General features: G+C 46.5%; 5 protein-coding genes and 1 pseudogene across 6 annotated transcripts; all 6 read left to right on the top strand.

The window, feature by feature from the left end:
- Positions 1 to 11,515: 11,515 nt before the first annotated feature.
- Positions 11,516 to 15,625, top strand: LOC120643751 (calcium-dependent protein kinase 24-like). The gene is made up of 8 exons (XM_039920223.1): positions 11,516 to 12,131; positions 12,213 to 12,880; positions 13,425 to 13,568; positions 13,655 to 13,807; positions 13,948 to 14,063; positions 14,590 to 14,757; positions 14,838 to 15,062; positions 15,167 to 15,625. The coding sequence occupies exons 2-8, from the start codon at positions 12,286 to 12,288 to the stop codon at positions 15,296 to 15,298; spliced, it is 1,533 nt and encodes a 510-aa protein (XP_039776157.1). The 5' UTR covers positions 11,516 to 12,131; positions 12,213 to 12,285; the 3' UTR covers positions 15,299 to 15,625.
- A 7,206-nt stretch (positions 15,626 to 22,831) lies between these two features.
- LOC120643750 (G-type lectin S-receptor-like serine/threonine-protein kinase B120) lies at positions 22,832 to 24,622 on the top strand. 2 transcript variants are annotated; one of them, XM_039920221.1, is made up of 5 exons: positions 22,980 to 23,374; positions 23,479 to 23,611; positions 23,719 to 23,908; positions 24,033 to 24,290; positions 24,494 to 24,622. In XM_039920221.1, the coding sequence occupies exons 2-5, from the start codon at positions 23,601 to 23,603 to the stop codon at positions 24,533 to 24,535; spliced, it is 501 nt and encodes a 166-aa protein (XP_039776155.1). In that variant the 5' UTR covers positions 22,980 to 23,374; positions 23,479 to 23,600; the 3' UTR covers positions 24,536 to 24,622. The 2 variants fall into 2 exon arrangements, with proteins under 2 accessions (XP_039776156.1, XP_039776155.1); XM_039920222.1 differs by lacking the exons at positions 23,719 to 23,908; positions 24,033 to 24,290; positions 24,494 to 24,622 and having other exon boundaries at positions 22,832 to 23,374; positions 23,482 to 23,609.
- Positions 24,623 to 25,074: 452 nt separating this feature from the next.
- On the top strand, positions 25,075 to 27,878 carry LOC120643749 (annotated as a pseudogene).
- A 1,858-nt stretch (positions 27,879 to 29,736) lies between these two features.
- Positions 29,737 to 32,329, top strand: LOC120643747 (integrator complex subunit 3-like). The gene is made up of 2 exons (XM_039920219.1): positions 29,737 to 31,640; positions 31,854 to 32,329. Exon 1 carries the CDS (start codon positions 29,803 to 29,805, stop codon positions 31,282 to 31,284), a length of 1,482 nt encoding a protein of 493 aa, XP_039776153.1. The 5' UTR covers positions 29,737 to 29,802; the 3' UTR covers positions 31,285 to 31,640; positions 31,854 to 32,329.
- A 734-nt stretch (positions 32,330 to 33,063) lies between these two features.
- LOC120643748 (fructose-bisphosphate aldolase, chloroplastic-like) lies at positions 33,064 to 35,763 on the top strand. The gene is made up of 6 exons (XM_039920220.1): positions 33,064 to 33,340; positions 34,085 to 34,354; positions 34,457 to 34,566; positions 34,652 to 34,742; positions 34,851 to 35,120; positions 35,220 to 35,763. The coding sequence occupies exons 1-6, from the start codon at positions 33,194 to 33,196 to the stop codon at positions 35,496 to 35,498; spliced, it is 1,167 nt and encodes a 388-aa protein (XP_039776154.1). The 5' UTR covers positions 33,064 to 33,193; the 3' UTR covers positions 35,499 to 35,763.
- Positions 35,764 to 41,995: 6,232 nt separating this feature from the next.
- LOC120645367 (zinc finger MYM-type protein 1-like) lies at positions 41,996 to 43,695 on the top strand. The gene is made up of 3 exons (XM_039922159.1): positions 41,996 to 42,644; positions 42,743 to 43,625; positions 43,675 to 43,695. The coding sequence occupies exons 1-3, from the start codon at positions 42,376 to 42,378 to the stop codon at positions 43,693 to 43,695; spliced, it is 1,173 nt and encodes a 390-aa protein (XP_039778093.1). The 5' UTR covers positions 41,996 to 42,375.
- Positions 43,696 to 70,158: the final 26,463 nt, after the last annotated feature.

Here is a 70,158-nt window from a genome sequence, read left to right as displayed (position 1 = left end):
TAGTTTCGTTCAAAAATATATTTACTGTATTTTATAAATTGTTTACAGAAAAAAAAAATGGTGGTCAAAATTATTTTTAGAGGCAGTGTCGATGTCCGAAAAACAACTTCGTTTACCAAGGTGGAGGAGTACTTGGCAATTTTGACTAAAACACGGATACCACCAAGACAGTTCAACTTTTAAGCATTAAAGGACCAAAATACCCTTGCAAAAGTACATTTTAGTATTTCTACAACATTTTTATAATATTCTTGTGAGGACAAAATAGGAAATCATATTTTGGGAAACGTGAAGTGCCAAATATTTTGGAACAAATAAAGTGGTCAAAAGTGACAAGTATTTGGAAACGGATGAGCTTGGTAGTAAACTACAGCTACGCAAAGATCACACTCGAAACCTGCAATTAATTACTCCTCCAGCAACAGAGAGACACAGCCAGACTAAAGGAAGTCGTCCTCCGGGGGTCTACTTCGGATCTTCTCCACAAAAGACTTCACCCACCCCTTGATCTGATTCACCAGTTCGTTCTTGATCAGTACGTAGCTTTCAACAGCACCTTCCACTTCTGCATGCGTGAGGTCCAAAGTGACCACATGACAATAGCTAACAGAAAAAGTTTCAGGTTTGCGTTCAAACACCCACGAGGCAACCAGTGATTGAAAAAATCTTGCAAACAAGCAGGCACACCCTATATATCCCACGAGGCAACTTTGCTTTCTCATCACGTGTTGTTGCAAAACAAAGTTACATTTTTTTTTGAACGAACAAAAAAAATGTAACTTGAGAAGAAAAAAAAAAGCTTCATCAGCGGCATGAATGACTGGAGCGCGCACTGGGATAGCGGGATCCTTTTCCTCGGAAAGGTTAGGCCGCAGCAGCTGCCGGCGACGAGCAGCCGTCACCGCGTCACGGAGCTCGAGCCTCGACCCATCACCGTCCCTGCTTCTCCGGCTCTCTTGTCTTCTTCTTTCTCCCGCACAATCCCCATCACCAATCGAACCCCTTTCTTCGCGGGATGGATAAAATCTCACGATGCCGACTTGTACGATACGATATCCCTTAACGATCCAGTCAGTCGAGCTAGCTGTGTCCCTGGGTGGATCCCATCGAGATCTAGCTTCAGCACTCGACCGGCTGCTTGCTTGTGCTTGCTTGCTCTCTCACCGTGACATGTAAAGCTTGCACCAACTTGCATTGCAATTATCTCCCGACAACGGCGTACGAAAAGGCCAAGCTTTGCTCGCCCACTCTGTAGTCAAGATGTGCCGGTGTGGTAATAAACTTTCTTTTACCGAGATGGGTAATGAGGTAAACAAAAAGGAAAAGAAGGAAACCTGATAACTGGAATAATGGTATCGAGTGATTGACCTCGTCGGGGTTTGTACATGTCCTCATCACCGAAACCTAAGCCAAGCGAGATCCCTTGCCAGACTTTACTAGTTTCTTAATTTATAGTTTTTCTTCTTTTTTTTTGAGAGAGAGTGTGTGTGGAATTTAGGGTTAGTTCTGATTGCGTCATCAGATTATCCGGTAGGTAGCCAGCGGCGTTGCTCTCAAGCCTAGCTAGTCTTCATCAGTACTGTAGCACGTACATGCTAGCAGTAGTTTTCTCGGGTTGATTAGTCACAGGGACCGGTGCTGGCGTGCTGCAATGAGACAAAAAGCTAGGGCATTGGTGTTTGGTCCAGCACTACTGTGCCCCCAAAAAATCCATCCCAAAGGACTGCTTCAGTGATGGATGAGAAAACACGTGAAAAGCATATTTCAAAGTCATTAGCTATGACATGCTACACTATCTGATATTCTAATTCTGCTCGCTAGTACTACAGTGGTTAATATACTCCCGTAACTATCGTTATTGTTCGGAGCAAGTATTACAAGGGTAGTCTCAGTGAACAGTTTCATTTTCATGATGCGGTTACCTAAACTAAAAGCTAAATAACTGTATCAGATTGATTTTATGGTGATGAAATTCCTCCCACATCTCATAAAACTCTCTTTTTCCCTTTCCTTATTATGTCAGCAAAATTCATGATGTGACATAGAATTTAATATCATGAAACTTCTATTGAGACTAGCCTAAAAGACTGTAAGCAGGTTGAATGTTGAGCCAACTTTGAGAGATAGGCTGCAAAAGACATTTACAGCAGATTATTCTATCTTCTGCCTTGTTTAGATGTAAAATTCAAAATTCCAAAATTATCACATGCATGGAGTATTAAATCTAGACGAAATAAAAAACTAACTGCATAGTTTGCTCGTAAATTACGAGACGAATCTAATGAGCATAATTAGACCATAATTAGACAATAAATTGCTATAAATATATGCTAATAATGAATTAATTAGACTTAATAAATTCGTCTCGTAGTTTACAGACGAGTTCTGTAATTAGTTTTGTGATTAGTTTTATACTAATATTTTAAATGTGTAAAAATTTTCTTTCAAAAATTTTACACGGTACATCTAAATAAATAAGGTCTCGGTGTGCCAAAAAAGTGATAGTACTACATGAATTAATATATCAAAACAAAGCACAAGTTACAAGGAAGATGCGTTTCTCTTTGTCCAACGGAATGAGTCAAGATCGTACTAGCACAATGGAGTGGTTGGAATAAATTAAACAAAAGTCACGGGGAGGTGTACAAAAAGAAAACAGCGGAGTGCTCGATAATAATTCCAATAAAAACGTTTGGATTCATCGTTCAGTGATTGTGATTCCCACTGCCGTCCTTGTCAGCGGGGGTACACAATCCCGTGAGTTCAAGACCTATTTTTTCTTTGCAAAAAGTCCATTTTTGACTTCCCAACTCTTCGCAAAGTCTAATTTTGACTCCCAATTGTAAACCCATCTAAATCAGACCCCGAACTTCCGAAATCGGAGCAATTCATACCCTGGTTCTATTTTGGGCGGTATTGAGCTGACGCGGTGATGGTTTTGTCTACATGGATCGCAAAAAGTGCCACGTCTGTCTAATCCCGTGGGCCCACCCACCTACCCTGTTGTCCTCCTCCCTCTCCCCTGCCTTTGACGCGGACGAGCTCCGCCACCGCGTGAGCCGAGCTGCTGCGGCCGCGAGGGAACTCCTCCTCGTGTGGACCCGTGCATGGGTTCGGGCACTCGTGTGGGTGGCCGGAGGGGGGACGGGGGCGGCGACCGGCGGCGCAAGCCGTGGTGGCGTGCCGTGGCCTGCTCGACGGCGAGGCGACGCGGAGCAGGCGGCTCGGCGGCGCTGCGCAGGGGCGGTGCGCGGCGCACATGTGGCGACGCAGGCAAGCAGGCGTGGCGGCAAAGGCAGGCTTGGCCGGCGTAGCGGCCATGGCGGGCGGCGGCACAACTCGGCGCAACCCGGTCATGGCAGCGGCGAACTCGTTTATCTAGTGTGAGCACGAGCTACGCGAGAGCCGAACGATGCTATTTGTGCCATCAATCGAAGAAGAACGAGCCCGGAGGTGAGGTCTCACCGTGGGAGTAGCTCACGGCGGCGTTGGCAACTCGGGGCTCATCGTCGGCAGGCGATTTCGAGGCACGACAAGGTGGAGCGAAGCGACGGGAAGGTGCGCGGGGTGGTAGAGGTGCTGGGGCCGAGGGGAACCGGCCTGAAGCGCGGAGACGGCGGCGGATTTGAGGGCGCAGTTGCGGCGTGCGACGAAGGAGCGAGGCAGAGCAGAGCAGAGCAGCGTGAGCGAGCGAGCGAGAGATAGGCCGCGCGGATAAGTGCGACGGAGGAGACATGGCGGCTGTGACACCTCAGGTGTCAGTACTTTTAAATACAATCAATGTACCTTAGTTAAAGTTAAAATAAAAATTTGAGAAATTAATTCAAAGAGAAAGGACCAAATAAAATACAAATCATACAAAAGAAATTAAAGGAAAAAGAGAAAGGAGTGAAAAGCTACTCAAAATTTAATTCAAAAATGTGCACAAAATTTTTGTTGGCTCATGAGAGGTGTTTCAATTGACATGTGCTCAATTGAACTTCAGCCAAAATCAAGTCAAAAACTGAATAAAACTAAAGTCCTTTTGTGCAAATATGCAAATGTACCAATAGTTCAAAATGTGAGTTTCAAACGAAAATTTGCATAACACAAAAGTTGTAGATCTTGAAAAGTTATGCAAAAATGGTATTCAACACTTTTCCATTTGAGCCCTCCAAGTAGGAGATAATTTTAGTTTACCGAGAGGTACCTGGATTTTCAGAAATCACAAATATGCCCTTATCTCCATCTCTCTCCCGCGGCCTGCTCTGTTCGCGCCGCCCGCCGTACGCCGCCGGTGGACTTCGTCCACCGCGCGCCCACGGCCAAATGGACCCGGGGAAACCGTTTAGCGCCACCTGGCCCGCCCCTTGGCATCTCCTCGCGCGCACACGCGTCCCAGGCCGCTCCCCGTGCCGCCACGACACCCTCCGCCATGCGCCGCGCCGCTGCCTCCTCCGCCCGCTCGCCGTCGAGTCGCCCAGGGCCAAATCGACCGCCCCCAGTCACTGCATTCCTCCCCCAGGAGCTCCTTGGCCTATAAAGACCCCTAGCACCCCACAGTCGCGCCCCTTCTCCCTCTTCTTCCTCCCCCCGCCGCTCCGCCATGGCCGCCGAGATCCAGCTCGCGCGGGCCGGCTAGCCCAGCCCCACATTGCCCCCTCCGACCACTGCAGAAGCTTCTCCACCTCCTAGTTACGCTCCACGTGCGCGGAATCGAACCCAAACCCCCTCCTGACGCCGTTCCCCTCTTGCGCCGCCGCCGGCGAGCTCGGGCTCACCGCGGACCGGCCAGCTCCGAAGGAGACCGAGCCCGACAGCTACCCCAGAAGCATCCACGAGCTCACGTGGTGCTCGTGCACGCCTTGTTCCCCTACCCCGAGCCCTCCTTCGCCTCCAGCGCCGGCGAACCGAACAACCGACCCGCCATCAACACCGACGAGCTTGAACCCGTGCACCAAACGCTCGAACGTCGACCAGGGTAGGTGTTCCTCGAACCTTTCTCTCCCACGCGCCTCCCCGTGGCAGCCCCGGTAAGCCCTGCACCGCAGAACACCACCGGCAAGATGCCACGGCGGAGAAGGCCGGCGAAGGACCCGGTTGTAATTTGTTTTTTTTTCATTTAAGGGTGTTTCTGCAAGTTTTTCAGTGTATACCAGTGAACTCCTAAAATGCGAAATAAATCACAGAAAAATCGGAAAAATGCAAACTCAACTGATTTGGATTCCTTGTAACAAGATCTACAAATTTTGTAACATTCACATTTGCAGAAACTCAACCGAGTTTAATCTAGGGAAAAGATTAAGAAAACCACCTTATGCATGTTCATGAAGTTCTGCTCATCAAATGACCTTGATTTTTGGATATGTTATCACTAATGGAATTTTAAGATCACAGTGAAAAGATGACACCAACCCAAAACAGTTATCATGTTGGAACAATCAAGATTCTCTAATCTATTGTTAGCTTTCTTGATTTAATTCTGGAAAATATGCACATGAACTTGCCCTGGAATTTTTACTGCGTGCATGTAAAACTAAAACACTATTAATACCTAAATTTCAGATTTATTAGAGTTTATTTGCTATATACCATGATTTATGCTTGTTTAATCAACTTAATTCCTCATATATAGTTCTTATGCTCAGAAAAATCCATATTTATTTCTGGAGTCTCTTTTTAGCTTTGTGTTCCTATCAAAAAAAATTTGAGCTGCAGTTACTGAGTTTGGCTTTGTCGAATAATCATGCTTAGCATCTTAGGGCTAGATTTACTATTTTTGTTCTGAGTAATCTACAATGTTTCTGATCATTATTTTTGGGCATGATCTTGCTTAGAGTATGTTCTACCTGTGATAAAAAGTTCAGATGCAATACTGGTCAAATGCATCTTGAGAAATTTATGCAAACTCATGTTAAGTTAACTGAATAACTAAATTATCATAGTGAGTTAAATCATGAAAATTTTTCTGGAGTATGTTTAACTCAGGACTAGTCTCTGGTAAAAATTTGAGAATCAAATCCTTAGTAAAACTTTATGTAGAATTAATCTTTGTTAATGGCTTGCTGTTTTTATTCTTTTTATCACCTCTGCTGTATAAGTGTATAAAATCTGGAAAAATTTCATTGCTGAGTATATGCTGTGAAGTTGCTCCCATAAAATTTGCAGCACCAGAACCCATGTTGAACATTCTGTACAAAAAGATGAAGCAACTAGAGTAATCCATTTGCATGAATAGTTATAGTTTTTGCTCTATGGTAGATGCTGAAATTTATACCATGAATGTTCAAATTTGGATCTGAGTTACTTTAGTGTTTCATCACTAGCTCTTTAGTAGTTGTGTTGTTAAGAAAGAATGAAAGCATGCTATGTGTTGAAATTAAAAATGAAAACCCAAAACCCCACCCATTTATGAACAAACGTAGTTATGTTTACTACTCTATAAACGTTTGCCCATGCATTGAAAAGTGAAATCGTCACTAAATTAACTTTCATTGGACTACAACTTTATAGTGAAGGAAAGAAATTGTTATCCATGAATAACTCATAATCTTGCATGGCATATAGAAACGATTAATCTCGCGGACGGTGACTACGAACTGGTGCCCGCGGACTCTCGTGCGGATCAGGAGGTCTCCTTGAACTGTACTAACTTGTCTCAAGACCTGGGCCAAGCCCCAGAAGCTTTTCTGCCTGACAGTGCCCAAGAAGGCAAGCCCCGGAGCATAATCCACTATTTTTCCGAATTATCATTCTGCTATCTATTTATTAATGTATGGTAATAGTTGGTTTTCTGCATTTAAGTTCTCTAGGCGTTGATCGAAAACCCTAGATGCATGATCCATAGGAACCTATGTTTGATACCGAATCTCTCTATCGACTAGTTGCCATGCTAAATAGGTACGGTAGAAGTCGAGTGGTTTTCTGCCTCTCGCGAGCAAATAGGAATTGTACTGACTTTAATTCCTGTTGAAATGTAAGGACAACGGGCGGGGTTGTGTAGTTGTGATACCCCGCTGGTGTAGTCAAAAATGGCTAAGGTCGAGGTGTGTGGCTCATTTCGTTAAGCGTTTGAAAGTACTAGCCACATACCGAGAAATATGGTAATCGGTAAGCTTAAGTACCTGATTGGACCGGCGAGTGGAACGATCTCGCACCCTCCTGGTAGAAGTAGGGTTTATTTTTATGTCGCGACGTACGGGTGCAGAGTGGTCGGACTCTGTAGTCGGGGAGGGTGTTCCGGATCCACGGACTGGAAAGAAAGGGGAAAAGTAGCGTGGGCGGGAGCGAAGTCAATCCCCATGCGTGTGGTCTAGGTTCCCCTGGCCAGGTTGAAATTCGATTCGGAATCGTCCGCCTCTCACGGCATGAGATTGCTTAATAATTTCGGTCACATAGAGTAACAAGTGGAATATGATGATGAAAATACTGCTGGTTGATTAAATGGTTGCTCTACCATGTTTGAGTAGAGTTAGTTGCAAATTTAGAATGGTTAATTCCACTAGAATCTGGCTAAGTAAAACCTGAAAGTAAGGATCAACACTTAGCGGCATTTTTGGCAAACAAACCCTACCAACCAAAAAAGCCTTGCATGTCTAGTTATCGGACTATGTTATATCCGGAGACGGGTCAGTCTTGCTGAGTATTAGTATACTCAGCCTTGCTTGTGGCACTGTTTTTCAGGTACTAACTTTGAAGATCTGTTTGCGAGTCTTACTTGGCCTTGTACTCTGCCTCCGGGTTGGTCTATTGAGTGGGATGGCCCTTCAGCTGGTGCTAATCACCCTCCCGCTGAGTGACGCATTCGTACAGGCTTTACCGATGCGTCACGTTATCTCGCTAGTTATCTTTACTACTTTCGCTGAACATGAGACTTAAATAATTGAGTAGTTGTAACTCCGCAGTACTTGCTACTCTGAACATGGTTTGTAATAAAATTTCTTTCCGCTGCAATCACTCTGAGATGTATGAATTGGTTTGTGTTGTAATCTCTGGGCTCACCTTCGTGTGAGTGTTGTCTGCTGATCCTGGAATAGCGTGGCTTTTATCGAGGCTTCACTCGAGGAACTACCGGAGAGTGCCAAATTGGGTCAGAGTTGCTTAGCAACAAAGATCAGTGCACCCGGGCCCAGTAGTTTTGGGTGGTTCCGCCACAGCGGCGAGGCAAAGGCGCCGTGTCCAAGGACGTCGTCGTCGACCCGGCCACGGGCGTCTGGGCGCGCCTCTTCCTCCCGCCCGCCCGCGCCCGGCACCTCGCGCGGCAAGAAGCACCCGCTCCCGGCGGCGTACGACGACTCGTGGGAGGCGCTCAAGTGGGTGTCCTCCCACGCCGCGGGTGGTGGCGGCGGGGCGGAGCCGTGGCTGGCCGAGCACGGCGACTTGTCCCGCCTGTTCCTGGCCGGGGCCAGCGCGGGGGCACCATCGCGTCGTGGTGGCCACGCGCGCGGGCAGGCTCGGCGTGCGAGCCAGGGGCCTCCTGGTCGTGCACCCCTACTTCGGTGGCGCGGTGGACATCGGCGACGGGGAAGGAGCGCAAGGCAATGGCGTGGTGGAGAGAAAGGCCGCTGACGTGGCTCCTCCACGTGGCCAGTTTCGTCCACGCCATCGGTCAACTACGGTCAAAACTCGCCACGTCAGCTCAATACCGCCCAAAATAGACCGAGGGTATGAATTGCTCCGGTTTCGGAAGTTCGGGATCTGATTCAGACGGTTTTACAGTTGGGGTCAAAATTAGACTTTGCGAAGAGTTGAGGGGTCAAAAATAGACTTTTTCCTTTTTCTTTTCCTCCGAAGGGACACACTAACTCCGATTCAAACTACAGGACATTTTGTTTCGCTGAGCATGTCCTCCTTAAAGGCCTATTATTTCATTTTTATATATATGATGTTCAATGTTATTAGCTTGGTATTCGAAATCCTTTCTTATGTTCATCCTCAGTAAAATTAAGGAGGTTATTGCCGGTCAAAGCCATATCGGAACAAAACAAATAAAATACATCTTGTAAAAACAAAAGGAGTATAAAAAAAGTCTTCAAAATATTCTGGATTGGATATAGCATATCAAGGTTAGAACTATTTTTGAGTTGTTACTAATCCGTAGAAATCAAATGGAATTTACGCTTTGCCCTAAAGGATAAGGGGATCGAATGCTGGAACTTGGGTAAATTAAGAAAAAATTGATCTGCGGGGTAAGGCTATCTCCAACCATTCCCCCATCCAACTCCCCCAAACGTACTATTTACTATATTTTACTCCCTCCCTCCAAAAGATTCCTCCCCCTATAACTCCTTCTTTCCAACCATTCCCCTCATATCTATTCCCTCTATATACTATCACTCATTAACTAACTATTTATTTATCGTTTTTTAATTTAAAAAAAATCATACAATATTTGTACTGTCATAATACGCATTATCATCATGTTTCGGGACTCAAATGGGATTAATATCATGAAGAAACGGTGTGATTAGAGATATAAGGGGAGTTAAAACTCACTCTATATATGGAGGGAGTTTCAACTCCCCCGTATAAGGCGGAGCTGTGGGGGGAGCCGTTGGACCGCTCGCTCCCCCCAAAGCCCCCCTACGTAGGGTGGGGGGCGCTTTACAGTGCGCCGTTGGAGGAAGCCTAAAACAACCCCCATTTATTGTGCTTAAGAAGAAGAAGACTTCCGTGAAAATTTCCGAATCCCCACCCCACCTATACACAGCGGCAACAGCTCACATGAAACTAGCTGGTCTCAGACCTATGCTTTGATGTATGATAGGTAAGAGAATTTTATTCAACACGCACATAAGAGCACACCTCCAGCCGAAAGTCCGCCCCCAAGGGTGTTCGAACCCCGGTTGGCAAGATGCAAGCGCGCCGCGCATCTTCGAACTTCGGTAAATTGCAATATTCTTCGAGAGAGAAATATTGGTGATCATTGTTTCCAACTTTATACTTTGATAACCGAATATATAAAATTATTTTTTAGAATTAAACCTAGATGCTTTATATATCCAATCTTGATACTTCGGGTACGGTATTTCTTTTAAGATCTGCGTACTTCGAGCATTGTTGATTTAAAAAAGGATTATAGTTTGACCAGCTGAAGTCTAATGCACCAAATGCAAACAGAACAACGAGCAAGCACGCACGGTTGATATCGTGGTGACCATAATCCTCTTTTATCCTATAATTGATGTGTGCACCACAGCATATAGTATGCTAAAATATTCCAGATGCATCACTTAGTTGTCATGCAATATGTTTTTTTATGACCACACGAGAGATGGTTAAGGTCCACCTAGGGAAGTGTCAATGGCAAAATTTTTTAGATCACACAGTATAACTCCGACACTTACAACGCACGCACACTCACACTTCTATGAACACACGTACGCAAACTCTATGAGCATCTTCGAAGACAGAGCCGGCAAATCCTCGAGATTGACAAAGTCACAACAGTCAATGGCAAAGCTCCACTTAAGAGGAAAACTTCACAATAAATCCTATACCTACATTTACCCGAGCCAATTTCTTTTCTACATACTACAAGTACTTCATGAGAAGATAGGTGCTTACTTTGTTTTTACATGGAAACCGTGACACTATTTTAAAGTATCGTGTCCTATTTGGGCAAACTCCGGTGCGGATTTTTGACCATGTGTTCTAGTACACTTCTAGAGCTTTGACCGTGCAAAACCCAAGATAAAAGATTAGAATTTTTTTTGGGTTGGGGGTGGGGGAGGGGGGGGGGGGTTGCGCTAAATCCAGTTTCTAGCTTATGACTCCTTGAAGTAAGAACTAAGAAGCAACAGAGTTTTATATCTTGTACTGTGCTTGGAACTTTTATTTAACTCTAACTACAATCATGGCTAAACAGCACCTAACAGTTAAGTTTTATAAAACTATAGACACGTCAATCTTATTTTAAAGAGGAAAAATATGAAAATCACCATAAGGAAAATAAAAAAATCACCATAAGTATCTATCACTGGATTTTAAATTTTCCCGCAAGCTACTTTGGTGTAAATGCTCACCTCAACCTGATCCTGCTAAAAGTAACCTGTTGCATGCGCACATTTTCACCTAATCACCTCGTTTTCATCAATTTGGAATTGTAGATACTGTATTTATGAAAGTTTAAAAGTTGTAGAAGCGTAATCCAATCAACAAGCCTAATCCAAGCACAATGCACCCCTACATCGACGGAAATACTAGTAGTGGAATTGGCGAAGTGTATTCATAGTGGTGTGGATTTTTGGGATAAAGCTGAGTATGTGCACTTGCACCAAAAACAGCTTACAATACAAGTGAACCCCAAACTAATTAAAATTTTGCAAATTCTATGTTCTAAAGTGATCTTATGGTATTTTATTTTATTTTATTGAAATTTATCATTATTTTCAACGGTTAGTAGGATAGAAACAGAATTCAAAATATTTGGTAATTGTTTTTGCAACATTTTTGACCGGGCATGGACCTGCGTGCGATTTACAATTTACGAAAGGGGAAAAGTTAAGAAAGGACAAAATGGTGTCATCGTCGTCGTCTCCTTCCTCCCTCCTTCCTTCCTGGTCGCCCATGGAGGATTCCTTAGATACGACCTAGGTGCCCTGCCCAGGCATTCCCCTCCCCCTCCGCCAACGCACCCTCGGTTTCCCCCATTCCCATCCCCGAATCGCGAATCGAAAGGTAGATATTTCGGTTGTAATCGTCATCATCTCCTCACGCCCTATTGGAAGCCGCCTCCCCCCGCAAAATTCCTATAAAAAAATGGGTGGAGCCATCACCCACGCCGCCAAGATCCTGTCATCTTGCGCGGCCAGCTCGTAGCTCCACGCCGGATTAGATAAAGCGGCCAATCTTTTGCCCAGCTCGTCCCCCCCTTTTTTTTCTTTTGGCAGGGTTGCATCTTCCCCCATGTGACACCTGAGAAAGTGAGAGCACCGATTTCCTTCCCCTTATCGCTGTTGTTTCTTGTTTCTGCTCGTGGGTTCGTCATAGATAAACCTCCCATAAAGCTTGGTTTCTCGGCTCTCGATCTCACCGGCAGGGTTGGCTTGCTTTCCCCGCTCCAAGACCCCTAGCTTCCCCGGTTCTTTTGCCGCCAACCCGCGGAAATCCCTGGGCGAGGCGCAGAAATTTGCAGCGAGGGATTTTCCGAGGTGAATTTGTTTCCACTTTTGACAGGTTCTTGGTCGCCGTGCCCCCAAATTTCTCACTTTTTTTCGTTTTCTTGGTTCAAGAAGAGGTTTTCCTTCCCTGCTGCGGCGGCCTCTGTAGGATTCTTGATCCGGGGAGCGCACCTGTGGCGCGCCAATGCAGCCGGACCCGACCGGGAACGCCAATGCCAAGGCGAAGCTGCCGCAGCCGGTGACGGCGCCGGCGCCGTCGTCGGGGCGGCCTGCGTCCGTGCTGCCGTACAAGACGGCGAACGTGCGGGACCACTACCGCATCGGCAAGAAACTGGGGCAGGGGCAGTTCGGCACCACCTACCAGTGCGTGGGCAAGGCCGACGGCGCCGAGTACGCGTGCAAGTCCATTCCCAAGCGCAAGCTCCTGTGCCGGGAGGACTACGAGGACGTCTACCGCGAGATCCAGATCATGCACCACCTCTCCGAGCACCCCAACGTCGTCCGCATCCGCGGCGCCTATGAGGACGCGCTCTTCGTGCACATCGTCATGGAGCTCTGTGCCGGCGGCGAGCTCTTCGACCGCATCGTCGCCAAGGGCCACTACAGCGAGCGCGAGGCAGCAAAGCTCATCAAGACGATTGTTGGGGTGGTGGAGGGGTGCCACTCGCTTGGTGTCATGCACCGGGACCTCAAGCCGGAGAACTTTCTCTTTGCCAGCACCTCTGAGGAAGCCCCGCTCAAGGCCACTGACTTTGGGCTCTCCATGTTCTACAAGCCCGGTATGCTGATTCCTTTGCTTTTACATTGCTCAATTTGGTAGGCCAACTATTGCTGGTTTTGTTGCTATCGGCAGTCCTGATGCAAATTATTAGGCTAATTGCTGTGTTAGAATGATATCTATGAGTTTGTTGAAACAATGATACTTGATGCCATGTCAAGGTCAAGTCCTATGGACTTGGCAGTAGTGCTTTCCGCTCGTTGTTCGTTTTGATGGAATGAGTGAAGTTCCCAGTTTCATTTTGGAATGGGAGTGAGTTACTGAAATTGCTGATAGAAGTTTTCAAGATGCCAGCTGTGGTTAGGAGATGATGTAAAACCAGAATGTAGACTTTATATGTACTACCTCCCCTATAGATGATCTGGCTGTTGTATTGTTCCTAATGTAGTGCATAATGATTTATGAGTTTTTATTTTTATGTGTTTGGTACAATGGTACTTGCATTCAAAATTGTACACAGTTTGACTCTTGTGCTGCTAGGATGCTCTCTGTGTCCCTTGGGCTAAGTTTATTGATGATGCAAGCTGTCTTTTCCATTTCCTCAGGTGATAAATTCAGTGATGTTGTTGGGAGCCCCTACTATGTTGCACCAGAGGTACTACAGAAATGCTATGGTCCAGAAGCTGATGTATGGAGCGCAGGGGTGATTCTGTACATTTTGCTTTGTGGTGTCCCCCCATTTTGGGCAGGTAAATATTTGCCATTTTTTTAGAATTAGTATTTGTCATTCAAACCCGTTTGACTCTGCAAATTCTCGAATATGTTTTCTCCTCAGAAACTGAAGCGGGAATCTTCAGGCAGATTCTGCGAGGCAAACTTGATTTTGAATCTGAACCCTGGCCAAGTATCTCTGATAGTGCTAAGGATCTGGTCCGTAATATGCTTACTCGGGATCCTAAAAAGAGATTTAGTGCTCATGAGGTTCTTTGTAAGTACACCCTTCTCCTCATCTCTCTCATGTAGTTTGGGTGTAGTTCCGTAGGTACTTGTCCTGTGTGGCTGCCACATGAGTCATGACTACATAGGATATGCATTTTTATTAACTCATAATGGTGTTGTCTGTGCCAGGTCACCCATGGATCGTTGATGATGCTGTGGCACCTGATAGACCTATTGATTCTGCTGTTTTGTCAAGGTTGAAGCATTTTTCGGCAATGAACAAGCTCAAGAAGATGGCATTGAGGGTAAGGATTACTTATCCCTACTTAATGTGATAGCTGATTCTGCATATTGTTCTGTTTTATGTTTTTGTAATACTACATTAATGCCTTAATTATTAATGTTTCTTATAGGTTACTGCTAACTGTACCTTTATTTCTTGATATACCAAAGCCAATTCCACATGACTATTTTCCCACTCAGTTTAAAATAATCTTACTGTTAACTGTAGTAGTTCCTGAAGTGCGATCACTAGGAACATGGCTCTTTATTCTGTACCAAATGCAATTCTAGTAGAGGGTACAGGGATGAACATCAAATCATATCTCTGATGGCCTGACCTCACGACTATTGACACCCCTGCTTTCTTTTCTGTGCCACAATGCTCACTAGTTCCATCCAGATTGTTTATAGAAAATATGCATTAATGTTTTTGTTCAGATTCATATTGTCAAAGCAGAACATTGGATATTGAAATATTATGTTTCGAATTATCTTGTACTGTGGTCATCTTAAAAGTATTAATACTGTGGGTATCTTTTCAATATGCAGGTTATTGCTGAAAGCCTGTCTGAGGAAGAGATTGGAGGCCTCAAGGAGCTGTTCAAAATGATTGATACAGACAATAGTGGCACTATAACATTTGATGAGCTGAAAGATGGCTTGAAAAGGGTAGGCTCAGAATTAACAGAGACTGAAATCCAGGCTCTAATGGAAGCAGTAAGCACTTCAATCTTCACTAAGTTCATAATTCTTTGCAGTTATGTTCTGCCTGTTGACACATATGTGATTTGTTTCAGGCTGATATTGACAACAACGGTACAATTGACTACGGTGAATTCATTGCAGCTACGTTGCACATGAATAAGCTGGAGAGGGAGGAAAACTTGGTTTCAGCATTCTCATTTTTTGACAAAGATGGAAGTGGCTTTATAACCATTGATGAGCTGTCACAAGCATGCCGTGAATTTGGTCTTGATGATGTTCACCTTGAGGATATGATTAAAGATATTGACCAGAACAATGTTAGTCCATTTTATGTCTACTCTCGTCATCTCCATGTTTTAGTTGCATTCATAAATCTTGGTTTTGATGGTTCAGAAGTTAATTTCTATGATTTTCACTTTAGGATGGACAAATTGACTACAGCGAGTTCACGGCAATGATGAGGAAGGGCAATGCTGGTGCAACAGGAAGGAGAACCATGAGGAACAGCTTGCACTTGAATCTTGGCGAGCTCTTGAACCCCAGCAAAACCTAGCTTATGCAGGAAGGCCTTGCCGGGTACATTCGTCTGAAGTTTTGGCGCGTCATCGACTTGCTATCAACTGGTCTAGTATGAGATGTTGAGTGGCTGTCCTGTGGTATTATTGAGGTGCTGGAGGATTTTCGTAGTACTGGTGGTATCAGCTAGAGAAGAGAGATGGTACAATGTGGTTACTGCTTATATGTATTACTGTTGATGTAGATTGAACATAGTCTAAAATCTTCCCTAGAAGTACAACTTCGCTGTTAAGTTTCAATTTAGGTCGGTATTAAATGACACTTTCTAGCTCTAAATTCCTCACTATCTAACTATTTTTTGACACCTCTTTTTCCCTCTTTCCTGTAGACTATTTGCCATATTCGTCATAAAATTAGTAGAATGGGCATACTGGAAATAATGAGTACAAACGAAAATTGGTAACAGTTGGTGAATAGGATATGTAGTCAAATAATTCAATAGCCATCTGCATCTTAAAAAAAAGTAATGATATCTGTCTTTCCTTTTCTTCTACGATTTGTGTATTAGATTTAATTCTTGTTAGATGATACATGACTTCATAAACTATTTACTGTGGTAATTTAATTTTACTTGTCCTACTCCCTCCGTCCCATAATAAGTGCATTTTTAGAGTTTAAAATTTGTCCCAAAATAAGTGCACATCTATGAGTGGGACCACCTAACTTTAGTTCTTTTTTTTCCTACTTTCTCTCCTCCAAAAGTGCATGATTACATCTTTATAATGGTATTATGTCATTTCTCTAACATTGATCTCTTCCAAAGCTTTAGAAGTGCACTTATTTTGAGATGGAGTATGTATTTTCATATGCCAAAAGCTCCAAATCTGCAAAAACAGTTGTAAACTTCTGAATTATTTTTTGTAGTACAAGGTATAATGTTTAACTATGGCCCAATAAAATTTGAATGGAGAGAAAAAAAATCTGCTCATTAAATGAGATTAAAGAAACAAACCTAACCGCTGAGTAAATCTATACCTATTCCTAAAGCGATTAAGGGCCTTAAGTTTTAATTTGATCTGTCTTGTGTCATTGAAAGATGGGCCTTAGATAGGCCTTAGTCCATCTCTTATGCAAATCGGACTAGCCCTCCGCTCATAACTTGATCATGTGCGAATTGATCTTAGATCAGTTGGTTAGGTCCCTTATGGTGAAACCTATCCACCCGGGTTGTCCTCGACTTGGCACGGGTGCTCGCACTTTCTTGGATTTATTCCAGGATTTTCCGGCATTATGCATTAAGTGGTAAGCGACGTTCCTGTCGACAACGAGGCGCCAATGGTGACTTCGGGAATCTCCAGATTTGCCGGTCCAGTCCTTCGGAGGTGCTCATATGGGTATGATTCGTGTACGTATGTTCATAGGAGTGAGTGTGCGTGCATGTTGTGAGCGTCTGCATTGTACTGTACTAAAAAAAATAACTCGATCATATAGATTCTTTAAAATTAACATACGGATAATTGTATGTATCCGATACATATCCATCTTGTATACTTGATAGGTGGGCCTTAGTCCATCCGTACGCGAATCGGACTAGCCCTTCGTCCATGACTCACGTAGGTCCCTACAAATTAATATACTAGCAACTATACATACTTACATCAACTCTGTACGTAGCAACGCACGAGGTATAATTGCCTTGTCAATGCATAAATGGATGTTTCCTAAACTTGTTATCTATGTGGGCTAGTAAAAAGGCCCACTGAAAAGGAGCACCCGCAATGGGCCATCAGGTATGGCCCACGAAGAAATTTGGTCCATCCACCACCATGTGCAAGCGGTTTTTTTATTTTTTATTTTCTTTTTTAAAAAAATATATTTTCGTTTTCAAAATTTACAGGAATATACCCCGGCCGCCCCGCTGCCGGACGGCCGGGACCTGGTCGCCCCGCTGCGGGGCGGCAGGGGTTTTTCTGCAAAAATTTTCGCGGAGAATTTGAGCTGAAGCCCCCTGAAAGACCGGTCGCCCAACAGCGGGGCGGCCGGCCCACTAGGCCGCCCGGCAGCGGCCAGCGGGGCAACCGCCTCCCCCGGCCCTATATAAAGGGTTGGCTGCCCCCCAACCCCTCGTTTGCCCCACTAAAAATCCAGAAAAAAAGAAAAGAGAGGGAGGGAGGGAGAGCAGGGGTGAGGGAGAGGTAAAGCGGCGAAGCTCTGTCAGATTTTCAAGCCGGCGACTGCAGGTAACCAAAATTTTCTACACTTTACAAATAGATTATGTTGTAATTATTTTTATTGACACAGTAGATTAGCAATCAGTTACTATAGTGAGTAAGGTCAAAACCAGATTTCTAGTTTAGGTGTAGTTACTTGTAGTGATTAGCGTTGACACAGTAGATTAGCAATCATTTTAATTAATGTTAGTAGTGATTAGTGTTAGATTAAGGATTTAGGTTCGGTTATGTATGGATATGTATTTGAACCAGATGGTAGCATGTAACAATATAATTTTATTATGTATGTATGTGTAGTTGAACCAATTGGTAGCATGTAACAATATAATTTCGTTATTGAGGCATCCCCTCATGAGAGAAGACTTAAATGTGATACAAACATCAGTCTCAGGAGGCTGATGACACATTTATTACATCAGATGGCTCATCACCGTACAACTCTACGCGGTAGTGAGCAGAGAAACACCACTATCGCGAGGATTACAATCCACACACACGCAACGATATTAAATATAAAAAGAAAGTCATCAGAGTCTTGCGCCATGCGGTATCTCCTGCGGGTGACCCTAATCCACAGGCAAGGCTGGGTGTAGGACGGTACCCTACTCAACGTCCTCTGGAACGAAGTCTGGGTCTTCCTCTGTAAAAATTAAGAATGTGGTGAGTACAAACGTACTCAGCAAGTCCAACCACACCCACGGAGGGGGTATAAACAGAATATAATGCACAGGGTAAATCAAGGATAAGACTAGGGTTTAATTTGCAGAAAGCAATATTTTATGCAAGGGTTCATTTGAAAGAAAGGATTTTCAAAATAAGTTTTTCTCGCACCGAGTAACACGAAGGGTTGATCCACACAGGATCTCAGTTTTTGACTGCTACCGGACTCCTCATCCGCCGTAGCACACGGCACAACTGCCGGACATATTTCCAAAACAACTCACGCCAACCCATCCCATAATAAACACTAGTTATGTCACTACACCGTAACTCGCCCAGTACCGTGGGCACGGCTATTCGAATAGATTCTTAACTTTGCAGAGGTGTGCAACTTTACACACAAGTGGGGTACCGCAACTCGATCACCTTAGTGTCGGTGCAGATCCCAACAAAGTCATTACCCACCTTAGCTAGACCTGACTAGCCACCACGGGATCCACCAAGGGGGTCATCGACCTTTCACCTAGGTTTAACCGGGGCATAAGTCACACGGAGCTTATCCCTTCTCCTTAGTCACCCGTTGCTCTCAGCTCTCCTGATGGCTATCAGACTAACTAGTGGGATTTATGCTATGCCGTTGCCCATACAACGGTCGAGTGGTTTGCACGATATTGAAGTTAGGTGAGATGTCACACCAACTCGGTCCTTAGTGGTGACAAGATGAATATCTCCCTTCCTTGCTCTGCCACACAGGCACAAGCACACCACACGGCAAATCACACAGAAATGCCATCCATCCCGTCTAGACTTATCTTTCAAAAATCCACTTTTATCTCTTCCCACACACTCACACATTTTCCTTTTATAAAACAGGTTGTATTGAGTATAAGATCCTAAGCGTTCTAGCAGCGATTAACGTCCAAACAAAATCAGACATTAATCTAGTTGGTTAAGAAATGGTTATAACAAATCAAGGGGTGGCTATCCAACCGTGTTTTCAACAAGTAAAACATATGCAGTTTTGTAAAGCAGGCCAATAGGTTGTGTTTATAAAAACTAGGACAAAACATGCATCAAAGGGCGGGATTGAACTTGCCGTCTTCAAGGCCTTCGGGGAGGTCCTGGTCGAAGCACTGTCCTTCGGGCTCGGGGTCGCGGAACTGGTCCTCGTTTGCTGGCTCGCAGTATTGCTCGTCAACGGGCTCTCCTTTGTTCAAATCGTGGTCTACGACGCATATAAACAAACACACAATCAAGAAAAAAATACAAATTTTATCGTTAAGCTCGGATCGGAAATAATTAAGATATGGAGTTCAGAGTAATATTTGTGGGCGGTTTCCTAATGGCATGGACGAAACTATGTCATGAGAGGCTTGGTAAAGTTTTAGGTAGATCCGAAGTCGTTTGGCGCATGAAATGATAGGTTATATAGAGGTTTAGGGGGTTAAATAAGGGTCCAGAGACTTGTTTGTAATTATATTTAAGAAGGCAGGGGCTTAGTTTGTATTTTAGAAACTATTTGGGTCATATTAAAAAGGGTCAGGGGTTTATTTAAATATGTTGCATAGTGGAAAGGTTTGTTTGTGAATATTATAAAGGATATGGTGTTATTTGAAAAAAACCAAAGGGTGGAAGGGTTCTTAATTAAATAGAATAGAAGGGAGGGGGTTATGGGCAAAAATGCCTTGTCTCCCTCCTCCCCTCGCGCTGAGGAACAGGGGAGGGGGACGGTGCTCACCAGCGGCGGCCAATCCGGCCGTCCAGGGCCATGGCGACAGCCGGGAGTGAGGGAAAAGGAGGAGGGAGGTGCGGTGGGTCGTTTCTCCCACTTAATTTGGGCGGAGGTGGTCTGTGGAGGTGCAACCACAGTGGCGGGCGGCGGCCGGCTCTGGGGTTTGTGGTGGCGGCACTGCGGGGATCGACGGCGGCTGGGGTTAGGGGAGAAAGGGAGAGGGAGGTGAGGAGGTCATATTCCCCTCCTTACCTTGAGCAGAGATGGTGCAAGGAGCGGCTCCGCGGTGGCTGGCAAGGGGCGGCGGCTATGGCTCTGGGTGGCAGCGCTGGGGAGCTGGCGAGGGAGTTAGCGGCGGCGGTGAGGTTCGTGGTGGTGAAGGGCGACGCGGGTGGCTCTTTTATAGGCAAAATGAGGCGGTGGAGCGGTGGTGGTCGGTGGGCCGGCGAGCGGTGCGGGGCGCACTGGTGACGCGACGCCTCGGGCAGGCGGTGAGCGGCGCAGGCGGCGCTGTGCGAGCACATGGAGATGGCAGCGGTGGTGGCGGGGCGAGCAGTGCACGCGCGTGGGCGTGCACAGGGGCGGTCCACGTGGGCGGGGCCGGGAGCAGAAGCTGGCGTCGAGCGGGGTGGCGCGAGCGGCTCTGCGGCGGCGCGAGCAGCGGGGTTGTGTCGCGGCGTGGGCAGGCGCGCACGTGGGACAAAGCAGGGGAGGAGAGTGTGCGGGCGCGTGTGCGCTGGCGACGGCGAGCTATGCAGCGCCGCGCGGCGGAGCAGAGCGGGTCAGCGGCGAGCGGCGCGGCGCTTGCACGTGGGGAGCAAGGGCGAGCGGGACCGGGGTGGCCAGCGGTGATGGCTGTGCTGCGCGCGGTGTGGGCATGGCGGGGCATGCAGCGGGCCGGTGTCGCGGCGCGGCGAGCTCGGGCGTGCGTGCGTGCGGGCGCATGCGTGGGAGGCAGGGCGTGTGCGCGGCCCGGAAGTGTGTGTGCGCGCGCGTGCGCGTGGCGGTGTCGCGATTCGGCGAGCGTGCGCGTGTGCCGCGGCGGTGCGCACGGCGCGCGCAGCGGCGGTGCGCGAGCTGGGCAGTTGCTTCGGGCGTGCGGGCAGGGAGCGGGGCTCGGGTGCACGCGGCAGGGAGGAGAGGCTCGCGCGCGAGGGAAGCGGCAGGGGGAGTGTGGGTCGAGCGGCGTTCGGGCGTGCAGCACGGGAGAGGAGGGGGAGAGAGCCGGGCCAGGCGCGCGCGGCAGGGAGGGGAAAGGAGAGAGGAGGAAAGAAAAGAAAAGAAGAGAAAGGGAAAAGAAAAATGGGGAAAAGAAAAGGAGAATGGAAAAAAAGAGAGGAGAGAGAGGGAGAGATTCTCTCGGCGGCGATCGCGGGGTGCGCGGGCTAGGGGAGGCGTGCGCGGCATGGCGCGCGGGTCAGGGGAGGCAGCGGCGGTGCGTGAGCTGGGCAGGGGCTTCGGCGTGCGGGCAGGGAGCGGGGCTCGGGTGCACGCGGCAGGGAGGAGAGGCGCGCGCGGGGGAAGCGGCAGGGGGAGCGTGGGTAGAGCGGCGTTCGGGCGTGCAGCACGGGAGAGGAGGGGGAGAGAGCCGGGCCAGGCGCGCGCGGCAGGGAGGGGAAAGGAGAGAAGAGGAAAGAAAAGAAGAGAAAGGGAAAAGAAAAATGGGAAAAAGAAAAGGAGAATGGAAAAAAAAAGAGGAGAGAGAGGGTGAGATTCTCTCGGCGGCGATCGCGGGGTGTGCGGGCCAGGGGAGGCGTGCGCGGCATGGCGCGCGGGTCAGGGGAGGCAGCGGCGCGTGCGGCCGGCGATAATCGCGGTCGGCGGTCGCGCATGGCGACAGGCCGCCGAGAGGCACGGGATGGGACGACGGCGAGGAAAGAGAGAGCGAGGTACGTTCGACGAAAAAAAATGACGGAAACGACGAATGGGATCGGGTGTTGGAAATTGGGTGTTCGGGATAGAGAGAAAAAAAATTCCGGGAGTTAGGGTTCAGGGTTTTAGGGGGATTTTGAGCTCAACGATGAAAAGAATTTTGAAAAAAAATTTAGCGTGTGATTTATTTTGGTGGATTTTTTTCGAGATGTCACAGTTATGTAGACATATAGTGTTATACGATGATACTATTTAATTTAGATGTGTGTGATTGAATTGCATTGTTTTGATCTTACGTGGTAGGTATGGCTGGGGTTACTCTTGTGTTGCTGGACTCAACAATAGACTCGGGTCACCGGTCCTTTCTTGCTGTGGTTCATTTGTACGGAATTGCATTCACCTATTTAACATTGCTTAAATTTTTTTTTGTGATCCGTAGGGTGATCTCAAGACAACGACGAGGCATCCTTCGACGACTTTACACGGTTGTTTGCTACGCCTGCCCAGGACAATGATCCCAGCTTGCATACACCTCTGGCTCAGTTACGCCGTCCTGGCAGAGACGTGAGGCCACCGGACCGTCATAGCTACCCTACAGATCACGTACACGCACAACGTAAGAGAGGTCGGCACGGTAGGGGTGGTTAGTTGTTTCCACTTGTTTCTCTATTGTTATTATGGACCTGTCGCCTTGATTTTCATATTTTGTACTCAAACTTCGTTTATGCTACCTTGCAATGCAAGCACACTTTTGCAGTAACAATGTACTGTTAGACCATTATATATTATATGAATAGTATTACGACAAACCGAGAATTTTTTTCTGAATTTTTGGTGAACCAAACGAGTGCCGGCTGCCTCTGGGAGGCGGTCGCCCCGCTGCCGGGCGACCGGTCCTCTAGGGGCCTCAGCGCAAATTCTCAGCTAAAATTTTTGCAGAAAACCCCCTGCCGTCCCGCAGCGGGGCGACCAGGTCCCGGCCGGGTATATTTCTGTAAATTTCGAAATAAAAATATATTTTTATAAAAAATATAAAAATAAAAAACCGCCCATGTGCAAGACAGCAAGAGCCCTACGGAAATCTTCTTCCCCAATCCAATGCCGCCGCCGCCGCCGTCGTCTTCCCCTCCCCCGCGCCTCCTCGCCGGCGGCGACCATCTCCCGGCCCCGACCTCCGCCCTCCTCTCCCTCCCCTTTCCCCTCCTGCCCCCACACCCGCGCGCCCGCCTCCTCCTCGCCGCCTCCGAGCTCGCCCGCGCGGCGGCGCCGGGGTTCGGGACCCTCCTCCGCCGCCTGCCGTTCCCAGGCGACGCCCGCCTGCTCGAGCTTTTCGCCGAGCACGCCTCCTTCCTCGCCGACGAAGAGCCGCAGCTCCTCGCCTCCGCCGTCTTCGCCTTCCTCCGCCTCCTCGCCAGGAACCGTCTCGCTCCGGCCCCGAGCAGCGCTGAGTGCAATGACTGCGAAGAGTGCAAGAGCGCCAAGAGCCTCGAAAAATGCTGGGGACGTGGCGCGGCGGGCAGGCAGGCCGCCGGAGGGTCACCGGCCGGCGAGTGAGGTGGGGTGGTCGTGGGTCGCCCATGGTTTCCTGTCCGTCCAGTTCCTAACTGCAATAAAAAAGGTTACGTGAAACGAATCTTCATACTAGTTCTTACTGACTACCGCTCGGAACAGCGCTACCTTGGTACTGCCCTGCCCTGAAACTCCATCCCTTGCAAGTTGCAGCAGGTTTGCAACTGCAGCCGTGACCTGGCTGCGTTGACCATGCTTTCTTAATTGTTCGGATCTGGAGTCTTCCTCACCAACCCTTTGCAGTCGGAAGCCTTGCACATCCTCCTGCTGATGAGATGTTCAACCGGTAAGTCTAGCAACGGCATGCATTTTGGCCAAGACGGCTTCAATGCAAGTTTGTGTGGGCAAGTAAAGCAAGGTCTTTTATTTATTTATATGCTTCTAAACCTGTAGGTTTTTTCAACCTAGAACTCGCAAGAATGCTTTGTCGCCGTATTATTTGGATTTTGGTATGCTGGAGAAGAAGCTAGAGGATCCACTTGCGACGCCGATGTGTTTGCCACTCATCTTTCTGAAATGTATCACACGTGATTTCTCCAAGGAGCAAGAACTTGGAAGAGGCGCGATTGGAGTGGTATACAAGGTACATATTTGCCCCCCCCCCCCCCCACCAACAAACATCCACCCCAAAAAAGAAATCCATTTTTGCAATGTGCTTAGCAATAACGGTACCAAATGATCAGTACTGAGAATACGAGCCTGAGCAGGGCATTCTTCAAAACGGGAAGACGATTGCTGTGAAGAAACTTTCCCGGCCCTTAGAAGAGGATCAATTCCAGAATGAAGTTACTTATCTTATCGGGGTGAAGCATGAAAATGTGGTACAACTCCTAGGCTATTGTGCTGAAACACAGAGCGAAGTACTGGTTCAAGAAAACCCACCTATCTGGGCTGAGAAACGAGACAGGCTGATCTGCTTCGAGTATCTAAACAACAAGAGCCTTGATGAGTACATTTCCGGTATGGTAATGTCGTTTGTGCTAATAATGTGTTTCATCCACCGTCCACTTTGTGTTACCATATGTTGCATAAACATAGCTATATATATTGTGTGAATTTGTGCCATTAACTATTACATATATATAATGCTATGTAGAGCCATTATATATCGTACCATAAACTTAAGGTGGATGATCTCACATATCTATCATTTGATCTGTTCCTACAGCTGAGTCTTGTGGGCTGGAGTGGCCCAAGAGATTTGCGATAATTAAGGGAATATGCTATGGTTTGGATTACCTTCATGAGGAATGCAATATTGTTCATTTGGATCTTGAACCCCGGAATATATTGATGGACGACAACATGGTGCCAAAAATTGCAGATTTTGGCATGGCGAGACTCTTCGGCCAACAAGAGTTTCGTGCTGTCACTGAGAATTGCAGGGGGACATTGTGAGGAAGAAATTAATCTCTAAATAATTACATTATTACTTCTTCGAATTAATAAATCAGATTGCATTATTATTGTCTTATATATATAATGCAGTGGATACATGACACCAGAATACCTGATGGATGGGTTGATAACAACCAAGTCAGATATGTTCAGTTTGGGCGTTATAATCATGGAATTACTGATAGGATCCAGAGACTATCCTCAGAGTAGTGAAGCACCTTTTGGTGACTTCATCAAGAACGTGAGTGGAAACAGTTCAGCGTGGCATTACTTTGAACACTCCCCCCCCCCCCCCCTACATTCTGGCAAAATTACTCTGTCATATTTAATTTATTTACTATCAATAATTAGGTGGTTGAAAAATGGAGGAACAGGCTCGCAAAGACATGGACAGTAGACATACCCTACTCGGCATACATTCAGCAAATAAACGCATGCACTGTGATAGGACTAAGATGTGTTGACTCTGACCCCATGAAGAGGCCTGCTGCATGGGATATAATCGAAATGCTTAATGCAACAGAGTGAGGACACGTCCTATGGCCAAGTCATAGGCTTCGCTTCTTCCTGCACAAAGCGGCCCTATTACCGGCATGACGAGGTAATAATTATCATGCGTGGCTCTTAAATCGTTATGTTCACATCATCAGCTGACTTGACATGATTCTGTTTCCTGCAGACCGGCTCGAGCTATCAGTACTTGTTCAGTAAGAGGATGAAGCTGTTGCATCCGTCCTCAGGTTCTGCGGCTTCCGTGCTGCCGTATGAGACGGCGAACGTGCGCGACCACTACCGCATCGGGAAGAAGCTGGGCCAGGGGCAGTGCGGTAGCGGCACCACGTACCAGTGCATGCGCAAGGCCGACGGCGCCGAGTACGCGTGCAAGTCCATCCCCAAGCGCAAGCTCCTGTACGTCTACTGCGAGATCCAGATCATGCACCACCTCTCGGATCACCCTAATGCCGTTTGCATCCACGGCGCATACGAGGACAAGCTCTTCGTGCACGTCGTCATGGAGCTCTGCACCGGCGGTGACCTCTTGGACCGCATTGTGTCCAAGCAGGGCCACTACAGCGAGCGCGGCGCCGCGCAGCTCATCAGGAAGGTCGTCGGGGTCGTTGACGGCTGCCACTCGCTCGGCGTTGTCCATGGGAACCTCAAACCCGAGAATCTCTGGTTTGCCAGCAGCGGTGAGGACGCCGCGCTCAAGGCCACTGACTTTGAGTTCTCTGAGTTCAACATGCCCGGTGTAGTACTTTTGCTTTTCTTTCCTTGGAATTTGGTTGCCAGTTTCTGGTAAGAAATGAAATCATCGATTATTATTGTTCCTATATTTCAATGCGTTTTTTCATAGAACGTTACTTGCCTGTGAAAATGTTTGTTTTTGTTTTGACTCCAATTTTGCTAGAAAGCTCTCAGTAATTCTTGCACTACTTCTATTGATGATTCAAGCTATTTCTTTCCATTTGCTCAGGTGATAAATTGTCTCGAATCAGTGGGAGCACCTATTATGTTGCACCGGAGGTGCTTCAGAAATGCTATGGGCCAGAAGCTGATATCTGGAGTGTTGGGGCGATTCTGTACATTTTGCTGTCTGGCGTCCCCCATTTTGGGCAGGTGAACCATTTCTAGCTCATTGCAACCATCAAATTCAAAGTATTGTCTCCATCTCTGAATTTTTCTCACTCTTCCTAGCTCTGCTCGTATATGCTTCTCTCAGAAACCGAAGAGGGAACCAAAAGCGAGATTCTACAAGGCAAAATTGACTTTGAATCTGATCCCTGGCCTAGCATCTCTGACGGCGCCAAGGATCTTATTCGTAATATGCTTACTCGGGATCCTAAGAAAAGATTTAGTGCTCATGAGGTTCTTTGTAAGTCCACCCTCCCTCGCTCCCCTCACCTTTCACAGCTAGTGTGGCATGGTGTTCCACATTGAATATGATTTTTTTTATTTGCTTATAACGGACTTGTATATGTCAGGTCACCCATGGATGGTTGATGATGCCGTTGCACCTGATAAGCCTACTGATTCTGCCGTTTTGTCAAGGCTGAAGCATTTTTCAGCAATGAACATGTTCACGAAGATGGTATTGAAGGTGTGGAGATTTACTGACTCCTGTTGAAACAATATTTGATTCTGCACTTTCAATTTTTTATGGTGTGGAGATATTTCTTTAAGCAACTCAACAGGACTCTGTTCGACACATAACGTGCATCATGCCACGGTTGTCTCAAAACATTTGACACAATCGTAAGAGTCTTTTCAATTTGCAGGTTATTGCTGAAAGCATGTCTGAAGAAAAGATTGGAGGCCTCAAGAAGCTGTTCGAGATGTTTGATACAGACAATAGTGAAACTATTACATTTGATGAGCTAAAAGATGGCTTGAAAAGGTTAGGCTCTGCATTGTCAGATAAAGAAATCCAGACGTTAATGGATGTGGTGAGGGTGCTTCTTTACTAGTTAAATCATAAATTCTCTGGGAAATGTAAATGATACTGATCTTTTGTCTTGTACTCTTGTCATACCTTTTCCCAGGCTGATATTGACAGCAGTGGAACCATCGACTGCTCTGAATTCATCGCAGCTACGTTGCACATGAATAAACTGGAGAGGGAGGAAAACTTGGTTTCAGCGTTCTCATTTTTCGACAAAGATGGAAGTGGCTTCGTAACCACGGACGAGCTGTCACAAGCATGCCGTGGACTTGGTGTCGATGTTGTTCACCTTGACGATACGGTTAAAGATATCGATCAAAACAATGTAAGTCGGTTCTATATTGTTCAGTATACACTTATCTCTGTATTTCAGTTTGCAGTAATTGTACGTTGGCTCTTGGTTTAGAGCTGTTTCGTCAGTTACTTAATTCCTCCTGCTTGGGGAGACTAATCAACTCCTATGTGATTTTCACCTCAGGATGGGCGAATCAGCTACCATGAGTTCGCCGCGATGATGAGGAAGGATATTAATGCTGGAAAACCATGAGGAGCAAAGCCTGCATTTGAATCTTGCCAACGCTTTAACCCTAGAAAAACCTAGCACTGCTTGGTACAATTTCCATTTTCGAAATTAAAAAAATAAAAATCTAGCGCTTATTGGAATGCCATGCATGCTGATCGCCTGGTATATTTCATGGCGTAAGTTCTGGAGGGATGCGTTGTCGATCGGCTGGACGTAGCAATGCATATTGACGAATTATAGGCACTTGAGTTCACATAGAGCCGCTACAGTAACCGACTGCTAGCTGCTACAGTACCGTATTCTCTCACAAAACACTATTAAATCAACTGCTATAGTAATAAACACCAAGAATAATCAGTAAAAAGAAAAAAAACTGTTGTCAGTTGATGAACTGGATATGTAGTTTGATAATTCAGTTTTCATGTTCATCTAAAAGGTTACAATTGTTTTGTAAAAGAAAAAAAGTTTTTTTTTTGGAGAAAGTTCAATTTACTCCTCTTAGCTAAAGTTTGGATAATCCCCTAAACTATAACTTGGTTCAATTTACCCCCTAAACTATGTTTTATAGTTTATTTTACCCCATAACATAATTTATCTTTTTTGTTTCTCCATACACAAGTTGAATTTTAATTTCAAATTTTGCAGGGTAGTAGTGGACATTACAATGCATATTTTGAAAAAGTATTATAATTTTCCCCATTATTTTCCATATAATTTTGAACTCTAATGATTAATTTATTATTAAATATCCTAAGCTATCAAAATAGTGATAAAAAATTATGATTTATTTTTCTAACATGTATTGAGGTGTGTACTATTGTGTTATAAAATTTCAACTTAAAACTCCACGTATGCATGGAGAAATGAAAAAGACAAATTACATTAGGGGGCAATTTGAACCAAATGATATAGTTTAGGGGGTAAAATGAACTAAATTATAATTTAGGGGGTTATCCAGACTTTGGCTATAGTTGAGGAGAGTAATTTAGACTTTTTTTTAGAAATGTGGAAGAATAAAGTTACAGTGTTAGGAAAAAGTCTTTTTTGTCTTCTTGAACTTTTGACCGAGTCTGCTTTTCCTCCCTGAACTTATAAACCGGCCGGCCAGCCTTCTCAGACTTTCAAAACCGGTCGCACGACCTCTTTGACCGGGTTTGAGGGCGGTTTTATTATTTTTCTTTTATGTTTATTTTAACTGAATTTTTGAAAAATCATACTAAATCATAAAAAAATTATAAAATAGAAAATTTAATTTTGTTGAACTCCACATGAGTAGATATATGTAGTGAATATATTATATGTTATACTTTAGTATAAATATTTTTTGATATCTTTAGATATATATTTTTCTATAATTAATTTATAGCTATAGTTTCCGTCATTCAATTATTGCGAAATTTTTATGGTGGGCTAATCATTATATGATTGAGCTGTAGTAAAAATTTTATAATTATTGGATCATGTATAATTAAGTTATCAATTTATCTAGGTTTATCTATAGATTCATCTATATTTTTCTATAGATTTATCTAGTTTATGTAAATAAATCTATAGATTAGTCATACATTATCCAATAATTATAAAAGTTTTACTACATCTCAGTCATATAATGATTAGCCCCCCATAAAAATTTCATCATAATTGGGCAACAAAAACTGTAGCTATAAATTAATTACAGAAAAGTATATATATATATATAGCAAAAAATTTGTACTAAAGCATACCATATAATATATTCACTGTGTATATCTATTCACGTGGAGTCCAACAAAATTAGATTTTCTATTTTATGATTTTTTATGATTTTTTAAAGATTTAGTTAAAATAAACATAAAAGAAAAATAGTAAAATCGCCCTCAAACCTGCTCAAGGACGTCGTGGGACCGGTTTTGGAAGTTCGAGGAGGCTGATCGGCCGGTTTTAAAGTTCAGAGAGGAAACTCAGCTCAAAGTTCAGGGAGGCAAAAATTTTTTTCCCTACTGTTATATATGTGTGGGCTGTACTTAAAGCCCGTTGAGGAATTAGCATCTGTAGTGTGGGCCTTAATAAAGGCCCACAAAGAAATTAGGTCCATCCTGCACGAGACGTCGAGCCCTATCCAAAAACTTCCTCCCCAATGCCGCCGCCGTCGCCGCCATCCCCGCCCCCGCGACTCCTCGCCGGCGGCGACCACCTCCCGGCCCCGACCTCCGCCACCTCCCCGGAGCACCCCTTCCTCTCCGCGCACCTCCTCCTCCCCTCCCCGTCTCCCTCCCCCGCCGACCTCTCCTCGCCGCACCTCCCGCACGCCCTCGCCTTCGCCTTCCTCACCCAACCCTCCCCGCTCCCGCGGCACCTCCTCGTCGCGCTCCACGCCGCCGGCGCCCGCTTCCCCGCCTTCTACCAGGCCTTCGCCTCCGCCCTCCTCTCCCTCCCCTTCCCCCTCCTCCTCCCACACCCGCGCGCGCGCCTCCTCCTCGCCGCCTCCGAGCTCGCCCGCGCGGCGGCGCCGGGGTTCGGGGCCCTCCTCGCCTCCCTCCTCCGCCGCGTGCCGTTCCCAGGCGACGCCCGCCTGCTCGATCTTTTCGCCGAGCACGCCTCCTCCCTCGCAGACGAAGAGCCGCAGCTTCTCGCCTCCGCCGTCCTCGCCTTCCTCCGCCTCCTCGCCAGGAACCGTCTCGCTCCGGCCCCGAGCAGCGCTGAGTGCAAGGGCTGCGAAGAGTGCAAGGGCGCCAAGAGCCTCGAAGAATGCAGGGGAAAGCTGGTGTCTTTCTGCGTCGCCATGCTGCGGGATCACTTCCAAGTGTGTGCACTGATAGGAAGGGACCTTGTGAGGTCGCTCCACGAACTGGCCCTCGTGCCGGAGTTCCAGCCGCTGTGGAGAGACTTGATGCCGGACCGTGTCGGTGATGTCTGCCGGATGAGCACGCCCGGTTGGTGCACGGCCTTGGCCATCACGGGCGAGATGGAGACGCAGCTCCTGTTCATGATGAACAATGTCAAGTGGGGGGATCAGAAGAGGTACCAGCTTTGGTTTGAGAGGAAGCACCTGATGGTACCCGGAGGGGTGGAGATGATCCCTGACATTGTGCGGTTCATATGCTGCGGGTACCACCCAACAAATGAGATCATGCATTCTGGTGTTATTGCCCGCTGGGCGGTCATAGGCTGGCTGCTGACGCTTTGCGGCAAAGGCTACGTGCTGGCGAATGCGAAGCTGGCGCTGTTCTATGACTGGTTGTTTTTTGAGGAGGGGAGTGGAAATGTCATGAATATTGAGCCTGCAATACTCCTGATGCTGAACTCGGTGTCAGAATATACGGAAATTACCAACATGCTGCTTGAGTTCTTGTTTCTTCTTATCGACAACTATGATGTAAGGAGGAAGGATGCAATTGCTTGCTGTGTGAGAAGTGCATTTGGGGTACTCGTGAAGAAACGGGTGATCCTATCGTTGGAGCCATTGACTTGTTGTGAGAAGATATCACCATTGCTGAGGCAGAAGCTTGTGGCCTTCTTAAGTAGTTCCAATCCTGGAGCAGCTGAAGATTCTTTTGGGAAACCAACTGCTGTAGTTTCTAAAGAAACAGAGTTGAAGAAGAGTGTTTGCTCAAGCTAGAAATCAATGGTTCTGTTATGTCGCAGTCCTTTATCTCAGAAATGAGCTCGGCACCAATTCAGCAGGGCTAGGCATCAGAAGAGGAATCACAATGCTCTCACAAATGAGAGGAAAGGTGTGAAGAAATCATTGGGAGCAGGAAGAAAAGGGATGTGGAGTATGCATTCATTCATTCATTCATTCATTCATCAAGGGCTGGCACTATATCTAGCATGTTGGTTCCTGATTTACATCTACAGAGACACATCGACCTAAGTTTGACACTATGTTTGCTACAATGGAAGCCAACCTCATCCACATTCAACTCATATTTCCACCGTATTCGGCATGAATTGGCTGCCTGCTTGATCTATGAAGTATGAACTTTTGAGTTTGCTCAAACCATGATGTCTTCAATCCATGCCAAAGAGTTATCATGTACGTGAATATAACCGGAAGGTCCCGGGTTCGAGCCCCAGCCTCTGCACATTTGTGTGGGTAAGGCTTGGGGCTTAAAAACAACCCTTCCCCAGACCCCGCACAGTGCGGGAAGCCTACGGCACTGGGTACTGGTTGAATGGTTTCTCCAGGGATGACTACATATCTCGAAGATGCAACTTTTTGCTTCTTGTGTCATGTTTCACATTAGTCCCAGACGCGAACAACCGGAATACAGCAGAAAAATTGTTCTTCGTGCTAAATTACCGACATCTGTAATTGACTGAAGAAGCTGTGATGAGCTATTGGATAGGAGATGCTTCCAGCTATGTGTTCAGTTCCAAGGTTTGCCTGTGTAAAAAAAAGCACCATGCACAGCGTCTTGGTCATCGTGGAACTTTTGTTTTGTATTAGTATTATTCATTTTCTTTTTACAAAATGGTTCTATACGCAACAGGTGTTTGTATGGAAAAAAGGTGTTTCTATGGATGAACTCAGGAAGCAGTTCATCCGATTTAATTTTATGTAATCTGAAATGCTTTTCAGATAAAATTATGTGCTTGTAAATATTCTGTTGCTGTTCAGCTTTTGTGATTTAATAGTAAAATCCCATTCATTGTACTTGTTAGTTTGTTTCTTTCCCTTTCATTGAGTTCAGTAGGTGCCGTGAAGCCAATCTGATCTCTGCTGATAAAGTTTTTTTGTCCAACTGCCAGAATTTCATTTTCTCCCTTTTTAATCTTCAGCATTTTCAAACTACTTATACTATGCAAGATATGATATTTGTACCTTCTGCCTTCTCCCAGCTGGTTTGTTGATTTTTGCAGTGTGGCATTACGTAATGTCAGAGCACTCTGTAAGTCGAGGAGGAGGAGGAGGGGGAGGGGGGGGGGTGGCATTTCCCATGGAAATCATCATAAATCAGGTGTCACCAGAAATGATCTTCAAGAATGATATGTTGCTATATGGTTGGAATCCTTCTGATGGCATCTTTGGCAGGGAGTTGTTCAAATTAGTGGTGGATGTCCCTGCTGCTGCTAGGCCCAAGAAGCAGCAACATTGTCTCAGGAAGAGAACTAGAAGGATGTGTGTCACAGAAGGGACCCTGCATGCAACAGCGACTCACAGCAGGAGTTTTTGATCACCAAGATACTGGCTGGAGAATCTGGTATTTCCCTGGAATAAATGACAAGGGGACAATTCCAAGGATGCAGTATATCACTATCAGGGCATCTCCACCGTTGGAAGAGAGGAGAAAATATCTGCCAGAGCCAGGACAAAAGAGAGGTTGGCAAGAGGATTGCATGCAGCAACCAAACCTCAGCCATTCATATCCAGAAGGCTAGCCTCCACCTCACAACTCATATCCCTTGTGTGCCTCCAGGTGCATCACCTTATATGTCAGCTGCTTCACCACTTCTCAGCCCCGAAGGAAAGACTGACAAGAGAGGGTAGCGCTTGATCTCCTTGTTTGTCTTCAGAACCAGAAGCAATGGCGTCTGCTACTCTCCTCAAGTCGTCTTTCCTTAACAAGAAGGCTGAATGGGGCGCCACGCGCCAGGTTGCTGCTCCCAGGCCGGTGACTGTTTCCATGGTTGTCCGTGCTAGCGCCTACGCTGATGAGCTTGTCCAAACCGCAGTATGATTTCTAAACACCAGCAGTATATTCTGCACTTTTTTCCATGGGGATGATGAATGCTGGTTTTATGGTTATTAACTTGCAGAAGCTTGTTTGTATAAATGGAAAATGATGTAATGTCAAGATAGATATAAGCAGTGTCTTGGTACCCTTGCATACAGATCCAACTTGGATGAACAATCACCCTAAAATTCCGCTTCAATACTAAATTTGATGATTCATTAGGAAAAGGCAACCCATTTGGCTCTTTTGATCCCAATATTACTTGATTATGCTGACACACTAGTCTAAACCTACATTTTCACATTTATCACTGGTTTAGGAAATTTGGCATCCTATTTTACATCTACACAAGAAGGAAAAAAAAAATAAAGGAAAAAAGATTGCCTAAAAAACTTGGGAAACTCACAACACGAGATGAATTTGTAAACTAGACATCTCTGCATCGTTACATGACACAGGTTGATACCAGTAGCTGTAACTCTAGGCCAAGACGCATTAAAAGCCACACGGAATTTGGACGACTCATCTATTTCAATTGCATTTTAGATAATTTGAAAGGTCCTGCTTAAGGTCCACGATACACCTGAAAGATCCGTAATTTGTAAAACTTGCTATGGTCTCAAACTTTTTAAAGCACATTTCATCAGCTTAGAAATGTTTTTCTTTTCTATTGAGAAAGGGAACTTTAGATGATCATATCAATTACGGTTCAGAATATCACAAGTTTTATTCTTGCTGCAGAAAACCATCGCATCACCAGGAAGGGGTATCCTTGCCATGGATGAGTCAAACGCTACCTGCGGCAAGAGGCTTGCCTCCATTGGCCTTGAGAACACTGAGGCCAACCGGCAGGCTTACAGGACCCTCCTTATCAGTGCTCCAGGCCTGGGACAGTACATCTCTGGTGCTATCCTCTTCGAGGAGACCCTCTACCAGTCAACTGTTGATGGCAAGAAGATTGTTGACATCCTTGTTGAGCAGGGAATCGTGCCTGGTATCAAGGTTGACAAGGTATTTAGTCGACTCAAACTGACACATGACATTTTCTGTGAATTCTACTCTATTTCAAGATGGAAGCCAATTGCATTCCTCTAAATTTATGCTCAATCTCAGGGTCTTGTGCCACTTGCTGGCTCCAACGACGAGTCATGGTGCCAAGGTCTTGATGGCCTCGCTTCACGCGAAGCAGCCTACTATGAGGCTGGTGCCCGCTTCGCCAAATGGTGAGAAACGTGCCCCTGCATTGGCAGTTACTTTCTGTTATGTGACATAGATCCCATGTATGTATGACATGAAATTCTGTCACAGGCGCACTGTTGTCAGCATCCCCAACGGTCCATCTGCACTTGCCGTGAAGGAAGCTGCCTGGGGCCTTGCCCGCTATGCCGCCATTTCTCAGGTATCCTGCCATTTTCAACAGCCAGAAACTCTCAAGTCTCAACACTAGAAGACATTGGCTTCCTTTCAACATGCATGTGTATAAACATCTTATCTCTGGATATGCTAGGAAAACGGCCTGGTGCCAATTGTGGAGCCTGAAATCCTTCTTGACGGTGAGCACGGCATCGAGAGGACCTTCGAGGTCGCACAGAAGGTGTGGGCTGAGACCTTCTACTACATGGCTGAGAACAATGTGATGTTCGAGGGCATCCTCCTCAAGCCCAGTATGGTCACCCCTGGTGCTGAGTGCGAGGACAGGGCCACCCCTGAGCAAGTCGCGGACTACACCCTCAAGCTCCTCCACAGAAGGATCCCTCCTGCCGTCCCCGGCATCATGGTATGCAACATTTTCCCTCTTGCTGTACATATTGTCCAAGAAATGGAGACCATGTTCTGACCGAAATTGTTTTCCTGTTGTGCAAAAAAAAAAATGCAGTTCCTGTCTGGTGGGCAGTCTGAGGTCGAGGCGACCCAGAACCTGAACGCCATGAACCAGGGCCCCAACCCGTGGCATGTGTCCTTCTCCTACGCCAGGGCTCTCCAGAACACCTGCCTCAAGACGTGGGCCGGCCGGCCCGAGAACGTGAAGGCGGCGCAGGACGCGCTGCTCCTCCGCGCCAAGGCCAACTCCCTGGCGCAGCTCGGCAAGTACACCAGCGACGGCGAGGCCGCCGAGGCCAGCGAGGGCATGTTCGTCAAGAACTACGTCTACTAAGTAGACGACGATGCTCGCTCGCTGCTAGTACCTGCTACCTGGAGGGCACCGTAGGCAGTGTGCCATTACAGATTCAGACGATAGAAAGAAAAAAAAAGGACACTGCAGTTTTACTATCCTAGATAGGGTGTGTGTAATGGTTATTGTATTTTCGCATGCTTTTCTAGAGCGTTGTGACCTTGCCTGCCTCTCTGTATTTTACCGACAAAACTCGACTAGTAGAAATCTTTGTGACCTGTGGATTTGGTTACTACAAAGTTTTGCACATTATTGTCTCACTACTAGCCATCACTTTCCGGTACCAGCCGTTCGTCCGCTCGGCTCCGTCGCCTTCACCCTCCTACCTCCACCTTCGACGACGACGAGCCGGCGCTGCGCAAACCAATCAAGCCCGGCCGCCTCCTCCGATCCATCGCCATCACCGTCGCCCTCGCCGCCTCCTCCGAGATGGCGATGCAAACCAAGCCCTCGACGCCGTGGTTGCCCTCGACGTCGCCTCCCCCGAGCTGTCGCCGTCCTAGTTTCCTTTCCTGTCCTCGGCCGGCGATCCGCCAGGCTGCGCCACACACCTCCCCCCGCATTCTCCTCCACTCGCGCGGATCGATTCTGGATGAGAAGATAGTGAGTGCTGTCGTTTCACTAGGGATGGTATGAACGATAGCAACAGGTGCCTTGTACTTGGAGTTGCTGAAGCCTTGTACTAATGGTACACTTGCAGCGGCAGTGGGGCCCGGCTGCAGCGGCGTGGCCCGGCGTCGGCGTCTCCAGCGCGGCTGCGCGTGCCGGTGGCTTAGCTCTGTTGAAGATCCAGCCATTTTGCAACATGCTTTAATCCATAAAAACGATGTAATAGATACTAACATGAACATGAGCATCTTATCATAAGCATAAGCATTCTCTACTACTAAATATAGCAACAAGTAGCATAGCGCTAATGAAATGCTTAACCAGAGAGGATGTAGGTTTATACCCTTGGGTGGACTCAGTGCTGGTGCTCGCGGCATGAGCTCCACCAGAACCACCATTCTCGGAGTTGGCGCCGGCAGCCGTGCCCGCAGCCCCCCTCGTCTGCACTACCATGGCAGCGACGGTTGGGGAAGTGGCGTTTGTCGGTGAAGACCGGGAGGAGCAGTCGCACCTGAAGGGGCGCTCCCCCAAAAACTTGATCGCCCGCCTACCCGTGCAGGTACGCTTGACGGACGGAGTTCCGGAGGCCTGCTCGCCGGAGATCACTTGTGCAAAAGCTTAGCACAAGTCTGGGAAGGGTGGCAAGGGAAGTGAAGTGTGTCCCGTACGCCAGACATGCCCCCTAGCCATGTTCCAGATCTACCCGTTACTCGGATGAACCTGGCGGCTAGGGTTTCCAGGGACTGCTGGCGGCTAGGGTTGGGCTATTGGGCTGAGCGCCAAAACTTGGCCCATCTAGGCAGGCCGCGGCGCGGCCGGCCAAGCCAAGCCAAGCCAAGCCCACAGCGCGTCGCACGGGCGGCTCGTCTCGGGGGCGGCGGCGGTGCGTGCGTGTAGATTCCCATGTCTCCCTTCAACTTCTCTTATGTAAGTATCTCACAACTCACTATTTAAGTTGAGTACCTCATTAGTATTAACACAATGTGGTACTAATCCCCTTTCCACTTAACAACCATTGTGGGCCTTTGAAGTTCTTTGATTAATAGACTAATAGTAGGCCAAGCCCAATTAGTCCAACAAGCTCTACGGTGCTCGCGGCCGGCGCGGCGGGGCGACGGGCGCCGTACGGGCCTCGATGCGTCGGGGCTCTCCAGCGGAGGAGGCGCGACGTGGAAGCTGGTATTGTAAAGTAGCCTATTCTACGTACATTCATTGCTAGATGCCCACATGTAATTTTGAATTACTGCACTTTTGATGTGATCACAAAATTAGAGGTGGCTTTCAAAGATTCTTCATCTTGATTTGGTATGTGGGATGGGCTTAATGAATCTTTGACATAGACAGTGTCGTGGTGTGCAAACCCACAGCCGGGTGGCGTAATGCACCCGCCTAAACTCAGAGGGTGAGTACTCGGGGGTAGCTAGTCTTAGTCCGACCTCGGGAGCAAGAACACAAGAACATGCGAGGGTTTAGAGTGGTTCGGGCCGCCGGAGCGTAATACCCTACGTCCACTGTGTGTTGTATTGCTTGTGCTCTCAAGAGGTTGAGAGCGTCTGTATCCGAGCTTGTGTTGTGACTTGAATCCCTGTTCTAACGTGCTCCTCCCTTTTATATCTCAAGGGAGGAGCGTACATAGGTGTTGGGTCCCCGACAGATGGGCCCAGCGATGTAGTATAAAATAACATACTGTACAGAGCATTATGGCGTTGCAGGCGACGGAGATCTTACTCCAGGATTTCCTTGCCTTGCTCGTGAGAATCCTCCGACCGGCGTGGCCTTGCCATGTCTTGTCGAAACGGCGCCAGGCGTAGCTTGCGGCGCTGCTCACCGTAGCCTGCCGCGTAGCTGAACGGGCCGTGTAGCTTGCGGCGTAGGCGACATGATGGAAAGAGCCTGCCGTCGTATCCATTTAATGCAGCAGGCGTGCTCTGCGCGAGCGCGGCGTCTGCGGCTGCACTGTTGTACCTCGGTAATATGCGGTCTACAGTGAGACATAACAAAAGCTGCCCGTGTTCTGCGGCGGCAGAGCACGCCCCAACCACCCCGTATTGAATGCGGTGGGTGGACGAGTCTTCCAGCGGAAGACTCGCGCCCGCGCCCGCGCTTGCGGGTAGGGCTGGAAAAAAAGCTCGTTAAGCTGGCTCGGTGGCTCGTTTCAAAATTGCTCCGATTATATTCGTTCTTTTTTTAAAATAAAGATTAGTTGATTTGGAACAAAAGTCAATTTTGGCAGGCTCGGCTCGGCTCGGCTCGTTATGCTCGATTTGAAGTTGCATATCAAACAACGCGGGAGACTATAATAAATACGAATATATTGATTTCGAAGAAAGCTCGAAAAAAGTCGAGGCTCGGCTCGATTCCACCCCTACTTGCGGGACACGTGGCATTCCCGGACCCCGTCTGGGCGGAGCGCTGGCGCGTGCGCTTAGGGGGTCCGGGAGGTACGTGGAAGTCCCGGAGCCACCTGGGGAGGTCCGTGCCTCTAGCTGCTGGTGCTGAGCATCCCTCCTCGGGGGACACGTGGCGACACCGGACCCTTCCCCGAGTAGGGGGCGGGTCCGAGGCCGTTGGTCTGGTGAGGTGGAGCCCGGGCAGCAGGGGTCCGGCTGCTCAGCTCCTTGGCGCGCAGTTGCGGATAACTACGCGAGTCCTACCTTGCTGCAGTAGGAGTGGGTATCCCTGCCACAGGGTACCGACATTCAGTATTGTACTTCTATTGCACTTGACTTAAAATTTAGTTCCTGAATACGTGTTTGAAAAGCTGAAACTTCAAAGCTTGGCTCAACTTTAAAGCTTGGTTCCTATTGTGCTGCAAGTTAAAGTTCCTGTTAGTACTCTATTAACTCATATTTCAAGTCCTTTTCTTTATAAAGGCCACGTTTTTTTTCCACAAAACTCTGAAACTTCAAACTTGGCCACTGCAATAAACTACCTGTTGATTGTGTGTTGTACCTCAGGGTGGGCATAATTAATCGAGAACCGAAAACTAAACCGAAATAACTGAAACCAAAATCGAAATAACCGAAAAAATCGGCTCCTACTCATGGATAACCGAATTAACTGAAAGCACCGAATTAAATAAAGCTTGCATTTTATAAGAGTATATTTAGTTTATATGTGATGTATCATACTTCAGTTACTATGTATTTCTCTTACTATATTTTCACTGTTCCCTTCTCAATTATTACTCTCTAAAATAGATGAAGTATTGTCTAAATTTGCTATAAAACATGTGTATTTTTCTTGTTATCTTAGCTTCTGGTAAAAAAAGTTCGGTTAGAACCAAAACCAAACCAAAATAACCTAGACTGAAATACTCGGTTAACAAAATTTTTAGGAACCGATCGGTTCCTATTTTTTGGGAACCGAATTACATCAAAAACCGAGGAACCGAACCGAACCGAATGTCCACCCTAAGTTGTACTTCTTCCTCCCTCCTCTTCATGAATGAGCTGGCATTGGCTAGTGGGTGTTGTCCTGATTCGCTGAGTGCCCACCTCTGGCACTCTAGCGCATCTGCTTCGTCAACACTCTCCTTGTTGGTGGTGCCATCAAATCAAATGCCGAGTTGTGTTTCCACCGCTTCTGCCATTCCTCTTCAAAGACTCCTCCTCTTGGACAGCATTGGATGACAGTACATGGAGCTCGGATCTGCTATCGGATGTCATCTTCTGCTTCAAGGGAGGTCGTTGTGTCCGATGAACCTTGGCTTGCATATCCTTCACCACCTTTAGTCCCCTTTTCGCTGAGCAGTCTCCCAAATGGAGGGCTGCAGCAGGTTGGCGTAGCTACGAGGAGTGGTGTTTTGTGCAATGGCTTCGATGTAACCGGCAAGTGTGCTATTTCGGTGGTGGCACTAATCAATGATCGATGGTAGTCTTTCATCTAGTGTTATGGCTTTATCTTAGATTTGCTCTTGATTCCTCTTCCTTTGTTGCACCCTGTTGTACTCTCCTTTCCCCCTAGCTTTTCCACAAGAAGCTAAAAATGTAATGTCTAATTTTAGCTGCCAAAAGCCCGATCAATGAAATTCAGGTGGGGATGCTCCCCCCCTCCCCCCACCGTCGAAAAAAATTAACAAAGGCAGACAAACAATGTCAAGCAACAGGCAAACTTCGGTGCGCTGGTGGAGGCTCAGCCTCGGAGGCGGGCCGCTGGCAGGCGCTCCTGGTGAGCGCAGACGTGGAAGGGCGGCTCCGAGAGGGAGAAGCCATAGTCCGGTCTAATGCTGGCCGGCAAAGGGCACACTTCTTATGAGGATTTCCTCCTTGGAAACTTTGTTGATGCGCTATGTACATGTCCTTGGAGTCGTCGGGTGGTACCGGAAGCCGTTTGAGAGATTTCTTGCCTAACAATATGTTGGTGTTGATATTAGTGACACTTCTTGATTTTTTTAGGGGGAGTGACACTTCTTGATGTCTCTACTCCCCGGAGGTGATGCCTATATCTCATCCTACCAGTATAGGCATAGATTTATTAAAAGATTCAGCAAGCAACAAATAATCCAGATCAGGCCCGGGCCCGTGGGCGCGTGGCCCGTGCGACCGTACAAGACCCATTTTCCTAGTACCCCTAATTTTTCTCTATAGCCCATCAGGGATCAGGCCCAACAATTCGTAACCGGTCCAAACGCGACCTGGCACTAGCACCTCGCAGAGTCGCCGATGACCAAAAGCCCGAGCCCCAGGAGCCCAGGACCCCACAATTGGCTGGCCGCCTGGCCCTCGCCGGTTCGTCTTCGACGCGTCGCGCGAGTTCCGACCTCGAGAGCCGCTCGCCGCACTGCCGGAGGCGGAGGACGCAGGGGCGGATTTGCCAGCCGGGCTGGCAGGGCTTGAGCCCCCCTACCCTAGCAGTGCCTTTGGAGCCCTCCCTTAGCCCCCCCCCCAAAAAAAATTCGGCAATTAACGAAGGGAACGAAGGGCTGGGAGCGTCGAGAAGCCTTCTGGGCGGAGGTTGAAGACGACCTGGATGTTTATTTTTTCCTGGGCCTTTTTTCATTAATTTCAGAGGCCCATCACTTGGCAAGTAGCCCAATAGCAAACAAATAACATACTGAGTCCAGAGACCAGAGGCCTAGTAGTTTCTCACAATCTCACCTCCATCGGCCGACACACTGATTGGGCGCCGCGCGACTGCGCGATTCGCGACGCTCTCGTAGGAAGAGGCGGCAGCGGGCGGCCTAGGGTTGCGCTTGCGCGGCGCCAGTGGCCGGCGGCAGCAGCGTGGGTGCGGGCGCTGGGCGTGCGGCGGCCAAGGGCTTCGACTGGTGAGGCGACCGGCGGCAGGGCCGCAAGGGCGAGTCGCGAGCGTGCGGCGAGCAGGCGCGTCGACGTCCGGCGAACCAGGAGTAGGCGGCGACCTGCGAACGGCGAGCCGGCGTCTGGCGAACAAGCGGGCGGCGGTGGCTGGCCTGCTGATCTGGGCATCCGGCAGCCTCACAGTTCCCCATTTCCCCAATCCCCATCGAGCCAGAGAAAGAGACAGTCAGACATAGGTATTTTCTTTTTCTTTATTTTTATGAACTTTCAAGCATGATTTATGAACACAAAATTAATTTTAAAATTTGATTGTGATTTAAATTGCAGATTGAGATTGTTCAAAATGTCTAAAAGAACATTGCGCACATATTTCCCCAGTACAAGCGGTACTGGTACATCAGCAACTCCAGGCACTAATGATAGCACAAATCAACCAAAGATACGTAGAGTGGAATTTAGTCAATCCGATGTTGTTGGTGATCTAGGAAAGCGCAAACCAATTGAAGAATATGCACATGAAATTAGAGACCAAGTAAGAAGAGCATATGCTTTGAGTGGTCCAACCCAACCTCGTAATTTTATCTTTTTTCGCAAATGGCAAACTGGTCAATGGAGATCATTTCAAAAAACTTGGTTTGATGAGTTTGATTGGCTAGAGTATAGTGAGAAGAAGGATGCAGCTTATTTCTTATATTGTTATCTTTTCTTTGATCCGGGGAAGCCTGAAAAATTTGGTAGCTCTGTCTTTGCAAAGGATGGGTATGTTAATTGGAAAAATGCTAAGGACACATTTAATCAACACTCTACTTGCAAGACTCACAACAATGCTAGGCTAAAGTGTGATGACTTTATGAACCAAAGAACAAATGTCGGTAGAAAAATCCAGAGAATTAGCAAAGAGGAAGAGAAAAGATATGAGATTCACTTGAACTCTTCTATAGATGTAGCAAGATTTCTCATAATGCAAGGTGAGGCTTTTCGTGGACACGATGAGTCCTCTACTTCCAACAACAAGGGTACATATAGAGAAATGGTTGATTGGTATAAAGACAAAGTTGAGATTGTCAAGGATGCATATGATAAAGGTGCAAAAAAATTGCAAAATGATATCTCATCATATACAGAAGGACATAACAAAAGCATGTGCAGAGGAAGTCATGTCAATAATTATGGATGAGATTGGAGATAAAAAATTCTCTGTGTTGATTGATGAGTCCCGAGATGTATCAATAAAAGAACAGATGGCTGTAATTCTGAGGTTAGTAAATAATAGCTCTATTTTTGTATCTCGACTTTTACTTCTACTTGTACTTGTACACTTGTACTAACATGGAACAAATAAAATATGGTTTGCAGGTATGTGAATGATGAAGGGAAGGTGATGGAGAGGCTTCTTGGACTTCAGCATGTTGAGAGATGTACAGCTGCTGCATTGAAAGAAGGTTTGGTCAATATGCTTGACAGTCATAAGCTACCAATCTCTAGGCTTCGTGGGCAAGGATATGATGGAGCTTCCAATATGAGAGGTGAATTTAATGGTGTGCAAAAATTGATTCGAGATGAAAATCCTTATGCTTTCTATGTGCATTGTTTTGCCCATCAATTGCAATTAGTGGTTGTTACAGTTGCAACTTCTACTCCAGCCATTGCAGATTTCTTTAACTATGTTTCTCTAATAGTTAACACTGTCGGTGCATCTTGTTTGAGAAAGGATGCTTTGCTTGCAAAGCATCATGACGTGTTGTTGGAGAAGTTGGAGAGTGGGGAGATCAACACTGGAAAAGGTTTGAACCAAGAATGTAGTCTAGCAAGGCCCGGAGATACTAGATGGGGTTCACATCTTAAAACTTTACTTCGTATTTTGGTGATGTGGGAACCTGTCATAGACATTCTTGAGATAGTAAGGAAAGATTATGTTAAACCAACAAGTAATGGGGGAGCATTTGGTTTAATTGGTAAAATGGAGAGCTTTGATTTTGTGTTCATAATGCATTTAATGATACAATTGTTGAGCATCACAGATTGTCTGTCACGTGCTTTGCAAAGGAAGGACCAAGACATTGTTGAGGCAATGCATTTGATCATAGATGTGAAAGAGCAGTTGCAGGATATGAGGGATAATGGATGGGATCCATTATTCAAAAGAGTGAAAGAATTTTGTGATAAGAATGAGATTGAAGTGCCAGATATGGACAAGGAAATAAATGCTAGAGGGATATCTGCACGTAGAAAGTTAAAGGTAACAAACATGCACTTCTACCATGTTGAGGTTTTCCTTGCTGCCATAGATGCCATTTTGTCCAAGATGAATCATCGATTTGGTGAAGTTAGTTCAGAATTATGCTATGTGGATAAGCTTGTGAGACTTGCTCAAATTTATGCTATGGATTTTGATGTTGGTGACCTTATTCTTTTGCCAACTCAACTGAGAAGTTTTGTCAGTCGTGCTAGAAGAACTCAAGATTTTCTTGGATGTGTGGAGCTTGGAAAGGTTGCTGAAATTATGGTCAAGACTGAAATGAACACATCTTATCCATTGGTGTATCGGCTCATTGAGTTAATATTAATTCTTCCGGTGGCAACAGCTACAGTTGAGAGAATATTTTCTGCTATGTCTATTGTAAAGACAGATTTGCGTAACAAAATGGGTGATGAATGGCTCAATGACTTAATGATATGCTACACTGAGAAGGAGATATTTAGAAGCATCAAGAATGACAAAATCATAAAACGGTTTGAAGACATGAAGGACCGGCGTATGTTAGTGCCTCGGAACAATTTAGTGGTATGATATTCGTTCTCTTCTACTTTCAAAACTTTAAAGTTACATACTTGAAATTTGTATACTAATTTTTCCCCTTATATATAGATTTCTTCTAATGCTTCATGAAAAATACGGCAGCGGGAATGCGTCCTCAATTCGTCAACGATCGATCTTTTGTTGGTTAGTCATAACTCATAAAAATTGTATCTTTCACATCTTACTATGCGTTTTATGATGCATTTTCGATTTTTATCTAAGTTATCATGTAAAACATAAAAAAGTACAATATGTTAGCTTTATATGAGATATAACTAAGTTAAGTTCTTTCGTTCAGCCCCTCCTAAATTTTTTTTCTGGATCCGCCACTGGGAGGACGGACATGGCACTATGGCAGTCTGTTCGAAGGACCAGGAGGACCTACACCCACGAGCTTGATGCAATGGCGGCGTGACCTGGGACTGGTAGGCGGTAGCCCGTGTCTGCAACTAGAAGCAAATTTTTTTTAGATTGAGGTTAAAACCGACCTTTTATATCCACGTTATGGATATACACGGGGTACGCTAGTTCGCGGGCGCGTGCCACGACGGAAACAAGCGAACGATTTCCGACAAGCAATATTTTTCCCTGTTCAATCACCCACGTACGGACAAGCCGCTCGTTTTCTTTCGGTGCCACGCAAGTGCACACGCACGACACGGCTCTGCTAATCGGCCCGCACCTGCCGGGGGATTACGAGTGCTCCATTTCACACAGCATATAGTTTTATTTTTTGAAAAAAGAAATTTCCACAATTTTCTATATTTAGAAAGTTACAGCTTATGTGTATAATTTAATCTTTTCAGATAATTATGAGATGATTTTTTAGCATAACTTTTCAGATAATAATTTCTCAGCATATTTCTACGATATGCATAAGTTTTACCTATAATTTTTCCAATCAAATTTTTGTAGGATAATTTTTCAACATAACTTTCACGCCACGTACAACTTTTACTCATAACTCTTCGAGACTACTTGATTTAATTTTGAACATAACTTTCATGTAAAAGTTATGAGAAAAATTTCTCACACAACTTTGATACATAATTTCGGCATGCGTACGTAAAAAGTAAGTTCTCGATATAACTTTTTAGCATGTTTTGTACAATATATTTATTGGAAGAACATCTTGGAAACACAACATAAACAAGGTAAACAAAAAGACTGGAGAAAGGAAAAGAAAGCAACTACTAGGTATCGCAAAATGTAAAGGAAAAATTTTAGAAAGGAAAAGAAGAAAAGAAAGTAATTGATACCATGCACATCACATTAATGTGCGTGCGCTGATATTAATTAACCGTATTGGTGATATAGTTTGAATATACATCACATTGATGATATAGCCACGATTGCTACACACGTGGAAAGGCAGCAATGATTGCTGCTTGCGGGCGGCTGGATCGATCGCTGCAAAGCTTGTTGGTACTCGCTTGCGGGATTGGATTCGCGGATATACACAGCTAAAGATTACAAGAGATTTTAAACTCGAAACCTCAAACGGAGGGTTACAAACACAAGAAGAAAACTCTAAAATGAAGAAAGAAGCTAAAAGACTACGCTTTAATATTCTTTTCCACTCACGTTTCAATCTTGTAATATCTTTACGCAGCATCAATTTAACATCTCTCGCCTGCTTGGAAACTTAATGCCTGATTTGTACGTTGCATGCCAAATTCTTTGCAAAAAGCATTACAACAGCGCCTCATGGGAGGAAAACGACGCCCAAATAGCATCGCCGATGTTGCCCAGACACAATAGTCAAGTAAAGCTTTCGCTCGAAGTTCTTGCTAGACAATATCATCGTCGCTACGGACAAGTAAGCCATCTGATGACCATCGCAATCTCACAAGCCGAACTGAGTCGGGTGGATCAGATCACTGGCCGCTCTCATGGTGACGACCAAGAGCGCCAATGGGTGGTCCAACTCCAAGGGCGGAGCCTTCACCGGCGATAGCCGCTGTAGCCTAGCCATATTGTCGCGTCGGCACTCGGGCGAGGCCCTGGATCCGGTGCCGACCCCCTGCCCCACACTCCGGGCACCTGCAGGCGTGCCACAGCTGCATAGCGGCCACGCGCCTGCCCGCAGGGAAGGGGCCGCGGTGGAGTAGCGCAACAACCGCCCAGGTCGCGCGAGGGGCGCTGGATCTGGGCCGAGGAACGCAAGCCGCTGGTTGCCGGTGCCGAGCAACTTGGTGAACGCGAGAACAGATGGAGCAAAAGGATTCGGGGGAGATGACCCTACCACCACCTTTATGTGTAGATGTATTCTACTACTATGCCCCCTTTGGGAGCGCTCCGCTGCAGCGGCTCCAGCTCCGTGCTACAGTGTCGAAACACTGTGCTACAATGTAGCACGGAGCTCAAACAATTCAGCTCCACGCTACAATCAACTGCGAGAGGGGAGGAACTGGTGTAGCTGTGAGAACGTGGCTCCTCCGGCTCTACGCTAGCGCTACAGTTGTGGAGCCGGCGCTACATGGCCTATATAATACATTATACCGTATTCATTATTTTAATATTCTAGTTTGTTGACCTACTAGGCTCTGCTTATAAGAGTTTCGTACCGAGCCCGGTTTACGCCGACCTGGCCCTGATCTAAATATCAAATTTCTAAGGAAATAAGAGATGCGATGGATTGATACCGTGTGAATAACTTAATCTTCTAGTTTTCTTTCTTTATTTTATGTCTTTTTATATTTGTGAAATGTCACTCTTTTGGCTGCAGTCATTCCCATGTAAATGATCAAGGCCGGAACTTTTTTTCATAATCTAAACTAACACCTTAGAAACCGTGCGAATACATCTACAGTTCAAAGTTTCTCCCTTCATATGAATTTCACAATCCTACAGCCAACGGTACGGTGGTAGGTAACTTCGTCTTAATTCTTTTTTGGGTCCTTCGTTTTGTGTGAAACTTATGAGCAAAGGTTGGCTGCTAGGGTCGGAGTAGCCTTCGGACTGCTGACCAAGTTAAAATTAGCTAGGCCTAGCTACATGACTTATTAGGCGTTGTTGAGGTCGGCCGGGTCAAGCAGTTGCTCGCCATGGCTGGTTTTGCCGAGGAAGCCGGCATGGGACAGCAGCAGCCACAGGTGCGTGGTGAGCTCCCCGCGCCCCTGGAGGTAGATCTTGTGCTTGGCCGACCTCGTCGACGCCGACAGGTGCAGCAGGAACCCCGCCCAGAACCTCTCCAGGCGCCCCCAGAGCTCGACGGCGTCGTACGCCGACCCGAGCTCCTCCGACAGCCGCGCGCCCATCCCGGCGATCGTCGTGCTCGCGGTCCCGTCGCGCGCCAGGGAGCCGAGCCTGCCGGGGATCTCCCCAGCGGCCGCGCACTCGGCCAGGGCGCCGCGGACCTCGCCGCGGACGGCGCCCAGGACGTTGCCGGCGACGAGGCCGTTGTCCGGCACGAGCGCCTGCGTGGCCAGGTAGGCGCAGTAGTTGGACAGGGTGACCGCGGCGACGAGATGCGGCCACGCAGCCGCGAGGTCGCCGGTGAACGACGGCGGCGTGGCCGGCAGGTCGTCGACGGCGCCAGCCGCGGGCTGCCCGGCTTCCTTCAGTAGCTTGATGTGGCAGAGGCCGGTGGCGATGTGCCAGACTAGGATCTTGTGGGTCTTGCCCCGGAGATCGGCGGCGGCATCCTCGATGAGCGGAGGTGACGACGATCCGTCAGCATCGTCGTCGTCGTCGTCCACGAAGGCGTTCCGGAAGTAGGACCATAGTCACAAAGTTCCTGGGTCGACCGGGTCGAGGAACGGGATCGAGGGTCGAGGGTCGTCACTTTATAAAATTATGGTACGAAGGGGGTATACATCTATGGAACGATAAATTATTATGTGGGACGCGACCCTGATTCATCGGGGTCGATATCTTCGGGTCGATAAAGACAAAAACTATATATATGCTACTAATGAAGAAACTAATCTGCACAAGCATATAAGAAACATATAAAAGAGTACATTTAGACCATGCTACACGTACTCAGCTCATTGTCTAACAAAAACCACACCAATCCACTGTCCTTAACCTCCTTATCCCAATTAAATCTGTTAGCAATGGGGCTGCGACCCCTTTCAAACCGGGACACGATCCAACCTTGAATGGGACACTGACCCTCTTCGACCCCGACCCTCGAATCGGAACGACATTCCCGGGTCGAGGGACGAGGCATCGACCCCGAATCCTGTGACTATGAGTAGGACATGAGCAGACTGTCCATCTGCTGAGCCCAAGCTGATGATGGCTCCCAAGGATCGCTGCGATCTACTCCAGGAGCAGGAGATGATGGAATGTTGTCGATCAGGTTCTTCATTGACTGGAACAGCGCCCTCTTCACCTCGCTCTGCAGCTTCACCTTTCCTCGGGATGAAGGCCCGGATTCCGGGCCACCGGGAGCAGAGTCGAGCAACCGCCGGGTACCTGCTTCTCGGCATCGCCGCCGCCTGTACTGGACGATCCGCTGATCCCAACGGCCCCGGCTGATGATCCGGAACATTATCCTCGCGAGCTTCTGACTCCGTCACCGCCATCGCGATCTGCCACCGACGCCGCTGCAGTTTGAGCTTGACTTAGTGGCAGATGATCCGGACCTTGGTCCACTGGGAGAAGACGTAGATGGCGGCCTCCATGAGCTCCCGGAAGAGGACGACGGCGATGACGCAGTGGGCTATCACTATGAGCACCCCGTGAGTGATCGTGACGTGCTTTTGCCTCCCTCCCCTGCCGGCGGCGGCGACGGCCGTGCCGCTGCTAGGTATGTCGCCGACGGCGCGGAACAGGTACAGGACCTTCGGCTGGTCGCCCCCAAAAGACTTCTTTTGTGGTTAGAATTCCAGCTGGTTGGGAAGCACAGAGTATTAGCGTTAGTCAAGTTTCATATTGTGTACATTGTTTTAGTTTGACTATTAGGGGCTAGAGGAAGTTAATCTTAATTAAAGCTATTACTATTAGAGGCTAGTAAGTGAATCTTAATTAAAACTACTATGATAACATTCGAGGTTATCATTACCTTTTTTTCCCCTTCCACAGGTTCATGTCCTGACCTAACTATATACTTCCTGCGTTCCAAACTATAAGTCATTCCAAGAATTTTGGAGAGTCAAACCATCTCAAAGTTTAACCAAAATTATAGAGAGAAATATAAAAATTTATGACATCAAATAGGTGCACTATGAAAATATAGCTAACAAAAAATCTAACGATACTTAATTGGTATTATAAATATTATTATCTTGTCATATAAATTTGGTCAAACTTGAAAAACTTTAACTCTCCAAATTTTTTGGAATGACTTATAATTTGGAATAGAGGGGCAATATGACATCGTATCCTGCAACAAGCTAAGAGCAGTGAAGCTGACCAGCTCATAAAGCTGGAGCCGGAGGAAAAAGGTGACCTTCAGGCTTGAGCATTAGGATCTCACCTTCATCTTCAGTCCAGTGTACAAAGAGAAGGATTATAATCTTGCAATCTCATAATATCCATTTTTTTGGAAAAAAAAACTTTTGTACAATGCGCGCGCCACCAGCACCTTTGAGAAGATTAAAGTGCAGAGCATCTTCCAGCCCTCTGGTAACCATATATGGGCATATGGCCAATCATTTTTCCCTACATCAGATTTTGAATAGAAAATATGCTGCCACATGTTGAGATGCCCTTCTGTGTAAGGGCGGAGCTGGAGAAATTATGGAACAAAGTTGAGATATTTGGCAAAGCTAATTCCATATGTATAATTTTCAGTCGACGTGCACACAAGGCATATGTTGTTATTTATAAGTGTAAAAAGATTGCAAATTTTTCCAGATTTTCGGATATATATTTAAAACCAATTTTAAAAATATTTTAAGAAGCTAGAAACTGTGATTAAAAAATATAGAGAACAAAAAAAATCCAATTTAAACTTTAAGAATTTATTTTTTAATGTCCCAAAAGTTCCACAAGGCTTGTACATAAAAAACTTAATAGCTAATCAATTTGAAAACGACCTTATACGGGTATCTCTTTTTCTCACCCTTGGGGCTCGTGCCTTTACTAATTAGCTTAAGGTATTATACGGCACGAAGAGAAGTGATACAAAAAAGTCGGTTATAGAGAAAAAACCGACTCGAGACAATCCGACATACTGGACTACACAACCCTCGTTGCGCGACCCGGAAGCCTACCTAGTTTACACACCGCCGGCTCAAGGCACCTAAACCCTGCTTGAAACCAAGCAACATTCTCATCGTACACCCATATGAGTACATCATCGACCGTACGCATGTAGGATCAAGAACACAGACTAGAGGGGGGGTGAATAGGCGGTTTAAAATCTAAAGCCAACAACACTAGAGAAATTTAATTAGTAACAAAGGAAAGCCCTAAGTCAAGCTATTTCTATCTCTAGATGGGTTTGCTACCTAGGGTGACAAGAAGCAAAACAAGCTCTAGTAAAGTAAATTGCTCAAAGTAAAACAAGAATTTAAGTGAGCAAGAGAAGTAACCAAGCTTGACACAAGAGTTTTATCCCGTGGTGTCGATGACTTGCCGGTCACCCCTAATCCACGTTGAGGTGGATTCCAAGAATCAACCGCTCCTCTATCAAGAACCTCTTGATCTTGAGCCGGCTTGAATCAAGGAACCGCTCCACACCTCGATTCCACTAGAGTTGCTCTTCACCCCTCCGGTGAGGTGAGCACAAGACCTCTCACAACCGAAATCGGGGCTCCTCAACAATCTCCTTGGAGGAGCTCCACGAAATCCACTTCTCCAAGCCGTCTAGGGAGCGGCAACTCCCAAGAGTAACAAGTTGATGACGCTTGCTTGAAGTATCCCTAATGCCACAAAGCTCAAACTCTTGATGCAATGCACTAGGAAGCTCTCACACTCTCAAGAATGCAATCTCTAAGCAAGTGTGTGTGAGAGAGGGATGCCTTAGCTCTAATGTGTCAAGAATGCTGTCCAAATGACCAAGAGAACCACCCAATGGCCAGGCATTGGGTATATATAGACACCCCTTCAAAAACTAGCCGTTACACTCTTTTTCTGCGAAGTCGCGGACCGTCCGCGTTTCAAAAACCGGACTGTCCGCCGTTATAAACCAGTGAGTCAGAGTGCATTTGTAAGGATCACCGGGGTGTCCGACCCTAGAGGGGGAGGGGGTGAATAGGGTCGCTAATCGCTTTTCTATCCTAGGGCTCAATCTAATTGCATAAAATAAACCTAACACGTCCTACACATGCTAGTTATGACTAAGGTTTATCTATGCTATCCTCTACTTACCCCAAAAGACTTGCAACCTATAGCCAATCCTAATCAAACTAACTAGGAAAGTAAAGGTAAGCAAGAAAGAGTAAATGCGGAAACGTAATGCGGTAAGTAAAGCGTTAAGGGAGAGGATATGCAAACTCCCGTGAAGACACCAAGACACACGATTTAACGTGGTTCGGTTAGGACACCAAAGTCCCTCCCTACGTCCACAGCCACTTGCTCACAAAGAACAAGTGTGATGCCGAGTCTCTTCGCTTGATCACCGTCTTGCCACGCCTCCAAGGCTCCCGACAAACAAAGGCTAAGTGACGCCAAGTCACAAAGACGAGGTCACCGCCACCGTCTATCTCGAAGCGTCACCACGGCACCGTCTTCACTATCTTGGAGCTTTAACACCAAGTAGGGGCCTCCTTCCCCGCACAAAGTGTCGTTGCCACTCCACACCAAGTCGGAGGGTCACACGACGAGTACACAAGGTGCTTGCCGCAGCAAGGCTTTCTCTCAAGCTAGTTCTCTCAAGAACTAAGCCTAAACAAGCACTAAGCACTCTCACAAGTGTGCTTAAGCCTATATGATGTACAATGAAGCTCTATTGTGGTTGGAGATGATCTTTAGCTCTTGTATAATTTCTTGAACTCCAGCACACCCAAATGACCCGGCCTTGGGGGTATATATAGGCAGCACAAGCAAATATAGCCGTTGGAGAAAAGCTGCCAGAAATGTGCTTAACGCCGGTTAATCCGACGTACCCCAAAAGCCATCATCGGTTTAACCGGTGTATGTAAACTGCCACTTGAAAAACTAGCCGTTAGCATTTAACCGGTGTATCGCCGGTTTAACCGATGAAATCAACCGGTGTATGCAAAATTAGCGTCGGTTTAACCGGTGATTGTAACTTCTTCACGTTCCTCCAAAAACCACCTCTCTGGACAACTGAACCGATGCAATTGACCGATGCATCGTCGGTTCAACCGGTGTATGTATTTTCATCGGTCTTCGTTTGGCAATGCACCGACGTATGCATTTTCTTCAACGTCGGTTAATCCGGTGAGTGTATCTTCAGTTTCCAGCTTCTGGACAATTACACCGGCGTGTGTCTTTTCCTTAACATCGGTTTAACCGGTGTATTGAATTTCTTCACAGTCTCTTCGATTCTTGTCCTTTGGACCGAAGAGGTGGCCCTTCGGGCCTAGCTGCGCCTATCTTCTCTTTGTCATCACTTGAACCTAAAAGCCTAGGAATGTTTGTCTTGACAATCATATTAGTCCAAGTGTTGTGTGTGTCATCAATCGCCAAAACATTATATTGAAATATGGCATGAGAGGCCATTTTCGCTACAGCATTTAATGCATGTCAGAACTAGCCGTTAAGCCTTGGCGGACCGTCCGCGCCCCATAGGCGGACCGTCCGTAGTTAAGAGTTCCACACCACCAGAGACTAACATCGTCTCTGGAACAACTTTGAGATTAGCCTGCGGACCGTCCGCGCCTCATGAGCGGACCGTCCGCAGTTCACTTTTCAGCCCAAACAAGAGAAACAACCTCTCTGGTACAAATCTGAGATTAGCCGGCGGACCGTCCGCGCCCCATGGCCGGACTGTCCGCGCCCCATGGCCGGACTGTCCGCCGTTCAACTTTGAAGCCCACACCAGAGAAACAACCTCTCTGGTACAAAATTGAAATACAGTGGCGGACCGTCCGCCCACCTGGACCGGACTGTCCGCCAGCCCACCAGAGCCTCTGCAAGCTCTCTGGAACGGGCGCGGACTGTCTGCCCCTCTGGTGCGGACCGTCCGCCGTTACTCAGTCAGCTCTCAAACTTAGTCTTTTTCAAATCTTTTCAAAACGCCGTTAGCCCTCATGCATGCAACTAGACATTTTGAGCAAAATGGCACTAAAGACCCGTCAAGCATGAGTACACAACTCCTCTTGATAGTACGGCTATCTATCCAAACAAATCCGGTCACTTTTCATCCACTAAACGCCTTGTGACCGGTAAAATACAAAATCCCTATTTTATACCTTTGCCTTGAGCCCGAGCTTTGCTCATCATCTCCAAAACTCCATACGTTCACAACCAAATCTCTTTCATCCGTGGATCAACCTATACTCATTATCTCAAATGAAATCGTTAATCCACAAACCGTTGTCATTAATTACCAAAACTCGAATTAGGGGCCTAGATGCTTTCAATCTCCCCCTTTTTGGTAATTGATGACAACACTAATTTTTGGAGTGATAAAAGTTTTCAAGTCAACTTTATACACTAGGCATAAGGTGGACTTGGAATTGAACTTTGGAAGAACTTACTCATTTTCTTGAAAATTTCAGAATATGGTATGAATAAATTCACCAAGTTCGATGAGTAGAGAGAACTCCCCCTTGATATGTGCATATAAATTTTCATGAAATGCCAAGTACATATATATATATATATTTGAAACTTTTGACGGAGTTTTCCCTACAAGTGGAAATCAAGGCATACAAGATACAAGATATATATGATATGAATTTTAGCATGGTTAGCACAACCTCACGACCACAAGATGAACATAAATAGATAAGAGTAGCACAAACCAACATAGTTCATCACACATTACAAACCAAATGTTCAAATCCAAACACAAATCTCAAACCAAGATCTAAGACATGTAATGCAAAAGTTCAACACAAATAAACATGAGTAGCAAGCGGAAGCCGAAAGCGAATGATCTCCATGAAAAGTCTATGAGCTCCCCCTAGATCCAAGCACTCCAAAGCTCCTTCTCCCCCTTTGGCATCAATTTGCCAAGAAGGTCAACCCATCGGCGGCGGAGGAGGTGGCGGTGGGTAGAACGGCTGGTGCGGGTAGAACTCTGGAGGCGGCACTGGAGCCGGAAATACCGACTAGAAGTGGTCTGAGAACCCTGTGAAGGCTGTGCTGAAAGAATCAAATTGCTGCTCTAGCTGCTCCTGCCTCTGCTCAAGCTGCTCATACTGCTCAGAAGAGGGCAAATCCTCAAAACGTGAGTCAAGAGCTGCTATATCTGAGTGTAAACTCTCCTGAAACCCCTGCATCTGAGCCATCATGGGCTGGAACATCTGTTGCTGCATGTTCTGAAAGTTGAGGTTCATCTGATTTTGCATCTAAGTACCCAACCCCGCAATCTGAGAGGACATGCTCTCCTGCATGGATGCAAAGTATGGGTCAAAATAGCCAGCTGGAGGAGCCCACTGCTGCTGTGCTGGAGGATGCGGTGGTGGCATGGCATGCTGAGCTGCAGCTGCTCCCATGTGAGCACCATCATCACTATCATCATCATTCCCCTGTGCATCAGCATCCATATCATCTCCAGGGAAAGGAGTCAGAGGCCTCAAAAGAAAAGCATTGTCATTCTTGAATGGCCTGAAAGGAGTGTGCTTGCTTTCACATAACCCTCTGAAGCTAGACTTAACCTCAATGATGGACATGATGTATGGAGCAAAATATAAGTTCATCTCCATGTTAAGCCTCAAATCTGCAAGCTGATCCATGATAAGAGCAATGATATTTATTCTATTTCCATTCATGATATGAGATATCACATTCCAATAGTGCCCTCTAATCTTGTCCTTATTGCCACTCTTAGGCATGAATGTGACTCTAACAATCTTAATGATCACTGCAGGATGATGCCTCAGACCCTGAGTGCCCCCAAAAGTTCTAGCAATTCCAAGATGTGCAGGCTCATAGAACATGGGATAGTCATTCTCATCTAGAGGGTTTTCTAACACAATATTCATACTTTGCTCACTAGTGATGAAATTATAATCCAATTGATTTGCCTCAGCAAACTGTGCAAATGTAGCACCATAAGTTCTTTTGCCAGTTGTCCACCTAAATGTTTCCTCAACCATGTTGATCTCTAGAGTGGCATAGAACTGGCGTATCACAGTTTCATTCCAATCACACCTATGCTGCAAAAAATTTGCTAACCCCATTTGCTGAAATCTATCTACGAGATCAGTCATGACTTGTTGTTGTCTCATATAGCCTAGGTCAATGGTCAGATGTTTGAATACATTTTTCTTAACTAGATGACCAAAGTAAACATCTTTTTGTACCTCGGTTTTGAAGAAGAGAATGTTGGTGTCACGAGGCAAACTGAACTGATCCACTGCTCTTGCATTTGCATAGCTTTCTGCAGTCCACTGTCGGCTAGGTAGATCTAGCCCCATCAAATCTGTAACATCATTATCAACCCCCTCAGTATCTTCCTCTGAAGACTCATCACCTGCATCTCCTACTGAAGAAGCTGCAGCCATCTCACTGACATTTGGAGCATAGTCCACATCATCGGAGTCATCACTGTCTCTTTGTCTTTTGGAGGTCAGTGCCTTCTTGATTTTAGAAGCAGTGACCTTGATGATCTTCCGGGGTGGCCTGAGATCAAGATTTAACCATAAGAACAATTACTAGAGCAATAGGATCAAACCATAATGATATAAGTCAATTCAGCATTTATCTGAAAAAACTGACACTGGCGGACTGTCCGCTCTTCTGAACGCGGACTGTCCGCGGTTCCTGAACCACCACTGCGGACTGTCCGCGTCCAGCAGGCGGACTGTCCGCGACCCATCTGTTCTGCGCAGGAACACAAAATCGCCCTCATCTTTGATTCACCCATATTTTGAGTTTCAATTCAAATCCACCAACCAAATTTTAACCATAGCATCTCCTCATCACTAGGAACAAGATCCCCCAAGTATTTTCAAGAATCCATGGTCCAAAAACAGATCGTAGCATCTAACCCTAACTCTTTCCAATAAAGAAATCCAAGAGCAAGAGTTAGGGATTCGTCAAAATACCGAGAGGACATGATGCACAATCTTGAGAAGAGTCCGGGGATGTTCTCGGACCGTCCGGGAATCACGCCAAAAAGCCTTGACCTTGTCGTCTCCCCCACGTGCTTGAGAGAGAAAGAGAGAGAGCTTTTTGACTATGTGTGCGGTTTGGTGGAGAGATGTGAGAGGGACACCCCTTATAAATCAAGTCTGGCCGACCCCACCTTTCTGTCCATTCGCGGACTGTCCGCGATATCCTGGCGGACGGTCCGCCTTTGAATTTTTTACACTGCCAACTGACTGAAACTGCCTCTGGTAAATCCTGCCCAGCACAGGCGGACCGTCCGCGGTCCTTTGGCGGACTGTCCGCAATGTATTTCTGAGGTTGAGAACTACTCTGCAGAGCCTCTGGTGAACAAGTCCCTTGAACGGCGGACTGTCCGCCCTTTACTCGCGGACTGTCCGCAGTACCAAAATTCAGACAGCCCAGAAATTTGCCAATTTTCTCAATTCCAACTCCAATTTGGGATCATTGCTCATATAAAAATCCAAAAATCTCAAATCTTGCATGAAAACCTTCAAAAGACTCATATGAGCAAGTTTCAACAAGAATTCAAAAATAAAACGAGTAGAATCATGAAAAATCATAAATGGCTAAAAAATGCCTCAAAAAATCAGAGAAATGAAACAAAGAGTGCATGAAAGAACCATATGCCACATGTGCTAGTTTTCAAGCCACATTTGAGAAGTCAATGATATTTAACTCATTTCTTAACTTGCAAAACCGAGATTCATCCAAAGGCTTGGTAAATATATCGGCTAATTGATCATCCATGCCAATACCATCAATCTTGATATCACCCTTGTTCACATGATCTCTAAGAAAATGATGGCGGATATCAATATGCTTGGTTCTTGAATGTTGAACCGGATTAGAGGCAATCTTCACGGCACTTTCATTATCACACAACAAGAGAATTTCATCAAATTTCACACCATAGTCAAGAAGAGTTTGCTTCATCCATAACAATTGTGCACAACAACTTCCGGTCGAAATATATTCCGCTTCGGCGGTTGAAAGAGCCACAGAATTTTGCTTCTTTGATGACCAAGATACAAGAGATCTTCCAAGAAATTGACAACCACCGGAGGTGCTTTTTCTATCAACCTTGCACCCCGCATAATCCGAATCCGAGAATCCAACCAAATCAAAATAAGCACCCTTGGGATACCATAAACCAATATTTGGAGAAAATTTCAAGTATCTCAAGATCCTTTTGACGGCGGTCAAATGACATTCTCTAGGTGCAGCTTGAAATCGTGCACACATGCAAACACTAAACATGATGTCGGGCCTAGATGTGATCAAATAAAGCAAACTACCAATCATAGAACGGTAAAGCTTTTGGTCAACCGGGTTACCTCCCTCATCTAGGTCGAGATGCCCATTTGTGGCCATAGGAGTCTTGATTGGTTTTGCATCTTCCATACCAAATTTCTTTAAGATATTCTTCACATATTTTGATTGACACACAAAGGTGCCTTCCTTGAGTTGCTTGATTTGAAGTCCAAGAAAGAAACTCAATTCACCAATCATGGACATCTCAAATTCCCTAGACTTCATTTCACCAAATTCCTCACAAAAACTTGGGTTAGTTGAACCAAAAATAATATCATCAACATAAATTTGACAAACGAACAAATCTTTACCAATATCTTTAGTGAACAAAGTAGTATCAACCTTACCAATTTTGAAGCCCTTAGATATAAGAAAGTCCCTCAATTTTTCATACCAAGCTCGTGGAGCTTGCTTAAGACCATAAAGAGCTTTAGAGAGCTTGTATACATGATTTGGCTTCTTTGGATCTTCAAAACCGGGAGGTTGCTCAACAAAAACAAGTTCACTAATCTTGCCATTCAAGAAGGCACTTTTCACATCCATTTAAAAAAGTTTTATATTATGAGAGCAAGCATAAGCTAATAAAATTCTAATAGCTTCTAATCTAGCAACGGGAGCGAAATTTTCACCGAAATCCAAACCTTCGACTTGAGTGAAGCCTTGAGCTACCAATCTTGCCTTATTTCTCACAACCATTCAATCTTCATTTTGCTTGTTTCTAAAAACCCATTTAGTGCCAATAACATTATAATTCTTGGGCCTCTCAACTAGATCCCAAACTTGATTCCGGGTGAAATTATTTAATTCTTCATGCATAGCATTCACCCAATCCGGATCTCTCAATGCTTCATCTATACGGTTAGGTTCAAGAAAAGATACAAAAGAATAATGTTCACAAAATGAAGCAATACGAGAACGAGTTTGGACACCCTTACTAATATCACCCATGATTTGATCCACCAGATGATCCTTTGCAAGAACATGATGAATTCTTTGAGGAACAATGGGTTCTTGAGTTGATGAAGAAGGTGCACTAGATGAACCAACTTGATCTTGTATTTGAGAATCATCATTACTTGAATCTTGTACAATTGATTGTGCTTGATCATTTGAGATAGAAGTTGAAGGATTAACTCTAATAGAGATAGAATGACCATCTTCATCTTCATCTTCTTCTCTTGGTCTAACATCACCAATTCACATGTTTTTCATTGCATTTCTCAAACCATCACTTCTCACATCATCAAGATTTTCTTGTTCATTGTGAGACCCATTGGTTTCATCAAACTCAACATCATATGCTTCTTCAACAATGCCATGTGTCTTGTTGTAGACCCGATACGCCTTGCTACTAGATGAATATCTAAGAAGAAAACCCTCATCACATTTGCTTTGGAACTTTGATAACCGAGTTCCCTTCTTGAGAATATAACATTTGCAACCAAATACTCTAAAATATGATATATTTGGCTTCCTTCCAATGAGCAACTCATATGGGGTCTTGTTATGAAATCTATGGCAATACAATCTATTAGAGGCATGACAAGCCGTGTTGATTGTTTCGGCCCAAAAGCTATCCGAAACATTGTATTCGGAAAGCATTGATCTTGCCATATCAATTAAGGTTCTATTTTTCCTCTCAACAAGACCATTTTGTTCCGGAATATACTTGGTTGAGAATTCATGCTTGATTCCTTTCTCATCACACCATTCCTCAACTCTTGTATTCCTAATCTCACTTCCATTGTCACTCCTCACTTTCTTCACCTTGAGCTCAAATTCATTTTCGGCCCTTGAGACGAATTTCTTGAATGTGTCATATGTATCGGCCTTGTCATGAAGAAAGAAAACCCATGTATATCTTGAGTAATTATCCACTACCACAAGACAATAGCAATTTCTACCAATACTTCTATATGTTGTAGGACCAAATAAATCCATATGCAATAATTCCAATGGTCTTTCGGTTGACATGACACTTTTAGTGGGATGAGTATTTGCAACTTGCTTTCCGGCTTGACATGCACTACATAGCTTATCTTTTTCAAACTTCACATTCTTCAACCCAACTACTAAATCATGCTTCAAAAGTCGGTTGAGTTGCTTCATACCAACATGACCAAGCCTTCTATGCCATAACCAACCCAAGGATGATTGAGTGAACAAGCAAGTAGACAAATTTGCCTCTTTAGTAGTAAAATCCACAAGATATACATCCTCATGTCTAAATCCCGTAAGATGTGATCTTTTCCATCCAAGCTAGTCACTACAACATCATCTTTAGTGAAGCTACACTTATATCCACAATCACAAAGTTGAGTGACCGCTAAGAGATTAAACTTGAGAGAATCAACCAACAATACTTTTGAAAGAGAATGATCACTTGAGATAGGAATTGTACCAACTCCTTTGACTTTGCCCCGGCTATTGTCACCAAAGATGATGTCACTATAGCCACCCACATTCTCATCTAGAGAGGAGAACATCATTGGATCTCTGGTCATGTGTTGAGTGCATCCACTATCAAGCACCCAATGTCTTCCTCCGGACTTGTAATTCACCTACAAAGAGGAAGTAACTCTTTTAGGTACCCAAACTTTCTTGGGTCCTTGAATGTTAGTGACCACATTAGTGACCAAGACTTTTGGCACCCAAATGACATTCTTTTTAGCACCATTTATAGGTATCCCAACAAATTTTGCACTAACATTGCCATTTGAATTTTTTATAAGAATGTAACTTGAATCAAAGGATACGACTTTCTTGTTGGTGCAATTCTTCTCAACATGACCAACTTTCTTGCATTTTTCACAATATGGCTTACCACTACTCTTCACAAAAGTAGTTTTGGTTTGCACAAAAACCTTCTTCCCTTTTTTAGGAATGTATCCAAACCCTTGCTTGTTCAAGGTGAACTTTTGGCTTGCCCAACAATGATTAAATTTGGCTCTACTATCATAGCACTTTCTCAAGTCATTTGTCAAGCAAGTAATCTCTTTCTTTAACAAATTATTTTCCATAATGAGAGATTCATTGCAAGATGAGTTATCAATTTTGGTGCAATAAGTACTAGAAGAGCTAGAGCCACAAGATTTATCATTAATTAAATCACAACTAACACCAATGCTCAATGTTGCTTTTCTTTCATGATTAAGCAAGGTATTGTGAGCTTCCTCAAGCTTCTCATGAGTTTCTTTGAGATTCTCATGAGAAGTCTTTAGCTCCTCATAGGAATCTTGAAGAGAAGTAAACTTCAACTTCAAGTCCTTCAACTTAGCCTTTTCCTTTGTCATGAATTCATCGGCATCATTAAGCATTTCAACAAGATCATCATATGAAAGTTTATCAAGTTCACCATCTTGTTGTACCTTTGCACCACCCTTTGCCATAAGACAATGTGGTGTAGAGAAGAGTGATGGAGCCTCCTTGATGGCGATCCCGGCAACTCCCTTGGATGGCTTGTCATCATCATCATCATCATCATCATCATCATCATCATCATCATCATCATCATCATCGGAGCTTGCATCGGAATCCCATTCAACAAAATAAGCTTGGCCATTCTTCTTCTTCTTGATGAACTTCTTCTTCTTCTTTTCATCATTTTTCTTGTCCTTTTTCTTGTTTGGACAATTGACAATGATATGACCTACTTCACCACAATTGAAGCAAGTCTTGTCCACAAAAGCATTCTTTCTTGATGATTGACCTCTCTTGCCAAAGTTTTTCTTGCTCATCATTCTATTGAATCTTTTGACAAAGAGAGCCATCTCCTCATCGGATTCTTCTTCTTGGTATCCACTTTCTTCTTCATTTTTGCTATCTTGAGCTTTGAATGCCACACTTTTCTTTTTCATATCAACTTCTCCACCATGAGCTTCATCTTGAGATTTCTTGAACATGTCATGGGTGAGAATTTCTCCCAATATTTGTGTGGGAGTTGCGGTCTTCACATTTGACCTTACAAGTAAGGTCACAATTGTGTCATATCTTTCCGGAAGACATCTAAGAAACTTGTGGTTGAAATCCCCATCCGGTACCTCAAATCCAAGTCCCTTGAGGTCATTCACAATGTCATTTAGCCGGTTGAACATCTCGGCTATACTCTCATCCTTCTTCATGGTGAATTCACTAAAATTCCCTTTAAGCAAATATAACTTGACCTCCTTCACAGTTGATGTGCCCTCATGAATTTCCATGAGCTTCTTCCATATGTCATTTGCCTTTGCATATGTCATATGGGTTTGCTACCTAGGGTGACAAGAAGCAAAACAAGCTCTAGTAAAGTAAATTGCTCAAAGTAAAACAAGAATTAAAGTGAGCAAGAGAAGTAACCAAGCTTGACACAAGAGTTTTATCCCGTGGTGTCGATGACTTGCCGGTCACCCCTAATCCACGTTGAGGTGGATTCCAAGAATCAACCGCTCCTCTATCAAGAACCTCTTGATCTTGAGCCGGCTTGAATCAAGGAACCGCTCCACACCTCGATTCCACTAGAGTTGCTCTTCACCCCTCCGGTGAGGTGAGCACAAGACCTCTCACAACCGAAATCGGGGCTCCTCAACAATCTCCTTGGAGGAGCTCCATGAAATCCACTTCTCCAAGCCGTCTAGGGAGCGGCAACTCCCAAGAGTAACAAGTTGATGACGCTTGCTTGAAGTATCCCTAATGCCACAAAGCTCAAACTCTTGATGTAATGCACTAGGAAGCTCTCACACTCTCAAGAATGCAATCTCTAAGCAAGTGTGTGTGAGAGAGGGATGCCTTAGCTCTAATGTGTCAAGAATGCTGTCCAAATGACCAAGAGAACCACCCAATGGCCGGGCATTGGGTATATATAGACACCCCTTCAAAAACTAGCTGTTACACTCTTTTCTGCGAAGTCGCGGACCGTCCGCGTTTCAAAAACCGGACTGTCCGCCGTTATAAACCAGTGAGTCAGAGTGCATTTAATGCATGTCAGAACTAGCCGTTAAGCCTTGGCGGACCGTCCGCGCCCCATAGGCGGACCGTCCACAGTTAAGAGTTTCACACCACCAGAGACTAACATCGTCTCTGGAACAACTTTGAGATTAGCCTGCGGACCGTCCGCGCCTCATGAGCGGACCGTCCGCAGTTCACTTTTCAGCCCAAACCAGAGAAACAACCTCTCTAGTACAAATCTGAGATTAGCCGGCGGACCGTCCGCGCCCCATGGCCGGACTGTCCGCCGTTCAACTTTGAAGCCCACACCAGAGAAACAACCTCTCTGGTACAAAATTGAAATACAGTGGCGGACCGTCCGCCCACCTGGACCGGACTGTCCGCCAGCCCACCAGAGCCTCTGCAAGCTCTCTGGAACGGGCGCGGACTGTCCGCCCCTCTGGTGCGGACCGTCCGCCGTTACTCAGTCAGCTCTCAAACTTAGTCTTTTTCAAATCTTTTCAAAACGCCGTTAGCCCTCATGCATGCAACTAGACATTTTGAGCAAAATGTCACTAAAGACCCGTCAAGCATGAGTACACAACCCCTCTTGATAGTACGGCTATCTATCCAAACAAATCCGGTCACTTTTCATCCACTAAACGCCTTGTGACCGGTAAAATACAAAATCCCTATTTTATACCTTTGCCTTGAGCCCGAGCTTTGCTCATCATCTCCAAAACTCCATACGTTCACAACCAAATCTCTTTCATCCGTGGATCAACCTATGCTCATTATCTCAAATGAAATCGTTAATCCACAAACCGTTGTCATTAATTACCAAAACTCGAATTAGGGGCCTAGATGCTTTCAACGCACTTGTTGATCAAAAGTCCTATCGTTTCTCTCCTTCCATAGCAGCCAAGAAGTGAGGATAACCAGGGTGTCCAGACATCGGCGGTTGTCCTTTGAAATTTGTTTCCTCGCTGCAGACCACCAGGTAACAAAGAAAGTGGACTGGTTGTCCGGCGCCAACGACTCCCAGCCAAGTCTACGTAGCATGTGAAACCAAACTTCTCTCGTAAACGGACAGGCAGTTAACGGGTGATCAACCGTCTCCGACATTTGTGCGCACAGAACACAAGTGTCATCATCTTGTAGCCCATGCTTCTTCCTTCGAGCGGCTGTCCAGCAACGATCATGGAGCACAAGCCAAATGAAAAATTTGCATTTTGCTGGTGCACGTGTCTTGTGGAGGAGCTTAGCTCCCTCAATCGGGTGCTGACCGATGAAGAAGGACTGGTACGCAGAAGCGATAGTGAACACCCTGTCCGGCGTCCATTTCCAACAGATTGTGTCCATCAAGTTCTCATCAAGCTGTATGTCTCTCGTCCGATCCCATATGAGGAAGTATTCCAGAATTACTTGGATAGTTAAGGCTCCGGTTATGTCTCGAACCCAGGCGTCCCCATTCAGCGCTTGCGCGATGGTTCTTTGTTTCTTAATCCGAGGACCAATTTCATTGCTTAGGCATGGAGCAAGATCAGACACAGACTGTCCTTGCAGCTATCGATCTATCCAGAATAGTGCCTTGTGCCCATTTCCCACATCGACATAGATTGACGCCTAAAACATTGCCTCGACCACACTCTCTGTCTCTGCGGGGAGGTCACACCATGTACGGGAATCATCAATACGCTTTAGCCATAACCATCTCATGCATAAGACATACCCAAAACGCTGTAGGTCCACAATGCCGAGCCCTCCAAGTTTAGTCGGCCTGCATACGGAAGCCATGCCAACCAACAATGGCCGCCTTTAGCTGATTCAGCCCTACTCCACAGGAAACCCCTGCGGTAGCTGTCGATGCATTTGATCACCCATGGAGAGATCTTCACAGCCATCGCCGTATGTATCGGAATGGCTGACAAAGTGCTCTTGATCAGGACAGTCCACCCTGCACGGTTTAGGAGGCCGGCCTTCCAAGTTGGGAGTCTGCACGCCACCTTATCAACCAAGGGCAGCAAATCATTCCTGCGTAGCTTCTTCAGTCCAAGTGGAATACCCAAGTATCGTATTGAGAATGGGTACGGTCAAACTTCCCCAGGAAGTGAGTGAGAAGTGTCACCGAAGCTTCCAAATCACATTGGATAGGTGAAACCTGGCATTTGGACAGATTTGTCTTAAGGCCCGACGCCCCCGCAAATATTTCAAGCATTACTCTAGTGAGCACTAAATCCTGTTCCACAGGCGACAGGAAAACGATCACATCATCGGCATATAGGAAAGTTCTCTCTTTGACCTTGGGATGAAGTGCCTGTAGAAGACCTTTCTCATCTGCCAATCTTAGAAGAGCATTTAGGACCTCCATGACGATCACAAAGAGGAGGGGCGATAGCGGGTCGCCCTGGTGTAGTCCCCTAGCGTGACAGATTCTTCTCCCCAGCGACCCATTCAGAATGATTTTGGTGCTTGCCGACGAAAGCATAAGAGAAATCCAGTCCCGCCACCTCCTGGTGAAGCCACAATGCTGAAGAATGGTCAATAGCTAGAAAGCACCAGTTGACAGTGTCGAAGGCCTTGGCAATATCCAACTTAAGTAGCACACTCGGAACTTTTGAACGGTGCAGCAATTTTGCTGTTAATTGTACAGCTCTGAAATTCTCATGGATAAGCCGTGAACGAATAAAGGCGCTCTGGTTGTGCTTGACCAGATTATGCATGAGAGGAGTGAGACGACGTGCCAACACCTTTGTGAACAGCTTAGCGAAACTGTGTATCAAACTGATGGGTCTAGAATCGCTTATGGAGGATGCATCTTGGAGGGGCAGCTCTCGCTGGGCAATCACAAGATTCATTGGCAGAGATGGGAGAAACTGACCCCGCCTAAAAATCAAGGGGGAATGGGTTTTAGAGATTTCACTCTTTTTAACTGAGCAATGTTGGGGAAACAAGGATGGAGGCTGACTGTCAGACCGGACTCGCTATGTGCTAAAGTACTGAAAGGGAAGTATTATTCCAATGTCGATGTCGACTTTCTTTCAGCTACTAGAAGAAGGCGAAGTTCCGAGACTTGGAGATCAATACTCTATGGCAAAGATGTTTTACTGAAAGGTTTGATCAAGAGAGTTGGTCCAAGAGAGTTTAATACGTGGAAGGAAAATTGGATTCCAGGTTTGCAGTCACTTAAACCTCTGGTTCGTCAACCGGCTGTGAGTTTGAAGTAGAGATGGTGAGGGATCTCTATGTCCCTGGCACTCATGTTTGGGATGAGCATGCTATATATGTGACACTCCTTCGATCATACCGCTGGAGGCAGAGGTGGTGCTCAAGGTTAAACCAGGAAGTAATATGCCGACTAATGCGGTGGCCAGGGTGTTTGAGAAAAACAGGTTATATTCAGTGTGATCAGCGTACAGACTGTTGAAAAATGACCAAGCAGCAAAAGCCATGGCTACGACAGAAGAAGCAGGGCCCGCATGTCAGTGGGAGCGAGTCCTTCTGCACTACTACAGAGGAACCGCTTTCCGAGAAGCAAGGGCGTCGAGAGAAGATCGGGCCTGGTCATTGGTGTGGAAACTGAATGTGCCTCCGAAAGTAGTAGTGTTCTGGTGGGGAGTACTACACAACTTCTTGCCATCGAAAATGGAACTGAAGCGGAGGCATATCGCACCGGAAAGCCACTATGAAATGTGTGGCGACCTAGAGGAGAACTTGTTTCATGTGGTCTTCCAATGCATGGTTGCTCTAGGAGGTTCTGGGCTGAGGTAAAAAATTCTCGGGGGTGACAGTCCCAAATCTCCATCCGAGCACATGGGCGATGGACGTGCTTCAAGCAGACGTGTGCTCGCCTAGTGCGGCTGCAATGGTGGTGTGCAGTGCCTGGACTCCATCAGATGCAGTGCCTCCTAATGCCTCCCAACGTCTACATAAAATAGCTATTTCGGTTGATTTTATTCATCAAAGGGTAGTATGGTCATTGCGCATCTTGACCCACGCAGTCACCCATGCGAACAGCATCCACCGCCGTCGCGCCCTCGCTCTCTGCCTCGCTGGCCGCCGCCGCCCTTCCTGCGGGACTGCGGGGGCGGCGGCGGCGGAGCCAAAGCAGGGGGGAGCCGGAGGAGGAGGGAAGGCGGTGAACCTGTTCACGGCCGTCAACTAGGCGCTCCACATCGCCCTCGAAACTGATCCGCGGTGAGTGAGACCGCCGCCGGCGGTGTCTCGATCCACTCCTCTGTTCATCCAGTTTCGGTTAGATATCATCCCGATTAACACACCTGAACATCGAATATTCCGATTCACTTTTTGAGTGAAATCCCCTCCCTTCCAAAGTTGCAACCCACCGTACCCAGGGGTGCTATGCGCGCAGTTCAGCCAGCTGAAGATGATTTTCATTTCTGACAGTGCTTATGTCTTCGGAGAGGATGTGGGTTTCGGCAGCGTGTTTTGCTGCACAATGGGGCTCGCCGATCGCTTTGGCAAGAACAGAGTGTTCAATACACCACTATGTGAACAGGTGAACCTTTTGCTTGGAGCATTTGCTGACGCTTATGCCAATTTCTCTGTAGTATCAGAAAATTCAGTAGCGAAATCAGGCTGAGAAGCTACCTGTTTCTCAAATAAAAAATGAGCCCAAAAAGAATACATTTTACCATGTTCCATCCTACTAAGAACGTGAAGTTTTCAGGTTGTCATACCACGAAGTCCACGTGAGGCTAAGGGATTACTGTTGGCTAGCATTAGAGATCCAAATCCAGTTGTATTTTTTGAGCCAAAGGTGGAGAAACTTTAAATACTCAAGTTCTATAACAGCTGCATCTGAATATCTGCTGTGCTTTGCAGAGACTAAAACTACCTTTTCTGTCTTTCTCTAGTGGCTGTATCGTTTGGCTGTTGAAGAAGTACCTGAGGAGGATTATATGCTGCCCTTATCTCTGGCAGAAGTGAGTATATTTCTATCTCATTATTGCACTGGACTATTGGGCATCATTAAGTCAAAGTACTTATGCAAGTTATATGCTTAAGGTGATTAGGAAAGGCAACGATATAAAACTTATTGGCTGGGGAGCTCAACTTGCAGTGCTTAAAGAAGCTTGTGAAGATGCAGCAAAGGTCAGTTATTTCCACCTGTTATAATTTGGGTAAAGTCCAAAAGACCAAATATTCTGCTTTGCTTTGTTTTGACTCAACAAGGACAGAAAGGCTAATGAGCAGCACAGGATGAAACATTTAGTTGAAATGCACACCGCTCATCTAGAAAGACATATTTTACTTATAGGCACTAATTCAGATCAGAATGGAATCTGAAATTGTGACTTGGCACTTTTGATGTACTGATGTTGCCTGCATTAGTTCTGGCAGTGACATGGTTTGTTTTTATTAAAAGAGCATTTAGTTACGATAAACTGCACATGATACTTGTGCTGTCCTTGTAGTTTCTTTATTGTTTCTGTAAATTTTGATATCCATCTCTCCATGGTGTTCCTCAGTTTTCCTTGGACTACAGCTTACACTAGTATGTGGCACGAGCAGTGGCTGCCTGGCTGGTGCTGTAGATATCCACTGATTGCCAAATCGAGGGCTCTCCAAAAGTCTATTCAGATTGCGCGAATTTGACAATGTAAATAGCACACGATGAAGAGCTGCAATCCCCTCCTCTGTAATTACTGAGAGATCCTGTCATTCTAGTTCTCTCTTGAGCACTTCAAGAAATTGAAGCTATAGAGTTACTTTGAGAAAGTTACAGGAAATAGCACCATGGTTCAGTCTTTCTTCATCATTAATTATCATTATTACGAGATTCCAGTAGCTCTGTCAAATTGTCAACTGATCGAAGAAAAGAAGACGGTTACACATACTCGAACAGGAAGAAATGATGTCTGACTGAATCTAATAGCTGTATCATCTCCAAACATCACTTTTAAGTATACAGGAATCAGTGTCAAAACAGGCCGGGAAAAACAGCCTAAAACTCAACCAAGTGTGAACCCCTATCTCAAACATCACGAGGAAACATGAATCACACTTATGATGTCGAACAAGCTTCCAGCTTTGGGAGGACGCTGCGCCATGTGCATCAGCAATGTCTTTGGCTAGCTTAACCTGCCCTTTGGCAAATTCATGGAATGCAAGTCTGATATCAGCTGTTTTTTGCTCCTGGAAACGAGAGTGTTCTTCATTCTTTAGTCTAACTATGTATTCAAACTTCTCTGTAGCCTCCTCGCTATCTGCTTTCAACAGTAAGAACAACAAGACATCAGCGAACAAGAACTCTAAACTTCAACCACAACAAGAATTCCTCAATGAAAATTAACTTGCCTCTCTAAACTCTGATTCTGCTTCGGCATACAAATGATGTTCCAGCTGGCCTCTGACGACGCGGCAGTGCGCCCGCTCAGGCCGGCCGCGTCCACCCGCGGCAGCTCGAGATCGGGGATCAGCGCCTGTGCTCCAGCTCCTCGTGTGCGCGCGCCGCACCATGCGGCTCACCGTGTCCAGGTCCCGCCCCACGATGTACGCGCCGCCGCGTCCACCGTCGCCCCCGCGCGCGTAGCGCCGCTCGCTCACCTGCTGCGCCACCCAACTGGTGGATGTAGGCCAGCCCCCACGCCGCGCCAGACGCGATGCGCAGGCGCGCCACCTACTCCAGCAGCGTGCGCCCGGGGCCCCGGTTACCTACAGTGCACGCTTCAATTCAAGCCAACCAACTGATGTGAGGGGGAGCAGCAGAACACGGAGGAGAGGACTTGCTGTGGAGGAGCGAGAAGAGGCTGCCGTTGGCCATGTACTCGTACACCAGCAGCTTCTCGTCGCGGGCGTAGTAGTAGGCGGTGGCGGCACGACGTTGGGGTGGCGGAGGCGGCCCAGCACGTCCATGTGCTGCTCGAACTCCTTCCTGAACGTGCCCGCCGCCGCCGCCGTGGCGTCGCGCAGCCGCTTCGCGGCCACAACGGTGCCGTCGTCTAGCACGGCCTTGTACGCCGTGACGCACCCGCCCTTGCCCAGGATCTCCGCGGACGCGCGCAGCAGCTCCTGCATCTCAAACTGCCTCGTGCCGCCGCTCCAGAAACACCATCTTTTCCCGCTCGAACGTCGCGACGCCGGCACCGGCCGCCACGACCATGGCGGCAGCCGGGGGCCAGTCCCGCGCCGCGGACGCGTTCACCGCCCCCGACGCGTTCGGCTGCTGCGCCTCGTCCCTGCACGGCAGGAGCGGCAAGCCGCAAAAACCGGCGTTCCCGCTGAACGCCGCGGCGGCGCACCGCCGCCGCGCCCACGCCCACCCCGGCGTGCGCCGCGAACACCGCCGCGGCCAACACGGCGCCCGCGCACGCCGCTACGAGTGCCGCCGCGGCCGTACCCCGCGCGGGCGTCCACGTTGCTACGGGGCCGACGGCGAGCACGGCGCGGGCGGCGTCGGAGGGCTGGGAGGATGATGCGGCGGCATAGGCAGAGAGCGCCTGGAGGCGGTCGGCGACGTGGGCCTGGAGGGCGGACGGCCGCCGGCGAGGTCGAGGGCGACCTCGCCGTGCGAATCGCTGCGCCTGGGACCCTAACAAGATGAATACATCATCCTTTTTTTTTCTTTAAAACAAATATTCATCTCACTGTA

Source organism: Panicum virgatum, chromosome 8K, assembly GCF_016808335.1.
Source record: "Panicum virgatum strain AP13 chromosome 8K, P.virgatum_v5, whole genome shotgun sequence".
Taxonomy (NCBI): Eukaryota; Viridiplantae; Streptophyta; class Magnoliopsida; order Poales; family Poaceae; genus Panicum; species Panicum virgatum.
This window is presented reverse-complemented; position numbering and strand designations above follow the sequence as displayed.

Bases quoted from the DNA above. Each gene is read 5' to 3' on its own strand.
- LOC120643751 (XM_039920223.1), top strand. From the start codon at position 12,286: ATGCAGCCGGACCCGACCGGGAACGCCAATGCCAAGGCGAAGCTGCCG. The intron at 14,064-14,589 runs GTAAGGATTACT...TTCAATATGCAG, and splicing joins TCAAGAAGATGGCATTGAGG to GTTATTGCTGAAAGCCTGTC. The intron at 15,063-15,166 runs GTTAGTCCATTT...TTTTCACTTTAG, and splicing joins AAGATATTGACCAGAACAAT to GATGGACAAATTGACTACAG.
- LOC120643750 (XM_039920221.1), top strand. The intron at 23,909-24,032 runs GTACATATTTGC...GAGCCTGAGCAG, and splicing joins CGATTGGAGTGGTATACAAG to GGCATTCTTCAAAACGGGAA. The intron at 24,291-24,493 runs GTAATGTCGTTT...CTGTTCCTACAG, and splicing joins ATGAGTACATTTCCGGTATG to CTGAGTCTTGTGGGCTGGAG.
- LOC120643747 (XM_039920219.1), top strand. From the start codon at position 29,803: ATGCCGCCGCCGTCGCCGCCATCCCCGCCCCCGCGACTCCTCGCCGGC.
- LOC120643748 (XM_039920220.1), top strand. From the start codon at position 33,194: ATGGCGTCTGCTACTCTCCTCAAGTCGTCTTTCCTTAACAAGAAGGCT. The intron at 34,743-34,850 runs GTATCCTGCCAT...TGGATATGCTAG, and splicing joins GCTATGCCGCCATTTCTCAG to GAAAACGGCCTGGTGCCAAT. The intron at 35,121-35,219 runs GTATGCAACATT...AAAAAAATGCAG, and splicing joins CTGCCGTCCCCGGCATCATG to TTCCTGTCTGGTGGGCAGTC.
- LOC120645367 (XM_039922159.1), top strand. From the start codon at position 42,376: ATGAGTCCTCTACTTCCAACAACAAGGGTACATATAGAGAAATGGTTG. The intron at 42,645-42,742 runs GTTAGTAAATAA...TATGGTTTGCAG, and splicing joins CAGATGGCTGTAATTCTGAG to GTATGTGAATGATGAAGGGA. The intron at 43,626-43,674 runs GTAACAAACATG...TTGCTGCCATAG, and splicing joins CTGCACGTAGAAAGTTAAAG to ATGCCATTTTGTCCAAGATG.